Source organism: Cimex lectularius, unplaced genomic scaffold, assembly GCF_000648675.2.
Source record: "Cimex lectularius strain Harlan isolate CLEC.00 unplaced genomic scaffold, Clec_2.1 scaffold121, whole genome shotgun sequence".
NCBI lineage: Eukaryota > Metazoa > Arthropoda > Insecta > Hemiptera > Cimicidae > Cimex > Cimex lectularius.
In genome coordinates, this window is record NW_019392904.1 from 133,288 (window position 1) to 205,376 (window position 72,089).

Here is a 72,089-nt window from a genome sequence, read left to right on the forward strand (position 1 = left end):
TAGTAAGAACTATTTCTAGAGTAAAACGCGTATTGTTAAATTTAAATTACACCCCCAGGTTTCCTAATAGGATATATTTCATTTCATTAAGTAACATGAAAGAAAATTGAAGATTCTGTATTTTAAATGAGTCGATGTCATTCGATTAGCAAATGGTAATTAGCTCGTACAAAGTTTTCCTTTTTTCAGCTTAATATAGAGTCTGTAATACGAAAAAACGTTCCTGCTTTATGTTTTTTTGCTAAATTTTAGTTTTTTAAACAAGTTTGATCTTTTTCTCATGAATTTTCCCTACCGTCGGTTTTATGAGTTGTAACTTCCCATTGTTATATGGACTTTATGCTACGGTGAATTTCTCCCTAACCCTCCCAGCACTCCCACAATCGGAAAAAGGCCGTTAATCCAACCCCGGAATTAGGGCAGGATAAGGGTTCGGCAAGTCACGAGGACACCTGCGTCCCGGTACCTAATTGGAAACAGAACCAGTGGATTAGCAACAGTTGTCGGCGAGGGTCGGTCTATTAGTTAACAAACTGTCGGCCCCAGCACCCAATCCGCCGTATCACGAGCAGGCTTATAGCTAATTATTATTGATATCCAATCCATTTGACGTGTTCCCTTTTCAAACTATATTTTCCAAATTAATTACACTGCCAATGTGGCTGCATCCTGTTTCACGTCGAAAATCCGGACTTTTCTCTTCTGAAAGCATTTCCATTGGAATTATGCTGTTGTGTGTCGTTCGGTCTTCTTGGTCAAGATAGAAAAACTTTCCATCTACTTTTTAAATTATTTTATCAGCTACTACTTAATTATACAAATACTCAATTAATTATACACAATTTTTTCGAAATGAAAAATTTATGTTTCTGGCGGGATTCGAACCCACGACTTTCGGCTAAATAAGCCGCTGCTCTACCACTTGAGCTACCGTGTCTTCGATCGCCCATGCCACAAACTTCCCATTTCGACTCCCCGATTTTATTCCAATTGTAAGCAAATCGCGGCTTCGTATAGAAACATTTTTTATTAACGACTTCCCGGGCATTTAGCTTAAACAAAATTTACAGAAAACATTAAACTTGTAAAAGTTGACAAAACATGTATTTTTGACCATGACGTAGCGAGAATGGGGCGTCGGTGGCCGCAAGGTTTAGTCGTTGACACGGCGCTCATCACTGTAAAGGTCCCGGGTTCGAATCCAGCGGCCTTGCATTCTAAACAGACATATTTACAAATGGGCTTTTTTTCAAAAACACCCGGCACCCTGAGGGTTTATATGACCTCTGCTGTTGCGAACCCTCGTAAAAAAATTAAAGACAGTACTACATTAGCGGGATTGTGTACGATTCACAGATGTGATTCTAGATTAATACTCAATTGTTAATTATTTTAACAGCTTCTACTTAATTACATAAATACTCAATTAATTATACACAATTTTTCATTTCGAAAAAATTGTGTATATTGAGTACTTTCCATTTAGTTACAACAACTAATAAAACAGTAATTTCTTGATTTATTATGTTACAAATCTAACCGTGCAACATTTAACAGTTTATCGGCCTAATTGTATCGACGTTTTGCTCTACTCTTTTTCATTTTTTTAATTTAAATTGTTATCTAAATTTTATCAACGGTCTATTTTAGGTAATTACACAATATAAATTCATTCACAAAATAATTTGTTTTTATGATTTGACAATTCACTGTTCGATCCTCAGTGGATTTCAAGAAAGCCCTTGTTATATTTGTTTATAAAACGTTTTAAACTGTTGACTTATGTGGGACAAAAGGCACTGTAAAATTGTAGTGATGATGGTAAATATTTTGACATATTATCGAGCAGAAATTAACGTATCATCTTGACTATTGTGACTTATTATCGAAAAATTTTTTTTCTTTTTAGATATTGTATTTTCTAATAAACACTCCTAATTCCGAATCTTCCCAAATAATCTATATATTGTACGACTTCATATAGGCCTACCATTAATTTTGGGAGGGGGAAATTATCAGAATATAATACCTGATCATCCATTTGTTTTTCGCAACTGGCATTTACCTATCCATAGCTGTCTTCGTAAACACTATCACCTCACTTATTAGGTTGAGGCAGTACTGTTTAGAGCCTTTATTGTCGCAAGCCGAACTTTTGTTCTAGTTTGCCACCCTAGCTAGCCGTGTATTATAATATAAAGCTACTTCACTGACAGGTATTTTCGACCCTCCATCAGCCACTCGAAACCTTCAATTATACCTTATGCTACTGGAGTCATGCAAAGAATATAATAAAATTTAACACAAAACAATCCACTCACCTAACTTTCACTGTCTGTAAGATCTCTCGTTACTTCAATAGTATTTCTTTCACGACTTCGGACGAGGTGCGGTACCTACCTTGGATGTAGAATCACTTCGCACTTCTGCAACATTATCCTTAATTCACTAGTTTTCGTGATCCGCTTGAGCAATTAATACCTTTCAATTAATTAAGGTTTTTCGTTGTGATAAAAAAGTCAGTGTCACGAACGGGATTCGAACCCACGACCTTCGGCTAGATACGCTACTACTCTACTACTTGAGCTATCGTGACTTCGATCCACTCAGACACCAACTTCCCATCTCAACCCCACCTTTTGAATTTTGAAAATGGTAAAAAGTTTTTTTTTCCTTTTTTTTCTTTACGATTAAGTCTTTTCTCCTCTGTTTTTTTAAAATTATTATTATAAGTATTTTTACGATTACGTTTAACTTTTTTTGTGTGTTGTGTGTACTAGCATATAACGAATAAATTACAATTAACTAAGGTTTTTGGTTGAGATGAAAAAAAGTTAATGGCACGAGCGGGTTTCGAACCCACGATCTTCGGCTAGATACGCCGCTGCTCTACCACTTGAGCTATCGTGACCAAATATACTTCATTTTAACATTAAATTCACTAGTTTTCGTGGTTCGCTTGACCAATTAATACCTTTCAATTACTTAAGGTCTTTACTTGAGATAAAAAATGGCAAAAAGGAGGGAATATTTAAAAGATGGGGTTGAGATGGGAAGTTAGTGTCCGAGAGGATGGAAGTGGTGGACACTGACTTTTTTTTCATCTCAACTAAAAATTTTAATTAATTGTAATTTATTAATTGGTCAAGCGGACCACGAAATTAGTGAATATAACGAATAAAGTTAAAACCTCGCTTTATTCCTTTCCCTCTTTATTATTATTTCTTCATTACAATTATTTTTTCTCTTTTAATCTTTTTCTCTCAACAGCGACCTCCAGCAGATCGTAGATGTAATCCATGCTTCGACTATGATTTGTAAATAATCACACTGCTATATTCATGAAAATAAAAAGCATTAAAAAAGAGAAATGAAATCACGTTTTAATTAATCCTTAATATTAAAATAATACGTATAATCAAAAATGATCTTATTGAGCAATTAATAATCCTATTTGGTTTAATCCGAATTATCATTATACAAGGGTTACTGTGTAAATGTATAAATACAAATAGATTTTCTGGTCAACCTATCTCATGAGATTTGTTTTAAACCAAAAGTGCAAATCGAGATGTGTATAGCCTAAGAGCAGCCAATAGTAAAATACGAGACACCAAAGGATTTACGGGTTGTAAAAGACTTTCAGAATCCTCGCGATAAAGGTTTCCGTGTATGATTTTTATTTAGGGGGGCTCCTTTTCTCGAGCGGGGGTTGAACAATGATCTTGTCGCGGGGACAAAAGGGCCTCGAAAGCCTATTTCGATATTATTTGTTTGACGTGGCCATCGGACGGGGGAGCAATAAAGAACCCTTGCGGAGTAGAAAAAAGAATAAAGAAGCAGGGGAAAAGTGGAAAAGGGCTTTTATCATCTCGAGAGGGGACAATGCCAAGATTGTTGTCGACTGTCAGGCCACCCGCGCAATTAATCTTCTCTATCCGCGGCTCGGTGCGCCCCGTCTCCTTGGAAATTAACGAAATCCGAGGGGATGGTTTCCCGGGATTAGAAGTTGAGCCGGATTTCTGTTCGTTTCTAAAGAGCCTTATTGATTCAAGATGCCGGTTATCGGTGGTTTCACACTTTGAGCTAAGCCCGGCCAGAAAAAAAGCCCGTTATAAAATCCACGGGTTTTACTAACCTCCCCCTGGAGGTTTTGGATCGTTGAGATTACAATCACAAAAAGAAAATAATTGTAAATAAAAGGGGAAAAATTTCATCTTATTTTTACTTAAAATAAAATAATCTTATAATTTGATACTGACAAGCCGATGCAATTCACATAGTGGATGGAGATGAAACTCATCACTAGTTTTATAAAACACTAGATTCATCCTTCTATTTCCTTAGTATTTTTAGTTTTGTGAATTTTATATTACAACATAAATTTTGATAATTCCAGATTTGTTTTTGTCTCTACTGCATACAAACAACTTCCATTATTCGCCCTCCAGTTAACTAATGTATCTGAATTTATTCTGCCTTTTTTATTCATTCATAAACTGTACAACTGCGCAGAAAAGCGATGGGAAGATGTTTCTAAAAGATTATTGATATGATTTCTTTGACAAATTGCAAGGTTTGTGTGATTTGTGTTTACATAGCCATGAGTCATGAACGTTTAGCTTTAATCAATTAATTAAGGTTTTAAGTTGAGATAAAAAAGTCAGTGTCATGAGTGGGATTCGAACCCACGACCTTCGGCTTGATACGCCGCTACTCTACCACTTGAGCTATCGTGACTTCGATCTACTCGGACACTAACTTCCCATCTCAAAAAGATGGGATAGTTGAGATGGGAAGTTAGTGTCCGAGTGGATCGAGGTCACGATAGCTCAAGTGGTAAAGTAGCGACGTATCAAGACGAAGGTCGTGGGTTCGAATCCCGCTCGTGACACTGACTTTTTCATCTCAACTTAAAACCTTAATTAATTAATTATTGATTAATTGATATTAATTGGTCAAGCTGACCACGAAAAATAGTGAGTTTAGCTTTAAATTGGATTTAGACCCATTGATGGATAGAGATCGAAGCGCCTGATTAAAATTTAAACCAACAAGATTGATCCAGTATAACTGGTTGTTGAGGTATAATATTATGGTTATAATTGATTATTCTTCTTTTCTAATGTCTTGGTTTAGGTGAAAAAGTTAGTGTCACGAACTGGATTCGAACCCAGTACCTTCGGCTGAATACGCCTCTGCTCTAACCACTTCAGCAATCGTGACATCAAATGGTTAGAGCAGCGGCGTATTGAGCCGAAGTTCAGGGGTTCGAATCCCGCTCGTGACACTAACTTTTTCATCTCAACCAAGACCTAATATAGAAAGAATAATTAATTTAAATAATTAATATGGTCAATTACACCAATAAAAATAAATGGAATATGGTTACAATTGAGAATCAGATTTTCTAATGCATTTGACAACCTGAAGTATTGACAACGTGAAGTCTGTTCACGGGACACCCTGTATAAGTCTATTACAGAACCCCTATTTTATAAATATGCCATGGTAATTGCGCTTTTTCCCTCAAAACTAAGCACTTCGATCGATGCCTCTTTCCATAATTCTTTTGGTGAAACTTTCATACAATATTTCTTACGGAAAATTCCCACTTATTAAGCAATTTGGTAAATGCATGAAGTTTTAAAAGCAAAACGTACTTTTGTGAGCAACTAACCCTGCACATTGTTTGAATTAGCATTGGCACGAATTTCTATCTTACTCATCTCATAAATCTGATGATGCGCTTGGAGGAACAAAGCGGAGATAGAAACAAGCCGACTCTTTCAAGATTTCAAGAATATCCATAGAATATTAATGAAAGTTTTTAGTTGAGATAAAAAGTCAGTGTCACGAGCGGGATTCGAACCCACGACCTTCGGCTAGATACGGCTACTCCACCACTTGAGCTATCGTGACTTCGATCCTCTCGGGCACTAACTTCCCATCTCAACCCCACCTTTTAAATTGTCCCTCCTTTTTGCCATTTTTCAAATGTCGTGTAATCTATTTGATTCTCGGCGACAAATAAAATGGCCACGGAGAGCCTTAGCGAAAATATACTTCATTTTAACATTAAATTCACTATTTCAAAATTTCGTGGTCCGCTTGACCAATTAATAGCTTTCAATTAATTAAGGTCTTTACTTGAGATAAAAAATGGCAAAAAGGAGGGAATATTTAAAAGATGGGGGTTGAGTTGGGAAGTTAGTGTCCGAGTGGATCGAAGTCACGATAGCTCAAGGGGTTGAGTAGCGGCCTATCTAGCCTAAGGTCGTGGGTTCGAATCCCGCATGTGACACTGACTTTTTTATCTCAACTAAAAACCTTAATTAATTGAAAAGTATTAATTGGTCAAGCGGACCACGAAAACCAGTGAATAACCATAGACCTCGCCACACATCATTTATGAATTTGAGGTACTAGTCTGAAATCGGTAACCACTCCGAAAAGATAATTCTCTCACAAAGAATGAGAGAAAAAGCGCAATTTCAACTATAAAAAAAGATTGTCCTTTTAATGAATGTCTTAATGTTACAAATATTTATTTGGTTGATATGTTTTTATTTTAAGGCTCCTATATCAATGGAATGATTGTAGAAAGGTAACATTATAAGTTCATTAGAACGTTTAAAACAAAATAATTACGAGGGGGTTTTGTACATTCGGTTGGCATTTGATACGTACCTAATGAAGTCAGTCATGCTAATTTGAGACATAATTAAAAACTAAACATGAATCAATATCGGTCATTGCTGTGACTGCGTGTATGCGGTACTTCCTGCTTTTAACATGAACGTTATTAAAATCTAATAAGCGAAGGACAGGTGTAAATTCGATACACTGAACGATTAAAATTGAACTTGTTTTAATTAAAACCTTTTAAAACTCGCCGGGTAATATATACATTTTCTACAATTAGACTCATTAGGCTTCCATTACCTATAAAATACTAAATTGTTATTTGTTACATATTTACACTTGTATATGTTTATTTAAACAATTTTGATCTTGCACTCTTCTGTTTATTTATTTTCAATTGACTATATATACAGGATTTTAGTATATTTCTAGTATTACCTTTCATTGTTTATGTTCTGTCGGTTAATTTTTTTTTTCATGTTTCCATTTAATACTTTTTTTCTATGAATTCTCAATGCACGGTTAGTTCATTTAATTGTTCACTAATTTACATAGTTTATCACGTAAAGTTTTAGAAAATATCTACAGCCTATGATTTTAGCAGTCTCCTCCTAGGTTTTTGGAAAGTTCATGAATCCAGGAAATTTGACTGATCTTTGATCTCTGAAGTTGATGAGATTCTGAGGCGGTGCGTAGTGAACGCCTTGGTTATCCAGGAGAAGTTTCCCAGTTCCAGTTCTATCAGGAAAAAAAGGAACTGGCGTCACAGAGCCGTAGTTGGGATTGAGGTACCCATTGGTCCTTACTGGCTTGTAACTAGCTGTGTATGAATCCGACTGCTGTGGGAAATGAAGCTGCTTTACACCCCTTGTCGGAAAGACGAGTTTGTCATGTTCTCTCTGATCGTAGGAGTTAAACGGCGGAGGTCTCACCAAGATCCTTTCCTGGAAATGGTCCTTGGCGGCTGTGTACTTGCCCGCGTATCTCTGATAGTACGGTGGCCTGTACGGATATTGGTACTGGCCGTAATTAGGTGGACGATGGTTCAGGTTGTTTGTTTCCCCGTTGTTCCAGCTGAAGTAGCGGAAAAATCCGCCGTGGTGGTTATTGAGGTAATCGACTAGAGCATCAGGATCTCGAGGACAGGTCGGGTACGCCGTCAGACAAGCACGAGAATTCCCTCGGGATGAGTAGCCCAACAAAGCCGCCCGTCCGAACACCAGCAACGGTGAATTGTCGATAAAATCCACAACGGTCAGCAATCTAATTAAAACACAACAAATTAGAAACTAACACAATAATTTGTTCATATTAGCCAGATTTATTATATACGATTGTTTAGAGGTTTTACAAAAATATTTTCTTTATCGTGCCAACGTTTCGATCTTTATTGAGATCATCTTCATGGCCCGAAGTGTTTGTTTTCTGAGTAGATGAGTCATTCTTGAGTGCCCTCTCAACACGACAAACAAGTATAACACATCTACAAGGAAAACTAACACTTTGAACGCTGAAGATGATCTCAATAAAGATCGAAACGCGTGGTGATTAGTGACCGTTAGTCGATGATTATTCGGATATCCTGAGATGCGGTCTGGTGTGACGTAGGTTTTAGAAAAACATTTTCTTTATCGTGCCAACGTTTCGATCTTTATTGAGATCATCTTCAGGGCCCAAAGTGTTTGTTTTCTAAGTAGATGTGTCATTCTTAAGTGCCCTCTCAACACGACAAACAAGAATAACAAACGCGTGGTGATTAGTGACCGTTAGTCGATGATTATTCGGATATCCTGAGATGCGGTCTGGTGTGACGTAGGTTTTAGAAAAACATTTTCTTTATCGTGCCAACGTTTCTATCTTTATTGAGATCATCTTCATGGCCCGAAGTGTTTGTTTTCTGAGTAGATGTGTCATTATTGGGTGTCGTACCTCACAATCTCCAAATAATCATTGACGGTCACTAAACTCCACCCTTTATTATATACGTTGATTAATGAATGTTGTTTCGGAAATAGGAGGATGGAAATTCCAGGGGCAACGGAAGGAATCGAAGCCACGCGAACCACTTGGCTACTGCGGTCTGCCACCAAATATCCAAACTGTGATTTGCTCGGCTTTCAAAACATCAATTCATAATAAGCTTCTTTATTTGATCTAAATTTTGAAAACGTCATCAGGCTCATCAGTCCTAACTCCAAAAATTTCCTAATTTTAAGTATGTAAAGTTCCCAGGATGCAGAATGTACAACAACCCGTCCAACTGCGTCATACTATTCTTAATTAAAAAAGCCATGGGCTATGACAGAATTCGAACTCAGATTCACTTGCATGGCAAATAGGCGATTTGCCACTATGAGGAAGCTCAACTTATAATTCCATCTACGATCCAAATATTTAATTTAAATACTGGCAGTCTATTATGAAGGATACGACCGGCTCACACGATGATTTATCTGATGGTATTATTATGCTCGGCCCAATATGACTGTTGATACTGATCGTGATTCATTACACGTGTGAAAGAGCGAAATGAGCGTGAAGACAGGGCGGGTGAACGCACCGATCGTCCCTCTCGGTCTGGGAAGAGGTGAATCATAAGTGGTGAAAAGGATGAGTCGCGTTTCCAGCTTCAACGGAAAGCGACCAATGCCCCGAGACGTTCCATCTAGGTAGGCATTCAATCTGGGTTAATCGACGTCCGCTCTCGGTCTACGCGTTTTGTTGCTAAACGGATATTTTTGCAACCGTGTTTGGCAAGTTTGGCTAAAACATGGATGTGACTTTTATTTTTATATTTACAACTATGTACATACATATGTATAATCGCAAATATATAATCGCAAATGTGCTTGAAGAGGCAATCGTTAGGCAGTTACTGTGTCGACTGTCGCGTTATTCCCAAAAAAATTAATTATTCCCAAAGTTTCAGATGAGACAAATTATGCATTAATGGACAAAGGTGATTACTATGGGATGTTGTGATCATTATAAATCTTTTAAAACGGGTTGAAGTTCTTATTTGCCCAGTGATCTTCTAGTACATTAGCACCCACGTCCCCATAGTGCTACATTCCTACTTTGTCTGTAGCGTCAATTTATTTTAAACGTTCAATCTTGTTAAATCTCTGTATAAAGTCCTACAATACTAAGGGCCCGTTGCACCAACTTCGTTTAATCTTGGTTCAGTACTGAACGGAGTTCAACACAAATATCGGCGTTTTTCAATCTCTATTGATCCGAGATAAAGTGATGAACGTCGATCAATTCTGAACGGTCGTTGAGCTCGGGTTAAACAGGGTTCAGAGCTGAACAACGTTCATTTGATAATATAACCTGCGCGTTGTTTAACCGTATATTGAGATAGATCGAAATGGACGCATTTTTACCTAGTTATTTAGAGGAATTAACAGATGATGAAGATTTCCTTGAGTTAGTAGCTCTACATATAAACAAAGAAAGGGTTTTTAGAACCAGACAGGAACATTTTCACGAATGGGATAACGATGAATTCTTCAATAGATTCAGAATGACAAAGAATGCAGTGAACTTCGTGTTACAGAAAATATCTTATCATCATCGTACTGGCTTTGGAAACCAGTTAACTGGTACCCAGTATATCCATTAATACATTGTCCTGACTGTCGTCAGCTGGAAGTGGTGGCCCACCTCCAGTTTTTTTAATACGGGCACTTTTTTCGGAAAGTGTTTTTTTTCCTCTTTTCTTAACATTTTCGTACTTTCCTTTCAAAACGGCACTGCTTCTCGCAGTAACCCCATGAGAGTTATATTCCGCCGTAATCTGTTGCCAACAGTCTGCCTTTTGTTTGGCACTTACGGCGTCTGTCTTTTTGTTTTCCACAATGAGGACATATTTCCGAACTAGGCCTAATAAAATATTCTCCTCAGTTTTTGTGAAATTCGCCGCCCGTTTTTGTCCGACATATTTTGAAATAATAAATGAAATAACACAAACAACGAAACAAACAATGGATATAGATAAAAAACTATAATCTAAAACTACTTGAAAGACTCTAAACACTACTTAAACTGAATATAATACAATAAAAACTACTTAAACTAAAACTAATTAAAGACTATAAAAACTATAACCTTACTACCTAATGGTTCAATAAACAATGAAATAGCTAAAAATAAAATACAAAATAAAAGCAACAAAATTAAAGTGGTTAAACAAATAAAGAATATAGATTGAAAAAATAAAAAACAGTAAAAAAAACAATGAAATCAACACAAAAAGAGTAGGGAAAGCGGTACAGCAAACAATGCGAACAATGAAAAACTACGACGTATAGCTATAACCGTACAAAAAGGCTATAATCAGTTGTACCAACGACTGGTTGAACAGCGATCAGCTGAACGGCGGTCCCCTGCACATGGTGCAACGCTCCCTTCGCTGAACTGCGTTCAAATTGTGAACGACGTTCCAGTGAACCCGGCTTGAACCGTGACTGGTGCAACGGAGCCTAAGAAGTGTAAGCTGTAGCTTGAAAATCCTCGAAAATTCTAACATGGGAAAACCACTCTTAAAAGAAAAACTATATATACACTGAATAATTTTTATACACAGGACAAGTCTTAAAACAGAAGAAAGATGGAAAATCCATTACTTTTGACTAGCTTATAGTTAGTTAAACAAAATGAACTTCTTTTTCCTAATAAAAATAAAAATAAGACGTTTTGTTTATAAAAAAGGTTAATGTTTAAGGCATTAATGTTTAAAACAATTATAACGACGCTGCATGTAACCAGTTCACCGTATTCCCACGTGTATATGTCCTTTCAATACGTGTTTCTCCTACCAATTATCCCTGATGGATTTATAATGATTTAGAATCGTCGTAGGCACGAAATGCCTGTTATTATAATATGAAAAAATAGTCTATTTTGTCTTCTCTGAATATACTTATTGAAAGACAGACTTTATTGAATTTTAACACTTTTTTTCGTTTGATTGAAACATGGGTTGATTTCCCACGATGGAAAACAATAAACATTTGTTCAAGCTGTTTTTCTAATTAAAAATAGAACAAACAAGGGGTTGCTATATATGTTTTTAGTAGCATCGGTTCGGTGGAAATTTTATTAATTATTATTTTAATGTAATGTAATTATTACTGATCATTTTGGTTTGCCTATTCGCTTTGATAGTGGAAAGCCTAAACGCGTCTGACTGACCAAGCCAACAAAGACTAAAAGACAAAAATAATAGGTTTTGACTAAATTAAATTCATCATACTCGGAGACTGCACAACAAAATATAACAATTTAAAAATTTAAAAAACTAACGAAGCTCGTCATAAATTGATGTTTAGAAAGTCAAGCAAACAAAAAATTTGGAATTTGGTGGGAGATTTGAACTACATTATTCGGACTTTCACCGCGAAGTGTTGTCACTCTCCGATGTACCTACTCTTCGGTCTATAACTCAGGGGAGTTCACCCATTATGGGGCTTGGGGCTTGGTCGCTAATATCTCCCATAAGCCAAATGCCCAGGAGATCGTCGCTTCCCAATCAAAGGGGCTAGGCTCATTTCACCCTCCCAAGGCATGCAAACTAGTGCAAATCTAGCCTAATACTAACTATATTTGATAAGACAATCACACAAATAAATGCATTTATAGATTGTACTCATTCTGATTAGTCCGTGGAATACTCGATATTCCTCCGTCGACTTAGAAACAATATCAATAATCTAATCTAAATTAGGGTTGGTGGGATACTTCTATAAATATTCGGCCATCGACCCTAAACACTCAGACTGCTGGAGGGGCGATGGATATTTCACCATCAGCCTCTCACCACTCACTCTAATAAATACACGCACTCAAACAAAACATATAAAACATAAATGCAAACGAAAAAAAACCTGTCGTGAAAAAACAGGGGACCCAGAAACTCGATACAGTGGCCGATTATCTTTTTTAAATTTGATGTGATGCCTACAGACTGTCTGTAACAAGCGAAGTAGCCTTTTTCTGCATAATTAAACTGCAAAAATTAAGAAAATTAATAATTAAAATGATTAAAACATTTTCCATAAATCAACAATGAAAAGTAAATGTTCCATTTTACCTGGAAATATTTATTGTAGGATAAATTTTACTGTTTGTATTTTTAGTCATGTTTAAATATTTACAAAAGTAATTTTATTGATTTTAAAATGGACAGTTTTTTTTTCTTAACATCCATAAGTTTCACCAGGTTGAATAATTATTTCAACGAAAGTACCGTAAGAGTTGTTTAATAGTAAGTGTGTGTAAGTGTTCTAAATAATTTTGTGCATAAAATAGTAAAATAGTATATGGTATTTTTTAAAAGTGTGATTTTGCTAAATCCATTGCACATATATTTCATTTAGATCAAAATTTGAATAAAGCGCACGTATTGTCACAATAAATGAATGAATGGCAAAAGGAGGGAAAATTCGAAAGGATGTACGATGAGATGGGGAGTTGGTTTCCGAGTGGATCGAAGTCACGATAGCTCAAGTGGAAGAGCAGCGGCGATTTAGCCGAAGGTTGTGAGTTCGAACCCCGCTCGTGACGCTAACTTTTTCATTTCAACCAAAATAAAATAAAAATGTAAAAAATAAATTGAAAGAAGTAATTTAATCAACCAGACCAATAAATATAATGGGTTTTAACTAATGTTAATTATTCACAGCGTGATTGACTTTGTTATGCTTGCTTGTTTGCTAGGTATGTTGTAATTATTTTAGAAAGTTTTTACCGCTACAAATAGTGTCAAAATTGTTTTTTGGTTCAAAATACGATGACAGAATCTATTTATTATGTTTAATGAATTATTTGGCTCAATTCAAATTAAAAAATTCTTTTCAATTAATTAAGGTTTTGGTAAATTGTTTCTCTATTTTTTCATTACTTTTTACCTTAACATTCAAAGTACAAAGAAATTCCTTTTTTCAAGTTGTCTTTTCGTACTTTCATGCGTTCTATCTTTAATCGTGTTTTAGTCATTTTTATACCTAAATCAGACAGTTTTATCACCCAAGAAGTGACTTCAGGTTTAAATATTAATAAAAAGCATTATGATACTTAAAGTTGCCCTTTCTTTGGTTATTGGTCTGTATATTTCTTCTGGTCTTTAAAGGCGATTTGCTCGGTACACGTATTTTTTCCATCTTTCCACCGCCTGTTTTAACATCGAATATAATTTCTTTTCAATTAATTAAGGTTTTGATTGACATAAAAAAGTCAGTGTCACAAGCGGGATTCGAACCCACGACCTTCGGGTAAATACTCCGCTGCTGTACCACTTGAGCTATCGTGACTTCGATCCACTCGGACACTGACGATAGCTCAAGTGGTAGAGCAGCGGCGTATTTAGCCGAAGGTCGTGGGTTCGAAACTCGCTTATGACACTGACTTTTTTATCTGAACCAAAACCTTACTTAATTGAAAATAATTTATTCGGTCATGCGGACCAAGAAACCAAATAAATGTTAAAAAATATGTAATATTGGTATTACAACAACCTTTCGATATAATTAACATTGGTTTTTAAAAATTAAATATAAAAAATTGTACATTTTGCAAAAATTTGTTCAACGAAAAAAAAAGATTCAATCACTAAAACTGTGGAAAAAAGCCCTAGAACAATAAAGGAATAAAGCGCACACACATGGACGAAAAACTGGTCTCTCATTAACGTTTTGTCAATGAGAGAGAAAAATGCCTTAAATTTTTACTTTTCATTTCGAAATTGTCATTATTTACTTGAAACTAATTAAAAAAATTTCTCATTTCTGACCACGTGTCTATTTACCTTATTGGGAAGTTAATCAGTTCTTAAAATGATTAGAGTCTAATTAAGGCTGTTGATCATGGATCTTGGTGAAAGTATTTGATAATACCAATTTGCTGATAATTCTCTTTTTTTCGATTGTGCCCACGTCTCGAATACCGGGCCAAATCACGTCATTCTCGCGATTTCTCTGCCCACATCGGTGCGGAGCAGTCGTTCGGTTACACGAGGTGAATAACTAATCGGCATCTCGCAATGAGATCCATTTGAATATTTATTCATATTCGATTTAGTTTCACTTACGCTAGCAGAGAGTCCTTGGTGGTGAGCGGTGCTGTGGATTGCTGGCTGCCGATCTGGCCGGGTTTCGATCCCGAAGTCACCTCGCAGAGCAGACGTGGAACGCACCGCAGGTCGTCGTACCTCGCTATGGAGGCTAGAGCGGAGAATAAACTCTGGCCCTGTGGTCCAGGCGGTGGCCGGGGATAAGGTGCGTAAGGAGGTGCCACCGGGTAAGGACGATCATTCGGATAAGGATATCTTTGCGGGAAAGGTTTCTGAGTGGCTGGGTACAGTCCGAAACCGCCGTCCGGGCCTTGTTGAAGCACGCTCCCCAGACCACCGTTCTGATTGAAAAGATTAGTCAACTGCCTGAAAAATATTTCTAAATATTACAAACTGATCTGAAGGTTTTCAATTTAATGATATTCACCCAACAAAATCGCTGATGCTGTTTCCAGAAATCTGCTGGGCTTTTGTACTTTGGAATAAGAAGAATAACGCAATCAGCAGGGCCATGGCAGATTCAGCTTGAAAAAAAAAACTCATTTAAATATTTTTCCCCATACCATTTCATAAGATTTTTATATTCGTTTTATTGCAGTTGCGAGATAGAATTTGAAAGAAAAAAGCTTTCACCCGCCTTCGCGTCTCCCACGTTCACGGGTATTTTGACAAGCCTGACCAAAGTTCCATTCAAATTGTCCAATTCACCTTAAATACAACGAAGAAAATTTCGCTTAAAATCCTGTCAAATTTTCTAAAATAGAATTGCTACAATAATTATGTGATTGTTTAGGAATTAACTCGATACCCACATTAGTAATTTGCATTCAATGCAAGAAAGCGACATTAAATTATCCAACCATTTAAAATGCTGCTTTCTTTGAGCACTTATGTCCTTTGGTACTTCGATAATATTTATTAAACAACAGCTCTATAAGCTTGGGAAGCGTGTAATTAAAATCAACAACATAATATGCCTATTAATTTTACTTGTCGATTAATAGTGTTAATATATAATATATATTATATATTTATTATACCTCAGAGCCATTTTGAAATAAAATATTTCTTAAATTCTATTAGGTTTCCTGGTCCGCTTGACCAAATAAATTCTTTTCAATTAATTAAGGTTTTGTTTGAGATAAAAAAGTGAGTGTCACAAGCGGGATTCGAACCCACGACCTTCGGCTAACTACGCTGCTGGTCTACCACTTGAGCTATCGTGACTTCGATCCACTCGGACACTGACTCAAGTGGTAGGGCAGCGGCGTATTTAGCCGAAAGTCGTGGGTTCGAAACTCGCTTATGACACTGACTTTTTTTATCTCAACCAAAACCTTAATTAATTGAAAAGAATATAATCAGTCATGCGGACCACGAAACCTAATAAATGTTAAAAAATTATGTACTATTGGTATTACAACAACTTTTCGATATAATTAACATTGCTTTTTAAAAATTAAATTTAAAAAATTGTACATTTTCAATAATTTGTTCAACGAAAAAAAATGATTCAATCAATAAAACTGTGAGAAAAGCCCTAGAACAATAAAGGAATTAAGCGCACACACATAGACGAAAAACTTGTTAATGAGAGAGAAAAATGCCTTAAATTTTTACTTTTCATTTCGAAATGTATTGTCATTATTTACTTGAAACTAATTAAAAATTTTTCTCATTTCTGACCACGTGTCTATTTACCTTGACTTCGATCCACTCGGGCACTAACTTCCCACCTCAAGTGGATCGAAGTAACGATAGGTTAAGTGGTAGAGCAGCGGCGTATTTAGCCTAAGGTCGTGGGTTCGAATCCCGCTTGTGACACTCACTTTTTTATCTCACCCAAAACCTTAATTAATATTTTTTAAAGTTAATGTTCAATGAAAGGTTTTTCATTATTTACATCATATATAGCAACAATGTCATGCTACGTACGATTTTTTTTGCTTTATTAAATTACACTTTTTCCGCTCAAAAAATATCATGATGGTTGAAATGAAAAAAATTAAAAAACATATTTCCTTGAACATATATTTGTTATGTATATTTCAATTTGAGCTAATAAATGAAAATTTTGATTAATCTCGGACAACAGTGCCCAATGTGAGCAAATGTATAGACATCGTCCCATGCAAAAAAAGTCTGCATGTTCATTAAAGTTTTATCCAATTGGAATTTAATTTAATCCACCCCGAGTTTTAAAAAAAGGAATTTCATTAAGTACCGGATCTCGTAAAACTTGTTTACTGCCAGTAGTAAAAGCGTAAATTTCAAGGGACGTCAATAATTATGACCACGATTACTGTAATGAATGGCGTAATCGTCGTCCGTTTTCTACTTTTCCACTCAGTTTTTTCTCTCCTATTTCCGCCTTGTCTGGAAGTGAGCGTTATTTTCCCAACGGTGGAGAAGACCGATGCTTCATGGAGAGGAAGAAAAACCCGGCGTTCCTCCTGCAGACGTGTTGGGCGACCTGTCTTTTTCCTTTCGCTAAGACCAAAAGCTATATTTTATTACTGTTTAATGATATGAACACAAAAATAACCTAAAAAGAATTAAAAGAATTGACTAAAATAGATATATAAATTTATACATTGAAAGTATTGTGTTATTGCATAAATATTGTAATTTAACCCGATCAATTAACGTTTTAATACGTTCAAAAATTCTTTGAAAAAAAAAAAGTTAACCCCTCGTGATACCCGAATTATACCATGAATAAAAAAAGTAGTTTAGACAAAATGTAGTGAATATCCAAAACAATACTGTTATATTTATTATTCAGGGTGGTTCGCTATGAGATGCTCACAAAAATTTGGGTGATAGTACACTGTAAATGGCGTAGAAGGCAAAAATGACTTCGATAACCTACGATTTTTATAATTCTAGTTCTAAAAAAGGACCTTTTTCCACAGAAAAATACATTTACTAATCATTTTTCATGGAAAGTGAAGGTATTTTTGAAATATATTTTAATTAATTATAAATTTTATCTAAGGTCTTGGTTAAGATGAAAAAGTTACTGCCACGAACCGGGTGTGTGAAGGCACTCTCAGCACGACACATAAGAATGGCACAATTATGCAGAAAACTTACATTTTGAGCTCTGATGATGATCTCAATAAAGATCGAAACGTTGGCACGATAAATAAAATGTTTTTCTAAACCTACGTCACACCAGGCCGCATTTCACGGTCTCCGAATAATCATTGACTAACGGTCATTAAACACCAAATATTAATCAGACATTTGTACTTTTGGAAATACACAATAATCAAATTACAGGCGAATTTCAGTTAGATAAATTCAAATCAACATGAGGCTATAATAATAGCATAAATACAAAGATTAGATTTATAATCTTGGTGTACGATGCCAATAAACGAGTAAAGTTGGGGGATTTAGGGGGATAAAGTGTTTTGGGAATTACAGGATTTCGCACAAAAAAGTCTTCTCTACACTAAATGTATCAATATGATTTTCTTACGTAAAGTTTAATGCTAAAGCTTAAAGTACAGAAATCATTGATAACCAAACTTTAAATGATAAAAAAATTCAAAACTGTGTCATTTGATGGTTTATTTATCCATATTTTGGGACAAATATGTGATTTTTTAAAATTATTTTATTGGTACCTGATACATTTCGTACGTATTACAAATTTTATTTTAACACGATCGCAGCACTAACACTAATGAGCGCTGCACCCGGAAGACACATGCCATAAGAAACTAGCCAATGCTGGCTCTCAGCGTTTGGGAGCAAGGAGGTCTCGAGGCCATGACCATTAAAGCAACGTGGCAAGGTCGTCAGAGAAGGCTTGAGCAGTATGGTTAGGATGAATCGAGAGATTGGTGACCAAATTTTGAAATCGGGGACGAATGAGTACCTTGATAAAAAAAAACATTGAGATAGTTGTGGAGTGAGGTTAGTGACGTAGTAAAGAGCTTCGCCGATTTGTCTGAGGACTTTTCAACTTTTCGTTGGAAGGATTGGATGCCTGGATGTTGGATACTTTGGCAGAAAACTACAGTTTCACTCCATATGTCCAAAGTGGACGCACTAAAGTCTTGAAGTTAGGTTAATTTAGTGTTGACGGTCAATATAAATGTCGTTCGTAGAAGTCTTCGTAGTGGTCCAAGTCTTATGTTAAGCTGGTTTTCTATTAAGCCTTCTGTGGGAATTCCACGTCAATCTGATGTCTATCTCCTGTCTCAAGTATTTGACCTGAATGGAAGAAGGTATCGTTTTGTGTTTGATGTACAGTGGAGGTCAAGACTGGTTTTTCATTGTGAACGTACACTGAGTACATTTTTTTTCATTCAGCCTTGTCCTTCACTTTTGCACTACCCTTCGATAAGATCAAGGTGTTCCTGGATGTATTAAGCTTGTATAAAATTCGAGTTAAAGGAAAGAATTAGGTTTTAATTGGTATTTGTCTGAGGATTTTGCTTGGAAGGATTGGATCCGCTGGATGTTGGAAGGCATGGTAGAACCCCAAAGTTCCACTTCATATGTCTTAAGTGGTCCAAGTAAAGTCCTGTGTAAGTTTAGTTTAGTTTTGAGGGTCAAGTGAGATATCGATCCTAGAGGTTTTTGTCGTTGTCCGAGATTTCTGTTGAGTTGTTGGCTCGTAAGTCTTGTGTAGAGAATTCCACGAACGTTTGCTGTCTACGCATGGTCTTAAATATCTGACTTGAATGGAAGTCGGTATCTCTTTTACGTTGATGAATAGTGGTAGACAAGACATTTGTTTCCAATAGGAACGTACACTGAGAACATTTTTTTTTCGATGAACTAGATTATCGACCTGCTGGATACAAAAAGTCTTTTCAGAGGATCTTCGGAAGAGGTCAAAACATTTTTTTTTCATTCAGTCTTGTCCTCCACTTTTTGAACCAGTTTTCGATACCTACAAGCTATTGGATGTTCGACGTAGGTTCGAGTTAGAGGACAAAATTGCGATATCGTACGCATAGGAGGTGATGATGGTATCAGGACACCAGGATAGATCACAGTATAAGTAAACGAAGGATGGGACCACTAATGAATTAAAATTAATTTCTATTTATTTTCTATTAATTTTTAAGAAGAAATTTGCCTTGATTATCACTCTTGATAGATGTGTAATTTATACATAACTAAGTATAATGAAAGAGATGCTGTTTATCAGGACTATAAAGGGGCGGCTTGGGAAGTTAGATCATTGATTTTATTTAAACTTTTTCCAAATTCGCGAAATCAAAGATTGTATTTTTTTTTTTTTGTGTAGAGATTAGTGACCGTTAATCGATAGTTATTCAGATATCGTGAGATGTGGTCGGGTGTGATGTAGGTTTCAGAAAAACATTTTTTTTATCGTGCCAACGTTTCGATCTTTTATTGAGATCATCATCAGGGCTCAAAGTGTTTGTCTTCTGTGTAATTGTGCCATCCTTGCGTGTGTGTGTGTGGGGCACTCTGAACACGACACGCAAGGATGGCACAATTACACAGAAGACAAACACTTTGAGCCCTGAAGATGATCTCAATAAAAGATCGAAACGTTGGCACGATAAAGAAAATGTTTTTCTGAAACCTACATCACACCCGACCTCATCTCACCATATCTGAATAACTATTGTATTTTTTTGTTAAATGATAAACTGTATAAAAACCGGCAATTATTCACATAGACTATTTAATTCCAATTCAGTAGGTGGACGCAAATCAGCCACAAATCGAAACTAATTTTAGCGCCGGTACGCCGGTAAAAATTCAAACCTGTGTGGGAATTTGTTAATATTGGCATAATAATGAGATTTTTTACCAATATGACGGGATCTCTCATAATTTTTGAATAACGGGCCCACAAAACAGGAGCTAAAATTGTATGTAAATTGAGATGTAAATTTAGATACAAATTACTGAATTGTCTCTCAGCCCTGGCCACAGGAAAAATCCGTCAAATCTGGGCCCAACATGGCTGAACGGTTAGCAGATAGTCAGTCTTTCGTTGTTGTTTTTTAATTTATTTTTAATTTATTTATTATTATTATTATTTTATCTTTTTGCCTGAACTAATGAAGCCACGAAAAAATGCTTTTAAACAAATTTTTACATAAGAAAACAAACTTGAACATTCCTAGTAGCATTATTCAATTATACCGTTTAAGCCCGGTTCATACAAGGTGAATAGGGAATTGATTGGAACTGGCGATTTGAGCATTCTGACTTTTTTGTTGATAAATGTATAAACTAACAGAACTAATAAATAGATAATGATAGTTGTTTATGAAGGTTGAAGTAAGAAAATAGATTTTTATTAAGATATTAGCTATAAGGTCGAGAATGAGGAAAAGTAACGTGAGGTAGTGTTTGTTGTTCTAGTATCTACGAGGTTATTATGTGAAGAAATAGTCTGCTACTAATAAATGAGGTATATTTTCTACTTTATTGTGTTAAATTTAACAAACTAAGGAGGCTAAATTGATTGAGTCAAGGAAGTGGATATGGAAAAGGTAGTATTGATGGAATCTAACACCACTATGAGTTTGTACCGGATTAATGCATCATCGTCGATGTTATTTATAAAGACGAATCATCAGAAAACTGAATCCAAAGTCCGTCGTGTTAGTTGAATGATAGACTCACCGGGTCTTGAGGTTTCTTCGACGCTAGCCGGAGTAGGTATGGGCTTGCCGAGGACGCCGGAGACGTCGGGGAAAGTGGAGAAAACGCGCCCACCTTCCCGGTCGGCTCCCACTATTCCGGGAGCACCGGCCGGAACGGGATCCGGAGTCCCACTGAACCAAAAAATCACCCGGGATTTTGAAATTGGGCAATTGCAGGACATCCGCGCGTTGAAGGGGTTTTGTCAAATCGAAAGGTTACGGGCTCGTGTCGAACGGATTTCAGACGCTTTGACGGGGAAAGTTAACAAGGGGCTTAGTGTTGTTTCAGATATAGTTATCACGCGTGCAACATGCGTGCAAACCGCGTGCCGCGATCTAGCAGTAGATGGAAGAACTCGGTGTTATGCAACATCGTGAACAGTGGGGTAATATCCAGGTCGGACAGTTAGGTACTACTCTTACAGTAGAACCGATTAGCACGTGAAAGTGGCCACACGTGAAAATAAAAATAATGAAGAAAGAAAGAAATGCAACTACAATTTGTAAAAATGTTTTATTACTACAAATCCATTGCTAATTAGCGGTTTATAATTGACCATATTAATTATTTCAATTAATTATTATTTTTTATCTAATGTCTTGGTTAAGATAAAAAAGTCAATTTCACGAGTGGGATTCGAACCAACGACCTTCGGTTGGTTACATGACATAGCTTGAGATGAGGAGTTGGTGTCCGAGTGGATCGAAGTCACGATAGATCAAGTGGTTAGAGCATCTGGCGTATTGGGCCGAAAGTCGTGGGTTCGAATCCCGCTGACACTAACTTTTTCATCTCAACCAAGACGTTGTATAAAAATAATAATTAAGTGTGGTGATTAGTGACCGTTAATCGATATTTATTTAGAAATCGTGAGATGCGGTCTGGTGTGATGTAGGTTTCAGAAAAACATTTTCTTTATCGTNCTGAAGATGATCTCAATAAAGATCGAAACGTTGGCACGGTAAAGAAAATGTTTTTCTGAAACCTACATCACACCAGACCGCATCTCACGATTTCTAAATAAATAATAATTAAATGAAATAAGAATAATGACTTTTTAAAAAAACTTTTTGCAAAAGTATCAGTCGTGTGATACAGTAGTGGATGAAATAAATCTTAGTATAGGTTGATTGAATTATTGTCACATACGATTGACGAGATGAAAACGCACGCTTTGGTCCAGCTAATAACAACCTCACACTAAATTAAACTTGCGATAAAAAATTGATAATACACAGTATGAAATATAAATGAGAAGTGGACACAACCTACGGACAAATGTTATCGAAAAAAAGTCGGGAAAATATCACAACATTTGAAATTAATTATTCTGATTACTAATGGTATATTGAATTAATGAATAATTGTAAATATTTTGTATACATTTTTTATAACAAATTCTGGTTATTTTTATGAGCACAAAAGCATTCTCTCTCTGTCTCTCTCTCTCTCTCTCTCTCTCTCTCTCTCTCTCTCTCTCTCGTTCTATCTTTTACTCTCTCTTTGTGACATTCTCTCTCTCTATCTCATACCCCATTCATCGACCTATTTACCTGATTCGCACCCACTGTCTTGTCTGTCAGTTTGTCTCTCCCTTTCGCTAGCACTTTTCCACCTTTTTCACTCGCACTTTCTCTCTCTCTTTCTCACTCTCTTTCCTCCTCCAAATCTCACTTACCCTCTTTACCCCGTTTTTCAGTTTTTTTTGTCTCATCAATTTGTCAGTCATTTTGTCCGTCCCTTCTCTATCCAATTCATAGTTGACGAAATAGGTAATTAACTTTCTGTTATATTTTAATTCTACTTATAATTTTTATACAATTTATCATTGTTCTTTCGCACAGAATTGTGTCTTTGTCTTAATGTATTTATATTTATTTTTTCTATGGATTATAACTTTCATTTCGTATTGTTCACCCATTGACAAAAAGAAATAACTATTAAACTATTAACATTTGTACATTATTACACCATTTACATAATTTTGTAAAGATTTATAGTCTATTGAAATAACTATGAACATTAATTTTCTACGGTAGTAGAAGGTCCAGGAGACCTAACTTTATTTATTTAAGTTATATTTAACTTTATTTATATATATATATATATATATATATATATATATGTAATATATTTAATACAATTTATAATTTTTATGCTTGCTTGTGTCTTCTAAAGTCTACATCTTTGTTTCTACCTTTTTGTATTATTTTTTTTTTCATTTTTTAAATTTTTTATACACAGCTACATAATTACAAACTTTCCAAAGTTTGTCAATTGACAGTCTGTGACCTTTTGAGTCATCTTATAAGCAGAGAGTGGTGTGAAATGAACCAAAAAGATCGGTTTGATTGTTAATCAGGCCACACACGTTCTAATGATACGTTTTACAGCAAAGCCATGTCATTTCTTGGCATATAAATTGGCCGAATGCAAAAAATAAATGTGTCAATTATTCTCTTGGAAAAATAACTGTCCACTCATGTTGGCAAACGGAAATAGCCTTTTTTGCATCGCACCGGCAAGGGATAGTGGGCGACAGACCACAATTGCATTAAGGTAAGTTGGATCAACCACAATAGGTCCGAGCTGGCAATAAAAAAAATCAATTGGACGTCAATAAATAACTTAAGCGATACTAAGGTTTCTCTCTAGCAAAGCATTATTTAATTACACTGCCCAGAAGTTTTAATATGAGTTTATATTATCACATTTTAATATGAAGTTTATCAACTTTCTAATTTTAATTTGTTTGGGCGTTGGGACAACTATGTGGAAGAATCAGTAAAATATAAAATAAAGCCTATAAAGAAAAAGGCTAAACAATTTTTTTTAAAATTATTACTTACGTTGTTACTACACTATACTGATACTCAAGGACCAAAAGTCCGTCACTCGTATTTTGTTTTTTATTACAAACTGTTTTTTTTATTTTTTTTTTTATCGTTATATAATATTGTCTATTATATANTCATATTAAATTAGTTTGAAAGAAATTTCAATAAAAACTGGAAAATCGTTTAATGTTGAACAAATAACTAACAATTTATTTTTTACGAGGGTTCGCAACAGCATTGGTTATATCAACCTTCAGGGTGCCGGTGTTTTTGAAAGAAAAATCCCATTTGTAAGTATGTCGAGTTCGAATGCAGGGCCGCTGGATTCGAACCCGGGACCTTTACCATACAGTGATGAGCCCCGTGTCAACGCCTAAACCGTTGCGGCCTCCGACGCCCCTTGCTCTTAACATGTAAATAGTCATTAAATTTGTGATCTTTTAATTTGGTTTACATTAAAATAAGTATGTTGTAATTAACATAAAGATAAAAATACATATAGTTTGAAGTAAGCAACAAAATAATTCCCGTGTCCGGGTTTTGTCTTTTATTGTATTTAGTAATAAATTTTAATACTTTTAATACTTTATAGAATATACATTTTTTCAATTTCCTCTTCTTTACAGATGCAATCTGTTGGGAATCCAGTTCGTCATTTAATCGTTTCAAGTCATCTTTGACTCTATTTTTTCGCATCTTCGGTGAGTCTGTTGACTTATACTATAGTATTGGTCTAATTTGTATGGCGAACAATGGAAAATTGTGTCCAATCAAAAGTTGAGTTTTGTTGGCAAAAATCCATGTGTGTGTCTATCTAGAATATAATGGCTATGATTACAGACCCTAACTTTGTTGCTTGTCGAATATAAAAACATATTAAAAAAAACACAACCCTAAGCGTTATTACCGGTAATAACCTAGCCGAGATGAAGCGAGGATGTAAATTAAAGCTCGCCCACTAATAACAACTTGCCCTGTCACGTATTAGTTTTGAACGGCGGACGGGAATCGCTTAATCCCGGGTCGTTAGCAGAGGGCCTGGTGAAGACCCTGGGTAAGGCTATTGTATGCTAATCGTCCCGATCCCGTCGCCCCGATTGGAGCAGAATTGATTTCCGCAGTAATGTTGAAGATGGAAAAAAACTAAAAGACATATTGGACTGAAAGCCCAAACCGAATGAAATTGCATTATCACTAAATTACTTGCTGAACGGAGTTTTTCGTTTCCAGCGTTAAATTTGAATCCGATTGACTTTCTAAAACGTCGTTGAAATATAATTAATTTAACATTGAAAAAACAAACAAATAACCAGTTGTTCGGAAAGAAAATTGGGTAGTTGGGGTAGTAACTTAACTGACAGGCCTATGTTCGAAAATAATTGGTTTTTGCACTGTGGTAGGAATTTTTCATAAAAAGTCAGTTGAGATTTCTTTAGGTTGTTTCACAACATTCTAATAGAAATTGGTTGAAATGCAAGTAGTAGAGTTTTTCAAAAAAATAATAATAATAAAAATATATAAATTATTCAGAAATCGTGAGATGCGGTCTGGGTGCTGTAGATTTCAGAAAAACATTTTCTTTATCGTGCCAACGTTTCGATGTTTATTGAGATCATCTTCAGGGCTCAAAGTGTTTGTCTTCTGTGTAATTGTGCCATTCTTGCGTGTCGTGCACTCTCAACTCTTGTGTGGGCACTTTCAACACTGAAGATGATCTCAATAAAGATCGAAACGTAGCATGATAAAGAAAATGTTTTTTTGAAACCTACATCACACCAGACCGCATCTCACGATTTCTGAATAATTATCGATTAACGGTCACTAATCAACACACAAAATATATACAAATAAAATACATAAATTAATTTAAAAAAACAGGGCAAAAATTCATTAGACTCTTGCGAAATACAATTGATTTTTGTATGAAAAAAAGTAAATAAAACGGAAACGCAAACACATAACTTAGCCTGAAAGTTGTTTAAAAATAATTTTATTCTCGCTTTTTACTATAGTAAGCCAGTACACAATTAAAACACTATAAAGTACAAAACACGGCTACACATTTCATTAAAAAATTTCAAAAATATATGACGATTTGTAATTATATCTGGTCTAAAAATCATCCCCGATTTCCTTTCTTCAGAATCGTAATAAGTGCTGTCCATGAATCCCTTTTTTTGCAGGAAAAATAATCAGTTTGCAACAAATTTTGCACCTTTTGTCATTTGGATAAATAGATGTTAATGAACATTTTAAGAAATAATTTCAGGGATTGTGATTTTAAAAATTGTTTAAGTAAAGTAACCGAGCTTCTTTTGTCAAGTTGTGCTATTATGCTATTACATTTCTATCTTTAGACATACATTTTGACACGAAATTTGATAAATTTTGTATCTTTTTTGTTATTCAAGGGGGCTCAAAGCATCAGAAAGAAATTTCCCTTCTTTCGTTTCTTTCTTTTTCTTGATATTGAAAGTTAAAAGCTCATTTAGAATTTTGAAATATCTTACATGTTAACTCACACATATAAACATTTGCTTTACTATGCGGTCTATAAATAACAACAAATATAACACAACACCGACACACGCCAGAAAGACAATATAGTTACTGAAAATAAAAAATTGATCACAGCAAAAATTGATTTGATTGCCTTAGAGGGCGGAGAAGCTCTTTTATTTTTAATCCAATTTTTGTTGTTTATCAAGTTCAGTCATATTATATACCGATCGGAACATGATCAAATTTTAATTTCTAACGTTTTTCTGTGAAGGCACTTTTCTGTTGACGTTATTAACTTCGTGACTTAGAGAAAGCTGGTTACTTTAGAAGTTGAGACGATAATGTTGTTAACCAATCATTCCAGTGATTCAACAAGGCAGATGACTTCTTCAATTTAATTTTATTTTTAGTGCTTTTTGTATACTTAAGTTCACATTGACACATCATTTTTTTTTATCTTGGTAAGAAGCTTTGCAGCGACTAGGTACATTAAACAGAGTAATACCTAACAATTTTTAATTACATTCATATTAAAATTATCTATCTATAAATAATTTCGTTTTTTTTCCGATATGGTACTAAAAGATTGGGTAATTTTGTCAACATCCCCATTTGCAGGATTGAATTTTGAGTATTGGCCGAATCGATTCGGTTCTGCGAGTGTTCATATTATAGAACATTCCAGGGATACATTAAATGGACGCTTTCGAACTAGAGAAAAGCGTGTCGAAAGTCCATATCTCTCGAGCCGGCCAGCCAGAAGTGAACGCCCGGAAACGGCGATTCGGAAGCGGAATGAATGCCGGTCACTCAAGAGCAAGGAGGAAAAACCGTCTTCACGCATTAGCGTGCATAATCGGCCAGGTGAGTCACTCCCTTTCACGCAGTCAACCAACTCCCGAAGGTTATAGGCAAAAGAGATGAAAAAAAGTTGGAAACAACTGAAATTTGTTTAAAAGACAAGTATTAATCAATAAATGTGGTTTTGGATAAAAAGGCAGGACAATTAAATATAGTTTTATTGAAATTCACAAATTATTTACATTATGTACAGATGTGTTTTATAAAAAGAAAGTGGTAAATTTAATTTTACTATTAGTGATAGTAGAATTAATGGAATATTTAAACATATTTATAATAGACTAGATAGACCGTGATATTTTTGGTTTTACAAAGTTATTCTATGTAAAAACACGGCCATCTTTAACCGCAAGCTTTGGATATTAGTCTCTTTTCGATTGAGGCTTCATGTGGAAATTTGTAATTAGCTCGCTGGCAGTGACAGGGGAACGTCCTGATGTACGTAGTCGCTGCTTGGCAGGTAAAGTTGCGCGTTGCAACTTCTTCCTCTTTTGGCCAATTGACGGCAGAGCATTGGCGATCCGACGATGTCACCGAGGAATACGCTGAGCAGATAATATTCGCCTCTGCCGTACGGTGCTGTTTTAAATTTCCTGAAACACATTGTCAAATTATTGCTGAAGTTCTCTCGTCCGGGAAAATCAGAATTCAGCGCAGCTTGCAACACGAATTTGATGATATGAAAAATATTTGTCCAAGAAAAAAAGGCGTCTTTCTAACCACAGCTGTTCAGTAACCTACAAAATATTTAATTATTTTATTCTCCCCAAATATATAATTTGTTATGAGAACAAATTCCCTAAACTAGTAGAACAAACATTAAATTTATCATTTTGCTTAGCATAACATGCAATTTTTAGAAAAAAAAAAACAGTGGCTGTAACTTACAAAGAAATACCTATTTTTCGTTTGTTTAAGTTGAAATAATTGACCTAAAGGCTTCAGACGTACAGAAGTGAGGAAGATGTTCGTATGTATGCATAATAATTCTTTTAAAAAAACAAAAAACAGCATAAGTTAGTAGCAGTCTAACGATTTACAATTTAATTTAATAATTCTTTCCCACAAAATTGTAATCCTGCAGAAGGGATAATAGATTTTTCGCGTAACACAATTGAATTTATTAAATAAGGATTATTCTGATTTTTTTATTCGAAGATATTTATCTATGAGGTTATATGATCCCTCGGGGTGCCGCTGTTTTTCAAAGAAATACAATTTGTAAGTATGTCCAGCAGCCCTGCATTCGAACCCGGGTCCTTTGCCGAAAAGTGATGAGCGCCGTGTCAACGCCACATCAGTGACGGAACAGTATCTTGACCGGTGATTTCCACCGGCGGGTTTGAAAATATCCTTCTTGTTCCATTATTGTAATTAAGTTTAGTGTAAGCTTAAGATTTTTTGAGGTACGGGGAACTTTGATGAGAAAAATTGTAAAAGGAGGAAGTAACACGACAAATACACTGGCAAAAAAAGTACAAAAACGTACCACCTGGTGTTTGCACGAAAAAATTGTCAAATTTGGAAAGGCATATTTTCTCAGCCATTTAAGTCATAGATATAGATCTGCGCTAGATCTCATATTTTAGAAAATTTTACGCTGAACAACATGGAGTTTTCCAATGTTTTCCTAGCTTCGGTAGTTAATCAGAAAATTCAAAAATTCATGAACGATTTTTGCACTTTTTACGAAAAAATCAGATTAAGCTGTAAAGCCAGCAAATCGTTTTTGGGGTGGCACTCTATGTGAATCGTTAGGAAATTTTAATAAGCTTTCAATTGGTCACCTTCCACTTTTCCCGATTTCCGTTTTCGAGTTATTCACAATTTTTGGGCAAAAAACGTGGTTACACAAATCCAGTATTTAAAATTACAGTGTAATCGTTGAGAACGAAAGTGAAAATTTAGAATTAAATTAGGTGAAAGTAGAAAAATCGAATTAATTTTCAAGTTGATAAGAATAAGCTAAAAGCTTTAATAATTAATTATATGTGTGGAATTTATTTAAATATCCATTTATGCTGGTTTCTCAATTGTTTCAGAATATGTGGCCAAGAAAAAAAATGGCAGGAATGGATAAATCCCGTTAACTTAACATTTTGAGTATCCTGAAAAAAAACATGTATATATTCAATAAATGTTTTGTTATGATACTTTCCCCTAAAATGGGTTTTCAATAGATTTCGTACTAATTTAATGTTTCAATGATTCGTCTTTGATTATTTTTCGATTTAGAGATAACCCCAAAAAAAAGGTCTATAGGAATTTAAAAAGAAATCGCACAGAAAGTGGGTCAAAATAAAGACTGACCAGATTTTTGGTTTCGTCATGCCGCGGAATTGCCTCAGAGCCGCTTACGAACACGGCGGATATGTGTACGTGATCACCTTTCCGTAGGTAACGAGTCTTCCGAGAAACATACAGGATACGGTTTATTTTTATTTACTATTTTCTTTAATTTTTTTTTACCATTCGACGATATCGCACGATTCCGGCCTATATTTTGAGTCTAAAATTAATTCCAGAAAGTTCAGGGAAACTTTCTAACACCTAGGATTTCTCAACCATCTCAAGATATAACAGATAAACGTCTCGTGGCTTGATGCTAAATTTTCGAAAGAGCTAAAAAGGTTGGAATAAAAATACATCACTCAGGCGAGAAACCAAAATTTGATCAAATTTCTAGGTAATATCTCGATTGGACGGTGTACTTTTCATAAACCTCACTATTAACATATTTTAAAATATAATTTTGTCAAAAACTAATGATCAAATTTAAAGTTTTACATATTAGTTAGCCATTTTAGCCAGTTTTTATTGTGCCAAAATCTGTAACGCTTTGTCTATCAACCTAATCTTTTACATGAAGTTAAATTTAGCTAACATTTGAGTAAATACTACAATTTTTTTCTTCTACCAAGAACATGAAAATGTTTATGTATTTTAAGATTTTATATCGTTTCGGTGGTTTATTGTATATCTGTAAACACTGTTGGTTCGAATTCAAGTCCGATAAGTTTCGAACCCGCGGCCCTTACTCCTGCCGGAGTTTCGGCCACTGTCGCAACGCCCGTTGTTCAACCTACTTTTTTATACTTGTAATCAAATGAAAGCTAAACCGTGTATCAAAGGTAGAAATATGAAATACGAATTTGTAATGCTGTTGAAATCGGATAAAATCGAGTAGTTATAAATTTTTATCTGAAACGGACTAAAAAATGACTTCAAAATGATCCGGCTTAAAATGTGTATTTTTGTTTCATATAAAACTTTGTATTCTTTAAAGGGTGGTTAAAAGAATCTGAATTGTTTATTTCCAAATCAATTTTTTGTTTGTTTTGGCGTTCTTTACTGGAAGCGTATTTTTCTTTCTGAAGCTCTTTATACAGGGTGATCCAGGAGAAACCAAAAAAATTAGGTTATAAGGAGAAACTTTTGATAATTTCCAAAACTAACAGTTTTTCAACAAACATCATAAAAATTCTTCATTTAATAATCTTTCTTATGGTGCGCTCGAAGTTCCAAAAACATCAACCCTTCAACAGTAAAATCAATCTGGAGTTTTAAAAAACGTGGTTCAAATAAGTAAACTTAACGCAAACAGAAGAGGAGTGTGAACTGTACGATTTCGAAAATTTTGAACAGCATTGTTGATGATGCAGGATTTAAAAAAAGAATCAAATATGTAAGGTTATTAAGCCAAATCTCTTTATTATTCACTAAACTACAAAAAAAAAAAAAAAAAAAAAAAAAGAAGGAAAATCACAACTAATTTATATTTATTTAGAAATCGTGAGATGCGGTCTGGTGTGTTGTAGGTTTCAGAAAAACATTTTCTTTATCGTGCCAACGTTTCTATCTTTATTGAGATCATCTTCAGGGCTCAAAGTGTTTGTCTTCTGTGTAATTGTGCCATTCTTGCGTGTCGTGTCGAGAGGGCACTCTTACACAGAAGACAAACACTTTGAGCCCAGAAGATGATCTCAATAAAGATCGAAACGTTGGCACGATAAAGAAAATGTTTTTCTGAAACCTACATCACACCAGATCGCATCTCACGATTTCTAAATAAATATCGATTAACGGTCACTAATCACCACACATCACAACTAATGTTCAAAATTCATGCGTTAAATTTTCTCGTTTAAACCTGGTTTTTTAACATTCAGGTTGATTTTATCTACTCTAGGTCTTGAAAAAATGCCCATTTAATCCATAAGGTCGGGACACGTAAAAATCATAACTTCCGGCCGGATAGAGAGAGAACAGTTCTGTTGGTTGCATTTTACTTTATTTAGGATGTTAAGTAACCCAATTTTTTTCAAATTAGTGTTGGACAACCCAGTATTTCTCATTTCATTGGGAAGTCACAACTCAACCCTTCTTCACCGTACAATAAAAATCTATCAGTATTTGGAATATTAATATGGTTTACATATGTATTTCACAATATTCAGAAGATTAGACAGGTTAAATGGCACACAGCAACGTTAATTTCCTTAATTTTGCTGTAAATCGAGGAAAAACAGTAAATTCAGAGATACGGGTAAATCTACAAAACAGGATTTCTTTTGACCTCAATTACATTCTGTAGATAAATTTTATTCTTCTCGTAGAAAGATAATAAAATTTTAACCGAGGTTATAAGCCCGAGATCAATCGTCAACAGCGTTTATTCGGCCCATTGTTTGTTCAAATTTTCTGATAACAGAATGAAAGATAATTAAAATTTTTAATGAATTCTAACATTCTGTAATTGATGATGTTTTAGCAGCACATTTGAAACTCTCAGTTCAAATCGTAATTTTTTACGATAATGTCTTGAAAAGGATTTCGTTGCATAAAATGATTTAATAGAGTTATATTAAATTATCAGTAAATTTATGCATATGATTCGATATTATTTGACTTTAACAAATCTTTTCCCACTTTTAACCATTTGGAAGCAATTATTTTCGGGGTCATGGGATCAATGGTTGAAGAAGTCGTTCGTCGATGTAATCTAATCCGTAGGCCATTGACCCGTACTGGGGGTTTGGCATAAAGCTTGACCTTTGGCAAACTGTAAATCGCAATCGTAAAATTCAACGCAAACCGCTTCTCGCGTCGCACCTGAAGACGTCTTCCCAGTCCATCTGCGGCGATGAGGGCGACCTGGTCGCGTAATCCGTGCAGACACTTTCGAATATGCAGAAACCTTGACCCATTTCGGCGACTATACGCTTCTCGACTTCTGCCGGGTCGAGCTGAGAGCCAGCACCCCTCCTCGACCTAGACCTGTACGTTCCTGAAACACAGAAGAAAAAATAGAATCAACTTTGATCAGATAAATGCAAATTTTTTGTACATTATGAATAACGTGCCGTTATCGCTTTCACGGGTCGTTTCTCCTTCCGGCTTTTCCGGTACGTTGTATGCAAATGAGCTTACTTTCTACCGAGGAAAGAAAGCGGTAACTGTATTCAATTTTTGATAACTGTGCTATCATCGGAATTCAAAACAGGATAACCATAATAAAAACTTAAAGAATAACTAGCGATGCGGTCTGATTACATTTCTACAATGAAACGACGATTTTTTGATTTGTCAATAAAGAACGCTTTAAAAAAACGGTTGCATCATCACTACCCGAATTTCATAACAGTAACATCGTCTAGTGAACTTTCTCCTGCTCTCCTCATAATAGTTAATGCCCATGAATACAAATGGGACGATTAATATTTTTCCTGGCCTTCAAGACGATCCTGATAATACTGAACTAGTGCACTCGTGAGCATTATTACATGGTAAAACAAACATGAAATAATAGCGTTAACTATTAACACAAAACGATTAACGCAAAGATCGTGAATACCGCTGTAATATTAAATATGTTTCCTCAGTCCTTATTTACAGTTATATATATATATATATATATATATATTTTTTTTTAAGAGGGTTTGTAACAGTAGAGGTCATATCAACCCCCGGGGTGTCGGTGTTCTTGAAAAAACGCGCATTTGTAAGTAAGTTGAGTTCATACATAGGGCTATTGGATTCGAACGCGGGACCTTTACCTTACAGTGATGAGCGCCGTGTCAACGCCTAAAGTTCGATTCACACACAACAGTGACGTGACAGTGCCGTGACCGGCATTCTACCGGCGGCCTTTGAAAATAGTTTCTTAAAAACTGAATGACTTGGCGAACCTGGCTGTGACAACTGTGCACATTGGTTTATAGAATGAAAATACGTGGACTCAGATTTTAAGAATATTCTCTGGAGAAAAATAGGAGCAGAAATGAACTACTTTGGTCAATAAAGTACGTGTATATTTCAGTGGTGTTTACATTATGAATAGCAACACTTCATAATAAATTATGAACTACGATTACAACTTGTTTTAAGGTTATTGGGTATTTGATAACCACAGGAGAGTTCCAGCAACAGAAATGAAACAATAAGTTAATATTTCTTGTACGCGAAATGCATCTGTCGTTGCGTCAACTTTCTGTAAATGTAAAGTTTGCAGTATCCAACTTTCACTCCTTGAATCCACTTGGGAAGTCACGTATTTTTTTAAAATTTTTTTACGAGGATTTGCAACAGCAGAGGTCATATAAACCCTCAGGGTGCCGGTGTTTTTGAAAAAAAAAAGCCAATTTGTAAGGATGTCGGGACCTTTACCTTACAGTGATGAGCGCCATGTCAACGCGTAAACCGTTGCGGCCACCGACGTATTTCTTAATGCATTAAGAAGTTGAAGTTTTAAGTTCTAAGTTACGCTGGAAGCAAAATTTTGTTCCATCACCCACTAATTCTTTGTAAAGTGTAGCAAATTACCCTTCTGTCGCTCTCTTGATGTAACCACTTTCGTTTTTTCGCTTGTGGTTCTTCTTTTTCAGCCAAAATCAGTACGATAATCAAAAGTTCATCACCTGAAAACATTGCCATTTTGGCCATTCCGAGTCCATTGCAAGGACGGAGAAACACTGACCAGTTGAAGCTCTGTATGATCACAGTGGGCCTCACGACTCTGTCCCGCCACTAAAGTGAGTTAATCGACCTTAAACCATTGCGGCCACCGATGCTCCCATATTATTTCTTTAATTCTCTTTCGTTTTTTTCTCTTCATGTCTCTCTTTCTTTATTATATACTCTAGTTAACATAATTCATTAACATAAATATTAACTCCACTATATTTAGTCGTCTACAGACCAAATTGCTTCTTTCAATTACTTAATTTTTTTATTTAAGGTTTGGGTTGAAATGAAAAAGCTAGTCTCACGGGCGGGATTCGAACCCACGACCTTCTGCTAAAAACGCCGCTCCTCTAACCATTTGAGCAATCGTGACTTCGATCCACTCGGACACAACTTTCCATCACAACCTACAACCTTTCAAATTTTCCCTCTTTTAGCCATTTTTCAAGCCATTGGATCGCAGCCACTATAGACCACTAAATATAATGGATTTAAAAAGTAAAACGAAGTATAGCTTCACAACAGCTCCCCGCGACCATTTTCATAAATCGCTGAGAAGCGAATCCTGATTGTACGACATGGCAAAACGAGCTAAAATGCGAAAGTTTGAAAGTTGAGATGGGAAGTTGGTGTCCGAATGGATCGAATTTACGATAGCTCAAGTGGTTAGAGGAGCGGAGTTTTTAGCAGAAGGTCGTGGGTTCGAATACCGCACGTGACTAACTTTTTCATTTCAACCCAAACCTTACATAAAAAGACTAAGTAATTGAAAGTATTAATTTGGTCTATAGACCTCTAAATATAATGGATTTAATAAGTAAAAGGAAGTATAGCTTCACTAACAGCTCCCCGTGGCCACTTCATATGCCGCCGAGAGTCGAATCCTGATTATACGATATTTTAAAAATAACAAAAAGAGGGAAAATTGGAAAGGTTTTAGGTTGAGATGGAGCGTTGCTGTCCGAGTGGTTCGATGTCATGATAGCTCAAGTGGTTAGAGCAGTGGCGTATTTAGCCGAAGGTCGTGGGTTCGAATCCCGTTCGTGACACTAGCTTTATCATTTCAATCAAAACCTTCCATCGAACTTATGAAAATGACCTCGGGGAGCTGTTAGTGAAGCTATACTTCGTTTTACTTTTTAAATCCATTATATTTAGTAGTCTATAGTGACTGCGATCCACGACATTTGAAAAATGGCAAAAACAGGGAAAATTCGATATGTTGTAGGTTAAGATGGGCAGTTGGTGTCCGAATGGATCGAATTTACGGTAGCTCAAGTGGTTAGAGCAGTGGCGTATTTAGCTGAAGGTCGTGGGTTCGAATCCCGCTCGTGACACTAGCTTTATCATTTCAAAACCTTACATAAAAGGATTAAATAAATATTAACATAATTTGAATTAGGATTACCGTAGGACTAACTCGCAATCACCGATAATTTATCTAACATACTCTCTTTTAAAACGATTATAATATTTTCTCTATTGGTCTTGTTGACATTTTCATCAAGAAAACTGGTGAACAACGCTTTCTAGAAATCTATCGGGACTTATATTTCAAATTGCCCTCAAAATGTATAATATTATTTTTTCCACAGACACAACTCACTTCTAATCTCTCTCTTTTTTATCTCTCACTGTGTGTTTGTGTTCGGAAGTATGTAATATTTTTTGCTAGTATGAATAGACAGTTTTTGCTACAATTGATTTATGTACGTGTGTATATATTTTTGTCCAGGTGAAATTCATGGTAGGCGGAATGAAAATTGACCGGAACCTCGGTTAAACTTTCATGTTCTGTTCTTTTTATACTTTCTTCCTTTTCAATCGCCTCCTCAGAATTGCGTAAGGAGGCGAGATATCACGTCCACGTGGTGAAGTCAGTCCGGCCAAATATGTCCAACACCTTTGAGACAAAGTGAAAAATCAAAGCAACCGGGCTTTCTTTTCACCAATTCCGATCATGCTTGAACACGTGACGAAGACTAGAATAATTCCATGGGCGGTAGTGGGGTCGTATTTAATTGCTCTTGGCCAATTTTAACGGGCGCGTTTCCCAAACGTTGGTTGCGAAATCATCTGGGTTTACCAGGATAAAACATTTGCACAACGATCTCTAACGTCTCACCGTCGCTAAAGATAACGCGGGTTTCGAAAGTAGACGCGTCATCCAGGTAGACCATAGGCGATTGACCCAAAATCGTTGGATTTTCTTCTCAGGCAATGGTAGCACCATAAATATCTACGTATTTTTTTCTGCGTTCCAAAAGTGAGACATATTATCATGGTTCATGTCGTTATTGCATATTTAATCTTAATAATTCCCAATATTTATTTATTCATAGACCCATTTAAGATTTCAAAGTAATTGAATGAAAGGGAGTGAGAGAATGTGACAGAGTGTGTGTGTGTGCGCGCGCGCGCGTGTATGGGAAAGAGAGAGAGAGAGAGATAGAGAGAAATATTTTTTTCTTTTCTTTCTCCTTCTTCTTTCAAATTGAGCTGTGGAGCCAGAAAATCATCCTGGAATGGCGCCCGTTAGCAATCGATAGTAAATTTTGATAAGCTTTCAAATTGGTCATCTTCCACTTTGCCCAACTGTTTTCGAGTTATTCGCGATTTTCGGATAAAAAACCTCGTTCTTTACCTGCTCATGAAAAAACCGATCAATTTCTTTTTTCCATGAGCACGATAAACCACGTTTTTGCCCAAAAATCGCAAATAAATGTAAAGCGGTATAAAAATCGGGTAAAGTGGAGGGTGACTAATTGAAAGCTTATTAAAATTGTATTTCATTCCTTAGGGCGCCGCTCGAGGACGATTTCCTGGCATCACAGCTCAATTTGCAGTTTTCGCAAAAAGTGCAAAAATTTACATGTTCCAGAACTGATGAATGATTGAACCTAGGAAAACATTTAAAAAAAGGCAACTTCTTTAGTGTAAAATTTTCTAAATATGAGATCTAGCGCAGGTCTGTGACTAAGGCTGCATTTGCAAATTTAGCCATTACTCATTACGCTCAAAAGCAGGTCGGATTTTTTTTATGGGCAGTGTTGTATATGGCAAACAGAATTGAATATCGAAGTGGAAAATAGGGACTTTTATTCCAATTCCGTAAAGGAGAGAGATAGAGAAAAAGAAAGTAAGAGAGAGAGCGAGTGAGAGAGAGAGAGAGAGAGAGAGAGAGAGAGAGAATGTGATGTAGAGAGGAGAATGGGGAAAAAGCGAGAGAGCAAAAGAGAGAGAAAAGAGAGAGAAATAATTTTTTCTTTTAAATAGGTTGTCGTCAAAGGTACAAGTACATATAAGTAAGCGTGGGTGGATATTTCCATAAATTTTACAATTTCAGTATATATTATAGCGGTATGTGCCAAATTTTTCCATTGATACATCAATACACCAGCTGGAATATAGCGATAAAAATCCATTTGGTCACTTTTATTCCAATAGGAAGGAATGAAAAGTTACATAACCCAGGCTATGGTTTCACGGCGTGTTAAGCCTAATCCGGCCCGATCGGCAATCCCCAATCTCCATGGGCCGTTAACAATGAGCAGTTTAGCTTCGCATGATCCGTCTTTCTAGAGATCAGTATCCTTCAAGTTCATGTCCTCGGTGACATATACGAACTATTTTCTACTTTTTAAATATAAAATTTATCAGTGATTTTTAAATAATTCTAGACTTACTACAATCAACATATACAATGGTTCATATCTTTTGTAAATTGAAAAATTTATTTTACAACAACCTTTGATATTAAATATTAGTTGAATTTTAAGCTAAGAATGTTTCGAAGATGTATTAAAATTTTTGATATTGTACGGTTACAAAAGAGATAAATTTGTATATCAAAACAATTCGTAAATTCACTAATTTCGTGGTCCGCTTGACCAATTAATATATTACAATTAAATAAGGTTTTTAGTTGAGATAAAAAAGTCAATGGCACGAGCGGGATTCGAACCCACGATCTTCGGCTAGATACGCCGCTGCTCTACCACTTGAGCTATCGTGACCTCGATCCACTCGGACACTAACTTCCCATCTCAACCCCACCTTTTGAATTTTCCCTCCTTTTTGCCATTTTTCAAATGTCGTGTAATCGGATTGGATTCTCGACGACAAATGAAATGGCCACGGAGAGCTTTAGTGAAGTATACTTCATTTTAAATCATTAAATTCACTAATTTCGTGGTCCGCTTGACCAATTAATATATTACAATTAATTAAGGTTTTTAGTTGAGATAAAAAAGTCAATGGCACGAGCGGGATTCGAACCCACGATCTTCGGCTTGATACGCCGCTGCTCCACCACTTGACCTATCGTGACTTCGATCCACTCGGACACTAACTTCCCATCTCAACCCTATCTTTTGAATTTTCCCTCCTTTTTGCCATTTTTCAAATTCGTAAAGTTATATTTTTCATTTCGATTGTAAATTGTATCACTCTCAACACGACAGACACACACAATTACGCAGAAAACAAACACTTTGAGCCCTGAAGATGATCTTAATAAAGATTCAAGATTATCCTTGCATTATAATAACCATATAATAATAATTTATCCAATACATAACTGCTCTTTAAAACGATACTCTTTTTCCTCTATTGGTCTTATTTATGTTTTAAATAAGAGATGCTCCTAGTGACGTAAAATACCAAGGAAGTTATAATTACTTTATTTAATTGCGGTTAAGATCTCAAAATTGATTGAGATAGAGATTGAAGAGACTGTAAACGCCCATGAGATTGATATTGACCTTCAAAGTAAAGTCGTTATAAGAAAAATTAAAATGGGGCATCGGCCAAACCTACAAGGCGTAGAAGAACACAAGCTAGATATCCTGAGGGACACGCCAAACATTAGATTGACACTGTGTGACGCTACAGGAAGGATCAGCAACGAATACTTCCCAAACATTGAGGGAAGAGCACGACCGAAGAAGGTCTCCGGACTTCTAGGCTCTCTAAGCCTTGACCGACCATGGCAACTTCTTGGCATACCTCTTCAAATTCAATATGTCAATTCAACAGCACCCTTTATACCACAAATGCGATACCGATGATGACATGCCCCATAAAATTCTTTCTTTCATACCAAATNTATTTCTTGGCATCTAATCCCCACTTAAATTTGAGAGTGTTTAATATTAAACGGTATTCATTCTCTCTCACTCTAATTTTTGTTTGTTTAAACCGACTATAATTTTATTTACGTAATGGTAGCAATCACATTCTTTGGAAATGTCATAACAACCATTGCATGAAATAGAACCGCACGTAGATTACCTTTGAACCTATCATTTGAATAATTGGTATCGTCATCATCAATATATCCGACACTGAAGAGTTGGTAGATGTAATCCAATTTCATTTGGATTTTGTCGTTCCGTTTATATATAAAAACCGTTGAGAAAAAAAAGAAGAATGTAAAAAAGAAGAATGTAAATAAAGTTTTCGGGCAGTAGTTTAAAACACTGGGACTATAAGGAGGAATAAATGATTTTACGATAATTTAGGAATCCGGAGATGCAGTCTGGTGTGATATGGGTTCAGCAAAACATTTTGTTTATCGGGCCAACTTTTCCATCTTTATTGAGATCATCTTCAGGGCCTGGGATTTATAAAAATTGTTTAAATTATACAAATACATATAATATGTGAAAATGAATTTATACATTGATAGGGATTTCAGGTTTAATCAAAGTATTTGTACTCACTCAAAGCGTGTTTTCTGTGTAATACTTTGATTAAACATAAAATTTCCATATTTTGTACATCATTGTACGTTGGCATGATAAAAACATGTGTTTCTAAACCCACATCAGAACGAATCACTTCTCACAGTCTCCAAATAATCATTAACGGTCACTAAACACTATACTTTTCTACACGGAAAAATGATTTTACATAAAATCATTATGTTGTTTTAGTTTCCCGATATTCCTAACGTAAATGGATGTGCAATTTAAAAATAAAGAGATACAATGTAACTCAACATTTGGTTATACATTTTTACAAAAATAATTAAAATGGCTTGTTCATTGTAAAACTGTTAGGCACCCAATATCAATTTTTATACATTTTTAAAGCATAATATTACGTAATATAATTGCTGCGTAATTAAACGGTTTGATTATATATGTTGTTCAAAAGCGCGTCAGTATTAACTTACTTACATAAGGGTATATTAAAGTAGTATTGTTATGGCCTGTCAATTAACTTTTATTCTCTTTCTATTTCTCTTTCTCTTTCTCTTTCTCTTTCTCTTTCTCTTTCTCTTTCTCTTTCTCTTTCTCTTTCTCTTTCTCTTTCTCTTTCTCTTTCTCTTTCTCCTTCTCTTTCTCTTTTTCTTTTGGTCTTCTTGGTCTTTTCACCATATTTTTTATTTCCTAAGTAGATTGGGTGATGGGACCAAAATAAGAAAAATGAAAAACTTAATGATGGAGAAGCTGAGTTTTTATGACCCTCGAAAGCAGGAATCCTCAGTAATAAAGTGACTGATTATGCAAGGAGGGACCGGATTATAAAATATGTGAAACAGATTAGAAGAAGGGTAAATGCTGGCATTACGGATAGCCGGCAGAAATGGCTTTCACTCACCAGTTCGTACGAGTCTGTGCGGCTGAGGACAATGACTTTCTCCGTTGGAACGGGACTCCGGCTGCTCTCGCACCGTAAACAATAAACACCGGAAGTCGAAAAACCACAAGACGTCCTTGCGGGACGTCCTTGGGGCTTTCTTAAGACGTTACCCCGATCCTGGTGACTGTTTACGACGCCGCTGCACATCAAAAAATTATGTCAACATCGACAGTTGCACCATATAAGACCACCTGAAAACGTTCAGTCTGTGCCGATTATCGACACAATTTCTCACTGCATTCTTGAACCGTAGCATATTAATTTTTTCAAACCTATAAATTGAACAATCATATCCAAATAACAATATTTATTGCCTACGGGATCAAAGTTGCTAACTCAATGGTATTCAAATTGTATTCCATCTCATCGATGGAGATCAAGTATTGATTACGTAACATCAAGTAATTTAGGTTAATCTCATTAATAATGTTTATCGAGCTTTCACTTTTGCCCATCAAACAGACGACACACTTCAAAACTGGGTACCCACATGCTAGACTCGTACTCATTAACATGTGGTTACGTCCTACAAAAGGTAGAGAGGTTTCAGACATTTGAAAAAAAATATTTAACTCAGATTTCCTTGTGGGATCTGCAAGGTTATGGATCTGTATTACAGCCATTTCTCGTCAGACTCACTATTGAAAGTGATAGAAGTGTAAACGCGCCTTAGAAGTCAAAATAACGAGATGGGCAGACCCAAATATCGGTAATGACCAAATTTCGAAACTTATTATGTAATTATAATTTTTTATACAAATTATTTCATTATATTATTTCGGCGAGTTAATTTTATAATTAAATTACCTTCAACGTCTAAGTAAGACACTTTTTACTGAACTCACAAAGTTATTATATCTTTTCTGACTTTGTCAACATGGGTTTTTTTATTATTTTTAGAAAATGGCCACTCAAATCTTATCTATCCTTGGATTGTGGACGAAAACTGATGTAAATTCGTCTTTCGCAGTGGCGATGGAATATTCTATTTACTGATGTTAAAATGTGTGTGAGAAAGATAGAGTTAGATAGATAGATAGATAGATAGATAGATAGATAGATAGATAGATAGATAGATAGATAGATAGATAGATAGANCCACCAAAAAATGTTTTAATTTGGATTGGCTTTATATTCTGCTCAGGATTTACTAAATATTATATTTACACAAACCCATCGTTCACTTTTAAAAACCTATTAAATTCATACGTATGTAATATTAAAGGTGGTAATCCTCGACAAGACTTATATGAAAATTAATTAATTATATGGTCTGAAAACAATGATTTTATTTAAGTAAGTTAGTTATACGTTGATAATTTTTTTTCGTAAAGTAGACCATTGATGAATAGTTATTTAGAATATCATTTCTGTATGTTTTCTATGATTGTTAGGAAATGGTTTTTAAAACTATTTCTATTTAATCTGTTAAAAAGACAGGAAGACTCAAGTGTATGAATATTTAATTAACCATTGGGCGATGGTTTGACGCACTGAGATGAAGGTTTCGATTTTCTCGGGCACGTGACATGGCCAGACCAAAAACCACAAACTCTAAACCCCGACAAACACCGTATAAAAACTCGTTATGAAACCTCTTCCCGACGTTTCCAGCTTCGGAAAATCGTGACCGCGGACGAGATGAATATGGGAGAGTTAAATACGAGGGAAGCCCTCCTTAGTCTAGGGCATATATTGCGCCACCGTGCACTTCAATAGTGTTTTCTCAACCAGTTCAAACTATTTTCATACCGTTTAGTAACTTGAAAAATAAACCGAACTCCAAATGACGCAATGGCTTCCTTTTTTGGCCTTATTGATCAGTTGATTACTTTGATCAACTTTCCGTATTGACTCGCTTCGTTACATTCCAGAGTAAGTCACTGTATTGACTGTTTTTAATTAAAACAAACTTGATCAATTTTAAACAATTGACATTAATTTACGAAATACTAGCAAGAATGAAGTGAAAGTACATTTATACTCACAATCGAAATGAATGCAAAGCAATCGCTCAATGGATACATAACATGGGATACAATGAAAACAGTAAAAGAAATTAGAGCAACGACAGTGACCTAGAACTCATTAACTTGGAAAGTATAATGGTTGGGCAATAAGCAGTTGGGTGAATAAAATACCCGACTTCCTAGTATCCACATTCATAATCATCATTATCCACATAATAAAGCGTTGACTTAATTTTTTTAAAATTATTCAATCATTTAGTCACTGTTTGCATGCTCAGTTATGCTATTTTATAATTTTATACAATCTACGTTTTTTCAATTTAAACACTGAAATAGATGTTTTCAATATCTGTGCCTTTTCATTTAATTTATATAAAAATTGTTTAAAAAAAATTCAGCTTTAATAATAAGTTGACTAGTTTTAGTGGTCCGCTTGGCCAATTAATATATTTCAATTAATTAAGGTTTTTAGTTGAGATAAAAAACCTGGCAATTAAAAAAAAAAAAAAATGGAAAAAAGGAGGGAAAATTCAAAAGGTGGGGTTGAGATAGGAAGCCAGATCCGAGTGGATCAAGGTAAATATAGCTCAAGTGGGTTCGAATCCCGCTCGTGACACTGAGTTTTTTATCTCAACTAAAAACCTTAATTAATTGAAATTTAATAATAAGTCTAATTTTTCGCCCGCATAACTATAGTACGTTCATAATTTAAAATTTGCCTACATTACCGTGGCGGCGACCATTTCGACGAGGCCACCATGGTAACCATTAACTTTCATTAAATTGAAATATTCGTACGCACATTTAATGATATTCCCATAATCTGCGCCTACAATGAAATTGCAATATTTTTCCTCTCGGAAATAAAATGGCCGATGTTTTGGGCCGTAACGCTTTCCATCCGTAAATACGCATCGACAATGCCATAAATAGTTAGTTACTTCAATTTTAGTCTGGCTAAGCCCTGAGGAAGGCTGATTGAAACAGCTTATGTTTAGCACTGAAAACTGCTGAATGCAATTCGATTTGGACGTACCTGTTCTCTCAAAAAATCATACAGCAAGTATAAATATTACTTTCTTTTCTTATGTTTAAAGCCTAAAATATTTTTAAAAAATTAACCGAAATTCAATGTGCTTGTTGATTGTTCTTATTGAAAACGTGTTATTTTGAAAATAATACAATTCAAGAACAAACATAAATTTGAGGGCAAAAAAAGCCACAAAACATTTTGGGTAGAGAAGTTATACATTAAATTGACAAAAACTGTAATTGTTAATGCAAGTAAACAATATTTTAGAAATTTATAATAAGATCTGCAATTTTCTATGCTGAAATCTATCTGAAATGTATTCTGGCTGGCTAGAATTATATACTTTTGTCGGAATAAAACGATTGTATTTGTCATATAGGAAAAAAACTACATATAACATTGTTGTGTCATTCTCTCTGATGAAGCCGTTTTCAGGTGCGATCTGCGGGACGTCTCGCTGTGGAAAACGACCTTGGAATTACCGTTCTGCAATAAACTTAAATGAAATGCATATCATATAGCATATGCATCTAGCAAGATGTTCATTAGGAAAAAAAGACATATTTTAAGTCACCAACCTGAGGATGTTGTCAGCTGATAACATAAAGCAAACCGTTTGAATCGAACTATAAAAAACTGACACGAAACTCAAGAGCCAAAAAATGCAAAAATTTTACGCCTTCCAGAAGCGCAATCGAAAAAGTTGGGTATACCCCTGTAAGCTAATGGATGGGAAACTTTTAAGAAAATTTTCAAAACGCTAGGAGTTTGTAGTTATTAATAGTTACCAATCCGACATTTTCAAAAAATTCCAAATTTCATCGTTTTTGTTTTTTATGAATTTTTCGTGCAGAACTTTTCCATCAATTTTGCAAGGTTCGTTTTCTTACAGCAACTTTATCGTTCTTTCAGGTGGTACAGACCGGATTTTTCTACAGTCAGTAATTCTGAAGTTTATAAGCAATTTAGTGGACCTAAGTCGGAAAAAAACCTTAAATTACTTTTTACCGTTGAGATTTGGACAGGGGTTTTTTGTCGCATGCGGTGAGAGGAAACACCTCCTGAAATTTTCGACATTTATCGCGTCACCCTGTATATTACTTTATCTGGCAAAGCCCTGAGGTAGAGAGAGACTAGAGAGTCGGTGAGTATAACGGCTACAGTCTCAGAAAAATTAATAAAATTGTATAAAATTAAAGAAGAAAAATAAAATTATATAAAAGAAGAAGAAAAGTCGTAATGACCAATGTAGTTTGCCGGCGCCAATATTACCCACAATATATACATTTCACACCGAATTAGGGAAAACTTGTTTCCATCAGTACAAATCAGCATGACAGCGAGAATATTCTGTACTGCGTTTTCGTCTATGTGCAAACTCAGCATAATTGATCATTGTGAGTTTTCTTTTAAAACAGACCCGAAAATATCTTGGGAAATTATTACATTCGGCGCCAGTATCGTTAGCACACCTTTTGTTTACCTGTTAAACATTTAGTCATTAAGTAGGCTTATTTTTAAACAATTTCGATGCAATGTTAGTCAGTTTCACCTCTCGGCAAAAGTGAACAGAAATGCGTGGAATTTTTACAAACAGAAGCTTTTCAATTGTGGGAAAGCTATTTTCTAGAAAAGCTGGAAAGAAAATGGATTTGTTTACAGCAAATGTATATTTACAGCAAAGTGTTACAACCGCTATCGATAAACTCTGAAAGAACCTAATTGCATTCTATGATAAAATGTAATAGTATTGTTTTTTTGCTTGAAATAAGAAAATATTGTCTCAAGACATAACGCGTAAAATTCCGCAATTATGATACAAATCACAGTTGCTACAAAACTGTAGAATTATGAAAGACTGAAAAACAACAGAAAGGAAGAAAACGTGATTTTTGTTTGTTTCATCTGTCGAAATAATTATTAATTTCCCTCTCGACGACATTTATGCACAACGATGAAAAGTGAAATTTTCCAACTTACACACCTGGCTAGCAGAGTGTGATTTCGCTCTTTATTAGCGTAATTGGAATAATTGCGAAAAGAACCTTGTTCCCAACCAATTCAAAGCTCAAGGGGTAAAAAAATAACAAATTGAACACAGTTACGTCGAGATACTTTGCATCACTTTTCTTCTCTTGGTCGCAGATTATTTTTTCAAATTAGCACTTAACAAGGCACAACGTGACAGACTTTCTCTAAATATAAGTTGCTGGGATAGAGCGATTTTGAAATGTTTATTCAACCAATTATCTTTAATAGAGTTTATTATCTTTTTTATACCAAAGATTATTTGTGTAACTGCAAGAATGCATTAAATACATGCTCTCTTTAATAAAAAAAGCTGTATCATTATGGATCGTACTCGAATTTTAAAATTTAATCTAATTCAATTATACGGTAATATTTTTTTTAGCTTTTTCGTGTTTATGCTAAAACGTGATGATCGTATTAGTTAAATATTTTAGTTGAAAAAACAGAAAATCTTAGAAAAGCTAGTAAATTATATATTAAAATAAAACTCAACCGTGCAGGCAAAACTGTTTTCTCTTTATTTCTTTAAGATTTTCTCTGTTTTAATTGCTTGAATAAATTTTCGGTGATGTTATTAAAATTATAAAGTGTTATTAAAATATCATTATCTTTTTGTCATAATTAACTTATTGTGTAACCCTACATAACTGATGATGTGATAAAATTTGAACAGAAAATGAATAATTTTAATTTATTATAATTAAATATTCTTCATCAAAATTTTTAAAATATTTCTGTCCGGAACAATATTAACCTCCACTTTCTTCTAATAAATACAAAATATATTATGAAGTTTCAAAGTTTAACTTTAATACAAACATACTAGTGTCTGTTGGACCAGGTTAAAAATACTTCAAAGAATCAAGAGCATACAGAGATTCCCGCACTTTTTTTTAATCAACGCAATGCGTTTTTTTATTGGGTGAGAAGTTGGTCACTCGTAGTCATCTCTGTGCTTTGGCCGTAGACACTCCCAAATCTTGCTTTGCATCTGCCAGGACTACGTTTTGTATCCAGCATTCACTTTTGAGTAAAAAATTATTCATTTTCTAGTATTTACTTGGGACCAACTTGGCTGTACAATATACAAGAACGTTATACCAAGTAAAAGACATTTTGGGTTTCTTCGTAAGATGAAAAATAGTTGCTCCAAGTAGAGAAGAATTTTTTCAGATAAAGAAGTTATATAAAATCATCTAGACGAATTTCAAAATGGCGGAAGTATGCATATTCCAAATCGGAAAAGGAGAGGAAGATAAAACCTATATGTGTGGAGTGTAAAAATAATATGTGCAACGCGCAAAGGTTTAAATTCGTTTAGATTAGGCATAGATAAAACTGTGTTCCTTTTATGTCATTTTAGTAAACGTTTTGTGATTGCTGTAAAGGTTGTTTCCTATATCATACTTTATTGTATTTGTGCCTAAAATAAATTCGTTAAAAGAATCCTTTTTTCCCTCAAATTCGCAGTTTTCTTAGCAAATTGCATATATGACTGAAGAAAACAAATTTCTTGCGATAAAATCCAAATTTATTGCAACACATTCACTATTTAATTGACTTTTTAGTCAGATTATTAAATATTTTAGAATAATTGATCAATATTATTCTTTTATTGAGTCTCATAAACCCAAGGGGGTAAAATTTGTTCCAGAAAATTATATGTGAGAGCTTTAAGAAGGATACTTAATCTACAATTTTTTTTGTATATTATTGAAGTTGTTAACAGCATTAAAATTCATAAACGCACTGATCACGGGGTCTGCTTTTGTTCTTCAGATATGACCTTAGTATTAATTTAAGATAAAACATTTAACGACTATACACGCATTCGTTTTCGAAAAAAATTGGGTTTGAAATCACATTTCAATCAGAAGTTTTGAGGATGCCGTAAAAACACCAAACTTGGTAATAATTAATAAGCTTTTATTGAGTATTATTTTAAGTTGATTAATTGATAGACATGATAAAATAACCAGTTTTTTAAATAAATATTTTTATCCCAATCACAAAAAAAATACAAAATCTACTAGGATAAGTAAGATTTTTCTGAATTATTTTGCATACACAATAACTTTGTTACCAAAACTATGCGGTAACCTAATACCCCCACTTTTCTTTTCTTAAAAATCACTGATTTTGATAATTTAACTGTAATACAAGGGTACATAAACATTGAATGTTTACATAATAACATAAAAAGCTGACTAACATATTTTCTTCGTTGGACGTAAAACCGTGGGATCATGGAAATGTAATCCGTCCTCAACCCTAACTTTAACTTTAGTACATAACCAATCTTGACAATTTATCTTAATCTAACTAACCCTAACCTTATCCGACCAAACATAACCAAATCCTTGGTTAGTCCTTCGATGACACAAAATTTATTTTTTATTTATTCATTATTTTTCTCAGCCCATGAGCATATCCATGTTAAAATAGTACACCTCAACCTATTAACCAGAAAATTGAGACTTTTCTATGGTTCATCATTCTATCCTTCATTTCCTTACTGAGCGAGTTTCTGTTGGTGTTCCTCCAGCCTTTATGACTAGACATATCCTGTTTTAACACATTACTCGTCAAAAGAAAAAAAATGAATGACGGATAAAAATTCCACTGGGTGGAACCAACACTGAATCACATAGCCTACACGCCATTAAAAAAAGTTTCCGCTTTGCGACCCAGTGCCGGTTCAATTAACCGACTAGCAGACAAAATCCATCATAAAATTTAATCTCCAACAGGTTAAATAACGAAATATCATGCATAGGAAGTTCTTGAAATAGAAAGTTCTTCAAAATAAAATTGCAGTTCATCTTAATAAAAAGCAGGCAATATGTTTTTAACAAGAACAGATTAGCGTTGGTGTACTAGAAAGTCTAAATTGAAGGAGTGACTGTTTTGTGGTCTCATTCTGTAAAATCTCTTCGGGTGATAATCGACTGTATGGTCTCATTTATTTCTCTAGTAAATGATAAAGTTAACCACAGAGCGCATTTTTTCCTCTAATTAACACTCCAATTTGATGAACACCGTGGTGAAGTTTATGCTTCCCTATGCGTGGTCGTCGTTCCCGCGGTTCCTTAGTTTCTCACATTGTTCTGCAGTAAATGTTTCTGAGTATGTGACACTGTTTCTTCCCGATTCATATATATCAGAGGATGTTGTTTGCATTTACTTTATGTGGACATTAAAATTTTGTTTTTTTATTAGAAGAAATAGAAATATTATGGATTTCAGTATTAGAAGCATCGACCATTTTTTCACTTATGAACACTCTGGTTCAAAATATGGTCTTCAAAAAGAAAGCGGATTTAGTTGTTACTGCAAAGCTTTTGACTTATTTTAAGGTCATCATCAGGGCAAAACAACCATAAATATGTCTACAGATTGACATAAGATTTTACAGGCGATTTCAGCTTTCCTTGAAGACCGAGTCAGTTCCATCATTGCCAAGGATGTTTAATGATTTAAATTAAAATATTTATGTTAAAAGTATTTCTGAATATTGGTCTATATTATGTCTCTGTGTGTTTACCTCGTTTATCTGTCCGCTTGTCGTTTTGTACGTTTCTATTTATCTCTGATCATCTCTTTTATCACTGTGTGCACTACGCACATATTCCTTGTCCCTTTTATGCTGTCTTAGTACGTCAAACTGTTTGTATCTCTCTCTCACTCTCTCTCTCTCTCTCTCTCTCTCTCTCTCTCTCTCAATCTTTCTCTCCTTCTATCCTTCTATCTAACTATCTCTTTATCTATCAAAAACTCTCGTTCAAGGACATAAAAATGTTTGATAGAATAAAATAAACATAAATTCTGCCCGAATTACATATGGGTGAACTTCACTCTACATGAACAGGTATTGTATTCAGCTGCGTACTTACTCGGGTTAAGGGCGTACGTGAGTTTTTTGATGAAGTTGGCCATCCTCACGGCGATGATGATGACTGGGAATCCGATGAGCTGGACCGGCAGTTCAAATCCTCCATCCTGGGCGATGGCCGGCGCGATGATGGCCGCGATCATCAATAGCTGGGCGAGCCGCATGACTCTTAACTTGGTGAAAGTCACTCGGAAAGTGAGCCTGATAACGTAAGGGTGTTATGCCACAATCCCCTCCGCCGGCCCCACTCCTGAAGGAAGGACTTTCTCACCGGAAGGACAACACACACAGCTCGGACCACCGCGGGATTCTTCTTCCGACAAGTAGGATCGTTATTGTTAACAACCTGCGTGATACTATCTTGAAGTCGCTGTTAATTTCATTCCATTCTGCTTGATAGCACATGCTAATCTTACGTCTTCTTGAACGTAAATACGTATGGAGTCTAATTGAACCATCTAAACAAGCATACCCTTTATTCCAATTTTCTTATAATAATGATTTAAATTAAAAAAACTTAGAATAAGAGAAATTATAATTTATCCAGTGCGATGATGATGGTGATCATCATCATCATGAGAATACTACGGAGCGGGGATATCCAGTGCGAAGTAATTTCGTCCTTCGTCCATTTCTTCTTTTGGAATGATTTAGGGTGTGCTAATATGTAGGTTCTACTTTTTATAGTAGTATGTCAGCCTGTTCGCTGCCAACAATCTCTTCTAGTTCTGTCGTTCACATCACAGTGACTTAAATTTCCCAGGAACTGGCGAGGAAGAGGCGTTCCCAGACGAGCTTTAGAATGAATGTGGAAGGGTCTAAGACTTGATGCTTGGCTGTCTGATAATATGGTGTATTCACTATGTGTGATTGAGGTTAATGACTATTGAGTCGAGCCAAAAATATTTGAGAAAAAAATTGAGTACGCTCTATGCTAGTTCTTCATCGCAATGCCGCACGTGGTTATGCTACAAGACAGTGTGTTAGGGCCTGTCCAGTACCTGAACTAGAAAAAAGAATAAAACAATTAATCTTCATGTACTGGTTGATGCGCAGGAACTCTCCATGTAAAGTATAAGCTCGTATTTTACCAACAGGCCCTCGAGGTTATGTGGAATTATAATATACAGATCTGGGTCTATACCAGGAACTGCAGAATCACCCAATGGCTTCAGAATAGCCAAGTGGGTCGAACAATTATTTCACAATGGTACATCAAATATGAATACTAAAACATTGGAGAAGAGAGAGACCCACCACTTACAGGCTACAACTACATAGAAAAAGTTACATGTGGATTTCAAACACATAACCAGACTACTTAAACGCTTCCCAGAGGAGCTTTAGAATAAATGTGGAAGAGTCTAAAGATTTGATACTTGGTTGACTGAGAAATTGGGTATTCACGACGTGTGTTAACTATTAACGTATGTTAAGTCAAGTTGAAAATATAAGACTGTGAACGCCCAATGTTAGTTCTTCACCGTAGTGCCACACGTGGTTATTAGTACAAACAAATCCATGCTGGACTGCTAAAAGCCTGTGGCCTACCCTATACCTGCGATCTAGAAAGAAGAATAAAACAATCATCATGTACTGGTTGATGGGCAGGAACTCTCCATTTAAAATATAAACTCTTATTTTACTAACAGGTCCCCAAGCTTATGTGAAATTATGACATCCAGATCTGGGCCTGTGCCATCAACTGCGGAATTTCACAACTGCTTCGGAATAATCAACTGAGTCGACCAATTATTTCACATACAACATATATAACTTTTTTAATGCAGTGGCCTGTAAATGGTGGGTTAATATGTCTTTGTGGTTAGTTCTTTTATCTTCTCTAATGTTTCTATTTTAGTATTCATATTTGATGTACCAATGAAAAAATTGGTAAATAAAATGAAAGTGAAAATCATTGGTACATGAAATATGAATACTAAAATAGAAACATTAGAGAAAATAGAAGAACTAACCACAAAATCACACTAACCCACCATTTACAGGCCACTACATTAAAAAAAGTTTATATGTTTAATGTCAAACATACGATATAACCAGACTACTTGAACGCCTCAAACCACACGATTTATTGCCTGTGCAGCAATTGTGGTGGAATTGTAAATAATTAATAACTAAAAAAACCTATTTTTGTTATGTATACCTATATGTGTTTTTATTAATCTATTTTTTCCACAAAAATGACTTGTTACCTATGTGAAAAAGGTAGATTAATTCCGCCCTTATTAATTAATAAAAGTTCTCAAGTTTTATGAATTGGTAAAAACTACTTTTTATTTTTCAACGACTGCAACTTTTTATGCAACTATTATGTTTATTGTACACTATTGCTAAATGAATTTGAAGAAAAGAGTGAAAACTATTATACCATTGTAACAACTTATTTTATGAATTATATTTGATTGATTTTGATATATATTCGTAAAATAGTATAAACGAAAGTAATAAATATTTTAATTGATTTTTTACTGATATTTTATTATGATTATTTCATTGAATTAATTCTTGTTTCAATGGGCAATTTATATTTTCAACTCATTTATATTTTTATTTTAAAAATTAAACAATAAATCTTTCATAAGCGCGGTTTTATGCCCTTGGCACTCATTCACTGCACTTTCACTTACTCCTGGGAAAATCAGTCGATTCTAGAATCAACCACGGTTCGGTAAGTGAGAGAAAAACATGGGATTTTTCAGATTCCTTTGATGCCGATGATAAAAACGTTTTTTAATACAAGAGTCGTACACGATTCTAATGAAGCCCAATAGAAAAAAGATCCAATTGATTTAAGCACCTCGAATTACCTAGGAAATTCAATGTTTTTTAAATTAGGTTTTTAATGACCTTATGAGCTTACATATTAGCCAGAGTGCGGTTCCGTTAATTACTTGATTATTCATAGTTACGGGGGAAGGGTTGCGTTAAAAAGGGGCAGGGGGGACGATGGGAATCGAACCCAACACCGCAGAGTCCACGATCCAAGAGTCTATCACGGTAACCACAAGGCTACTGCGATCCCCCATTCATTTTTTCTCGATACAAATCACATTTTATTTTGAAAATATGCTAATTGCAAACAGTTGGACATAGATGATAAAAAATGTAATGGCGCAAAACTAAAACTACTGTATCTGGTTACTTCATTCATCCCTAGCTTCATAACATCAGGATTTGCTTTTCTATAATTAAGTATAAATTATAGAAACGTCTTTTTCTATTAAATGGAAATATATAATAAATTTACGTCGGAGTAAAACGAAAGCAAAAATAGTGTTTGTACGATTAAAAAAATAACCAAAGGTAGAAAATATAATTTTTAATTAATGAACAATTTGAACCACAAATCCATACTTTTTATGAAATAATTGTGCGTTTATTTTTTCATCTAAAAATTTTCTACTGTTGTATTCATTCATATATTTTTACTGTTATCATTAAGGATTCTTCAAATTTACATCTAGACGTTTTTAAACATTATTGAAATTCTTTTGCTATTTGTGAAAATTTGGAAAAAAATCCCGCCCAGATTTATAGATTTATGTTTTTAGAAAAATAACAATGATGAGTGGGAAAGTTGAAAAAGCTGCTTACGTTTCTTTGGCACCGGTTTGAAGACGTTCCAATTTTTCATTGACTTACTCAACGGTTTTTCCATTGCTCCCCGATGAGATAAATGCCTATTTTTAAGTATTGTCACATCACTTAAATAACATTGTGTAAAAACATTGTAACACAGTGTATAGAAAGTTTGAAACATATTTCCAACTGAGCTCTCTAATAGTAGATCAATATACTTTTTGATCATACCAAAAGAGAACTTTCATTATTCGTTAGTATTCAATAGTTCTTATAATAAAGGGTGGAAAAGAAATTATTATGGTATCTTATGGTTATTAATTATTATGGTAATTATTATGGTATTAAGGTATTTCCTTAACACAGTTCAAAAATCTAATCCTTTTTTATACAATTTTATACATTAAAAAAAGTGTAGGAAAATATTGTTATCGTACATGTAGTATTAGTTCAACACGTAAGTGTAAAAGAAAATTGTAAAATAAATATAATTGAGAAACACTTTTCATTTGTACATCTATCATCTAAAAGGGATCATATTCACCCGACTAAGAATATTTTACTTAGGCTTATCAAAAATCCTTAGGATTAGTTTTATGGATGAGTGGAATTTGTACATACCGTTTGAATGTATTTATTCGCGAGAATGGAAGGAGGTCGGCAGGGTTACAACCATCTTACCGACCTCCACTTTAATTGTAATATTAGGAAACTAGGTTTATTAGCATAAATGTGTATTATGAATGTATGTGTATGTAAATGGTCAAATACTTCAATTTCCCACATGCAGAGGGATACAAAGAGAAATGCAACAAATACCGTAAGGTCCGATGAGTAGCCGTTAGAATGACGTTATCAGTAGAAAGTGCAGATTTTTCAAAATGTGAGAAAGATATACGCGTGGTGCCGGCAATGACCGAAGCAGTTAGCCGGCCGGAAAAACATACACGTTACACGGGCATAGACTAAAATAAGTAATCATAATTTTTTTTAAACAGTCAACATATATTGAACACGAAATTTCTAATTGGTTTATTTTGTTGAAGGGTTCTTCATTTAAGCCGGTGTTACAGGAAAAAAAACGTGCGAAGCGCTTTGATTGCATCCATATCGTCGGTTGTTTTCGGCGCAATTGTTACAGGAGTATCATCACCCTCTTCTTCAGCTTCTTTTGATGCACTGAGATATCATCAATTATGGTCTTCAGGCTTGAAGTTTCGCTGGGCACAAGATTTTCGTCAAAAAAATCAAAACCTTCCAACTCAGTGCCGGAGTTATAAGGTCTTCCCAAGTTTCGTCATTCATCTATGCTCAAGCAAAAAAATGTCAAAAAGGTTTTTTTTTTAATTTATTTATTTGTAGCCTATACATACTTGTACATAATACAAATGTGATCACAACGTATATTGTTCACCGCTCCGTCACAGCACTAACACTGATGCCAGCGCTGCACCCGGAGGACGCATGCCATGAGAAGCCAGCCAGTGCTGGCACTCATTTTAATAGATTAAGGGGCGACGTGGTGGATTCTCGGGATGGGAATATGTGGAGAGGGCTCTAGCGGTAGGGTTAGGATGGATAGATAGGTTGGTATGAAATTTTTGGAATCGGAAATGGATCAGTTCGTGGACAAAAGGAACGTTGAGGTCTTTGTGGATAGTGAGGATAGAGACGTAAAAAGGAGCTTTGACGATTTGTCTGAGGACTTTTGATTGGAAGGACTGGATACGCTGGATATTGGATGGTTTGGCGGAACCCCACAGTTCCACACCGTATGTCCAAAGTGGTCGCAATAAAGTCTTGTATAAGGTCAGTTTAGTGCTGATGGTCAACCCGGATTTTGGTCCTAGTATTCTGCGTAAATGTCCAAGTCTTCTGCTGAGTTGTTGTCTTTTAAGTCTTGTGTGGGGATTCCACGTCAGTCTGCTGTCAAGGTATAGTCCTAGGTATTTGACTTGAGTGGAAGTCGGTATCTCTTCATTGTTGATGTATAGTGGAGGGCAAGACTGTTTTTTCAAAGTGAACGTACATTGGATGCACTTTTCTCTGTTTAATCTTGTCCTCCACTTTTTGCACCAACCTTCTGTGAGCTCAAGCTGTTCTTGGATATTAGAGATAGCTTGGGTAGGATTCAAGTTAGAGGACAAAATTGCGGTATCATCCGCGTACGTGGTAATGATGGTATTGGGGTGAGTAGGTAGATCAGCAGTATAGATGGTATAAAGGATAGGACCAAGGATACTCCCTTGTGAGACACCGGCTTGTATTGGCCTGATTTCAGAGAACTCGTTACCGCACCTCACTCCTGTTAGGTAGGATTTCAGGATAAGGTAATAAGGAGTGGGTAGGAAGCGTTTGAGTTTATAAAGCTTGCCCGGGTGCCACACCCTGTCAAAAGCTTGTGCTACATCTAGGAACGCACCGAGGCAATACTCTTTGTTCTCAAGAGCAGAGGAAATGGTGTCCACAACTCTAAAACCTTGTTGAGTCGTAGAATGATGTGGGCGGAAGCCGAATTGGTGAAAGGGAATAATATTATAAGTATCTAGGATAGAGATTAGTCGTTTTAAGAGGAGCCTTTCAAGGATTTTGGACATTGTAGGAAGAAGGCTGATGGGTCTGTAGGAGGATATCTGGTCAAAAAGGTAAAATTATAAATAAGAAGAATTATTCAGTGAGATGATCAATTATTGAGAAAGCTCGACAGGTTCAGGAAAATATAGGTGCATATACAACCACAGTAATAAAACGGTAAACAGTATGATCTAAAATACATTCAAATGGTTATTATAAATTATAGGTTTCATTGATAAACAAGTAATGTCAGTTAAGATTTTTGAGTACGTTTAGTAAAATAATGGAGGTTGTTACGATGAAGAAGTGGGAATAATATACAAAGAAAAATATTGAAATACTAAATTATTTGTAGTAACTTAAAAATAAACAACATAAATTATGATGAGAAAACGTTTGAGCACGTCAGGTCATAGTCTATACGCGGAGTGATAGAAACAAAAATTTTTAACATTTTGGAAATAAGTTGTACTCGATGTAAAAAGCTTCAATTTTTGTTTCGTGTAACTTCCAATCAATTGAGCATACATCGGATCTCACATTTTGCAAAACCCTGGTGATGTTTAACCGGGGCCCTATCCAATCCGGTTTCATCATTGCCAGACAGGCGTAATTCAATATCGAGTTGACCACGTCGAGCTAAATGCCATCGAGGACGTAGCAATTTGCCAGGAATTACATCCGAATTATGCTAAACCTGCATAATAAGCCTTATAATTCTCGAGGGCAACGGGCTTAATTATTGGAACGATGCCGGTTATTTTTACACATCTAGTTAAATTAAATCAATCCAATGCTCAATTGTTCGGTCTGGATCGGGTCATAAAAGTTGGAATGGAATCATATTGACCAATGTGTTTAATACAATTTTAAGGAAATTATTTTAAACAATCAAATCAAATATTTTCCCTATATTTAAATATAAATATTTTTAACTAAATACTCACCTAAAACTAAATATAGAAGTTTCCTTTTTCTAATGATTAATAAAATTACCAATTTAATGAAGTGTAATTTCTGTACAAATAAAAAGGTAATATAAAAATATACTGAGTTCTTGCTAAAAATGAACTGCAATTAATTTTGAATTATAAAACAAACAAGAATTACCGAGGCAATTAAGTATTGATAAAATCAGAAGTTGACTTACAAAGGTCTACTTCATTAACTTACATTGCTTGGCTGCTGACAATTAATATGTTTATCGTAGGTAAAATCATTATGAGGTCAGAATCGACTCTAAATCTAAACTTAAAATGTAACATCATTAAACAATTAAAACAAAACGACTTAGGAAAGGAACAACCGAAAATTACAATAGCAAACTTCCTCTGGGTATAATTAATTAATACAGGCAGTATAATCAGAAATCAATTACACACCTAAAAGCAAATAAATAAATTAAGTTTTTACATACATTAAAATATTGATATTTTATCTTAGCGACTATAGTTTATTTGGTCAAAATTTTAAATTGTTTTTATCATCACTATTAATATCTATAAATTAGCTAGCCAATGTATTATAATGTTTTAGTAAGTGAGAAGAAAAAGCTGGTTATGAATAGGTATCCAGCCCCTTCATCATCGTTATATATTATTATTTCATTTTTATGGTACCGATCCCGCCAGGAGGAATATGAGGGGGAATGATTGTGACAAGACTTCTACGTTTCTATCGAGTGTTGTGTTTAAGTTAATTTATTAAAATGAANAGTACTCTAGGGTGAATGTGTGACTTCTGGAGAGTAAAGGTAAGTTACTAACGAGGGTGGAGTGGGTTCAACTCGAGTACTCTGGCGGAGTGAATGTGACCAGACCTCTATATTTCTATCGAGTGTTGCATTTAGTTTAATTTGTTGAAATGAAAGTTATTTATTAGAGTGAAAGGAAAGGGGTTGCTTATAACCTCGACCCGAGGAATATTGAGTACTCCGTGAATGTGTGACTTCTGGAGAGTAAAAGTAAGTTATTGAGGGTGGAGTGAGTTCAACTCGAATACTCTGGGGGAGTGAATGTGACCAGACTTCTACGTTTCTATCAAGTGTTGTGTTTGGTTAATTTATTTGAAAGGAAGTATTTTATTAGTGTATTAAGAATTTTTTAGTGTGAAAGGAACTGCTTGCTTATAATCCCGCCCGAGGAATATTGAGTACTCTGGGGTGAGTGAATATGGCCCGCATTTATATTTGTGGTGATGTATACATATGTAATGTATATTTTGTTTCTTTTATTTATTTGAAAACCTGAGGTACAAATGATAGGCTCGGATATCAAGTAGTATACTCTTAAAACCAGAGTGTCAGTAACCAGATCGAGACGTTCAAATGGCTACAGTTTAAAAGAAAAACACGCATAGGGCCGGCGATAATCTTAGGCGTTTGTCGGCCTATAAACAACTTCGATCCATCAGACAGCAACTTCCCATCTCAACCCACCTTTCGAATTTGCCCTCCTTTTTGCCATTTTTCAATTTGGTGTCCGTGTGGATCGAAGTCACTATAGCTCAAGTGGTAGAGCAGCGGCGTATTTAGCCGAAGGCCGTGGGTTCGAATCCCACTCGCGACACTGGCTTTTTTATCTCAACCAATGCCTTAGAAAAGATTAATTAATTGAAGGCAGTTATTTGGTCAATTGGACCACGAAATTTAATAAATTTAATAAGTAAAATGAAGTATATCGACTAAAGCTCGCCGTGGCCACTTCATTTGGCGCCGAGAATTGAATAGATTACACGACATTTGAAAAATGGCAAAAAGGAGGGAAAATTCAAAAGGTGGGGTTGAGACGGGAAGTTGATGTCCGAGTGGATCGAGGTCACGATAGGTCAAGTGGTAGAGCAGCGGCGTATTTAGCCGAATCGTGGGTTCAAATCCCGCTCGTGTCACTGACTTATCTCAACCAAGACCTTACAGAAAGATTAATTTATTGAAAGAAGTTATTCATAGTGTTTCATAAAAACCATTGTTTTCACTAGGGTGTTAGGTATTGCATATATTTTTAATAAATATATATATTTTTTTTTAATTTACACCTGCGCCAATTGCTGAGCTTAAGTAAATTTGATAACATCTTAGACGGTGGAGTAAAACAAAATGAACTTAAAAAATACACAGAAACATAAAAAATATTAATAAAAACAGTAACTACTCGTTAGTAGTTACTCATACATTACCTATACATTAGTGTTAATCACTATTACTGATACTCAGGAGGTCGCAAGGCCAGTGACGCTTCAGCCGCCGGGGCGGATAGTTGGAAGGGTGCAGGTTAAAATGTGGCTGGCATGATGGTTTCTGTGACTGGATAATTGTTTGTGAAATTTCTTGTAGCGTTTTTTTTTGTATTTCAAGACATTTTGTATATTAAGTTCATTGTAAATGGTAAGATTGAATCCATAGAAATAACATTGGCAGTGGTTCGAAGAATTTTTGGTTGTAGGGTTTGGGACTCCTAGAATTCGATGCCGTATGTCCAACTGGGTCTCAAAATAGTTATATAAATGAGCCTTTGATTATGAAGCCAGTTTTGACCGTTTGTCCGCTATGTTTTAAGAAATCTGTTACGTCTGTTTAGCTTTTGTCTTTTGAGACGCGTTTGAGGGTTTCATGTAAGTCGTTTGACAATGTGTAGTTGGCTACATAAACTGGTTGGCATCAAATATTCTCATATAATAAATAATTGACGCTTGGCAAACCGGCATTGCAAAAAAAATCGCCTTCGACCCAGGCGTTAGATTGATACGCAAAGCTTGCATTCACGCGCGGCGCGCAAAACGCTGATATGTGCAAAAAAATCGAAAATAATATTATAGTAATAGTAACAGTTTATTTCAGAGTTTAGTTTCATCGATTGTGTCAATAACTAAATCGTAAATTATATTTGTTTGATTTTTGTTTTGTTTCGCACTAAGTATTTATTTGCTTTGTAACAACAGTTGAATCGATAGATCATTCTTATTAACTTTTATGTTTACCTGATAATTTTGGTTCGTTAGGTAGAAGTTGGCTATGTATGACAACAATACATTTCGTTTTTAAAAGCTTTTATAATGTGCGACTAACCAAACGATTTCAAACAATTGTTCAAACAAAAAGAATAAACAAAAACCGACCAATTAAATCAATTAGTCAAATAAGCCCTACAATTGCTAAGAACAGCGTTTATTGTTAACTAAATAAATACATCCTGAGTAGTTAAGCGAATTAAGAGCTGATAGGATATGAGAAACGATATGGAAATTGTCGCGATTGAGGGAAAACCAGCAATTCGCGGCTGCTACGCGGGTTTGCCAAACTTTTGCCTTTTTGTTTAACTGATTTAATTTCTTTATTTATATTTAAACAGTGTGTTTTGCCATATTTGATCTTCATAGGACAGCCACTCAATCTAAATTTGTTCAATATTAGATCAAAATTGACAATATTAGAAAAAGGTTTCATTTTTTATTATTAATTCTTATATCATTGTAAGCTGTGTAACAATATTTGACTCCTTCTCTGTCTGTCCGTCTCTCTCGCCCCCTCTCTTCTTTTTTTCTCTTTATCTATTTATTTATCTAGGGGCGTCGGTGGCCGCAACGGTTAAGGTGTTGCCACGGCGCTTATCACTGTCGTCCCGGGTTCGAATGCTTCTTCTTCTTCAAGTGCCATCTCCTCGTAAAACGTTGGCGATCAGTAGCCCGAACTGGTTTCAATCCAAACCTATTCTAAATAGATCAGCTGTGTTCACTGCGGACCATTGGCTTAAGTCCTTAAGCCAGAATGTTCTTCTACGCCCTAGGCCCCGTTTCCCATCTATTTTTCCTTGAAGGATAACCTGCAGCAGATGATCTTTCTCACTGTGCATTATGTGTGCAAAAAATTGTAATTTTCTTCCCTTTATTTTATTCATGCTCTGTACAATAGCCACAGTAGTGACTCTGGCTGTCCAAGATATCTTCAGAATTCGTCTGTACGTCCACGTTTCGAATGTTTCCAGTTTCCGGCATAATGTGTCCGTAAGGGTCCAAGTTTCAACCCCATACACAAGTATACTGAACACATAGGATCGAAGTTTTCGAGTATGTAGCCTGATAGATAAGCCCCGGTTTGTAAGACTTTCCTCATTTTCTTGAAGTAATTTCTAGCTTGTTCAATTTTACAACGGATTTCGCATGCAGGGTCCCAGTTATCCTTGACATAGCACCCCATTTATTTATAAGATGATACTCTCACTGCAAATCTTGAGAAGGTTTTGTGAACCGTTTTGTTAATACTGCAGCCCTGAATTCGAACAGGAAATACTTATATATGGGCTCTGACGATTCATAGTACTACACTCATAGTTGAAATACCTTCATAAAACAATCACTTTATCTCTATCTCTCATGAAAAAATCCTATTTTTGATCATTTATATTTCCAATGTTGGAAGTATCGACCACTTTTTCACTCAGGAACACTTTGAATCACGGTATGGTCTTAGGAAAAAGCAAATTCAGTTGTTACTGCCAAAATTTCGACCTATCTTAAGGTTATTGCCCTGATGACGACCCTAAAATAGGTCGAAACCTTGACAGTAACAACTGAATTTGCTTTTTTTTACGACCATACCTTGTTTCAGATATTCATTATTTATATTCTCATACTACACAGTCATACATTTTTATTATTACATTCTTTTTATCTTATTTAGTGATATTTTTTTAAATACATTTAATTTATAACATTGAAAGATTGTAAATGTGTAAAGCTCAGAACGGAAGCAGGTTATAAATGAATAAAATAATCAAGGAATAAACACCACACCACACATTTTCCCACATAGTCAAGGTGTGTTCAAAGCATAAATAAATATACAAATTTAATGATTTTTATGATTAGAAATGTACTCACATTAATTATAATATAATTTCATTAATTAGCTAGTAACGCTGGTCACTTTAGGCTCTTAGCTAATTTAAAATCATGTAAAATATTTAAAAGTCTAATGCAAGTAAGAACATAGTAGAAATAAAATTCGGGAGGGAAAGGAAAAATATAGCAAAGAGAACGGTAGGGTTTACGATGACCAGTGTATCTTGCTGGCCCTAAAAGTATCCACATTATAAAATATAGATTAACCCGTATTTGATTAGTAAACCAAAGCAATTGTTTCAATTAATTATTCTTTTTATCTAAGGTTTTTGATTGGGATGAAAAATTAGTATCACAAGCGGGATTCGAACTCATGGCCTTCTGCTCAATACGTTGCTGCTCTGACCTACTTGAGTTATCGGGACTTCGATACCCTCGGACAAAAACCCTTCATTTCAACTAACAACCGTTCGAATTTTTTGACCATATTTCAAATGTCGTGTAATCAGCCGAAGGTCGTTTGTTCGAAGCCCGCTCGTGACACTGACTTTTTCACCTCAACCAAAAACCTTAGATAAAAAGAATAATTAATTGTAATTATTTAATTATGACCACTTAGCAAATTTTTATTAATTTTATAATTTAAAAAAGTAATTACCTCACTAACAGCTCCCCGTGGGCACTTCATAAGAATTCGCTGGTAAACGAATCCTGATTTCATGGCACTTGAAAATATGACAAAAAGAGGGAAAATTCGATCGGTTGTAAAATTGAAGTGAGGAGTTGGTGTCCGAGTGGATGGAAGTAACGATAGCTCAAGTGGTTAGAGCAGCGGGGTATTGAAGCTGAAGGTCGTGGGTTCGAATCCCGCACTTGACACTGACTTTTTCATCTCAACCTTCTACAAAGAGGATAATTAATTCGAACAAAATATTGAGCTTTTAAAGGCTTACTATTTTTTTTCCCTGCAGGGTCTCTAAAACATTTTGTTTCTATGTTTTGTGTACATATATGTATATAATATTTTTATTTTCAATTATTTGAGTAGGACAGAAAATAATAAGATTACTATGAATCAAAATCATTAATTACGATTAATTTATTAAATAAATTAACTGCAAATTTTGGTTGATCAGATAATTTTGGATTGTTTATTATATTGCTTAGTGATTCTTCACAATTTATTCTTTTTGTTACTATCTTCCTCCCAATTTCAGTCACTTTAAAGTTTATAACATATAAATTAAATAACGAATTGTCTATATGTTATAATGATAAATATCTTCGACTTATAAAATCATTGCCTTCTGTTAAAAAAATGTCATTCAATACTGACTTTCAGTTGACCAATTTTTTATGGTGTCTGTCTAACATGACGGTGAAGTATCACGTCCCAGCAGTGCAACAAGGTTTGCCACGTCACCGACTGGGCTTTTGATTTCTTTTCACAAATCCGGGCGGTTTTCTGCTTTCCAAACGTTTTGTGTTTTTTCTTTTTTGTATGCTTAAATAGTCCCATAGTATCATTGTAGACAAGACGGATATCACGACACAGTTTGTCTGGACCTCTTTTGTTCCAGCTTGTTGTTATGGAACTGAAGTCCGTTGCATATGAGCGGAATTCATCTACTTTTTGTATAACTACTTGATCGCTTGCAAACATAAGTTGGTCCATTGAATGTAAGGATACGCCAGGAATTTTTCACATTGCCTACCACGGCACGTCGTCGATGTAGATGTAAAAAAGTGATAAACAACATCCTTATTTGATACCTCGAGTATTTTATGTCGGCTCAAGCGATTTCATCCCGTCATTGATGAAGATTTCTGTCATCTCATGAATGTTCTTTGCTACTCAAATGAACTCACTCTAATGCTTCATTAAAAGTTTTTGTTCACTTTGTCAAAGCTCTCTCACAATCAATAAACGTGATATGTGTTTGCAGGTTAAACCCCTGCGTCATTTTAGCTTTCTTTTATATAAAATAATCAACATTTTATAAGCCTAGATTGTTCATTAACCACAACCGCTTCAGATATAATCTTAAAATAGTTGATAATTTTGCGCCTTTCTGAGATAAGATCTGTTCAGAAAACTTGACCTAAGTTAATTTTTAAAGTCATCCTTCGTAACAAAGAAGTTACTCCTGAAAAGAAAGTTTGACAAATGTACAAACAATATTCTTTCAGTTTTTCATAAAATTCGTTCTACGTAAGGTCTTGGTTGAGACGTAGTGTCACGAGTGGGATTCGAACCCACGACCTTCGGCTAAATACGCCGCTGCTCTACCACTTGAGCGATCGTGACTTCGATTCTCTTGGACGCCAAATCTCCATCACAACCTAGAACCGTTCGAATTTTCCCTCTTTTTTGCCATTTTCAATCTCAACCAAAACCTTACGTAGAAAGAATAATTAATTGAGGGGCGTCTATGGCCGCAACGGTTTAGACGTTGACACAGCGCTCATCACTGTACGGTAAAAGTCCCGAGTTCGAATCTAGCGGCCCTGCATTCAACCCAACATACAATTTTTTTTTCAAAAACCGGCATCCCGAGGTTGATATTACCTCTGCTGTTGCGAACCCTCGTAAAAAAAAAATAAATAAATAAGAAGCATATATTAAAGGGAAACAACTTTGAGCTTATTGTGTAAATTGTCAAATAAATTTGTGAAGGCTATATCGACTATGTATTTAAATGCAATTATAATCTCTAATAAATCTCACTTTTTCTTGGTTAGTTTTATCATTCAAATTTAATGAAACTTTCTGTTCCTTTTAAAAAAAGAAACGAAGAAAATTAAAAAGTAAGAAATAAGAGAAACACATATTATTAAAATTTTAAGCAGTCATAATCATTTTGTATCATTTTGCCAAATCCCAGCTTAACGTTTTGATCTAGTGTATTCCAAGAGCCTTCTTCCCTAGAATTTTTTTTTCAAAATAGGATGCTTTTAGATTATCCTTCAATTTCGATAAATGGTTTAGTGTGGTTTTGTTATGTTTGACAACCAAACTATATTTTCAACATTGATATTATCAACTTTATATTCAAATTTTCCATCTAGGTATCAAAAGCACTCTCTACTGTCATGTTATATCGTTGCATTGAGTGTAGTTTCTTTGGATTTATTATCATCCAAAGATTGTGTTTTGCAAGATGAGCTTGTTTTACTTTTTGACCTCTGTTTTTTTTCCAGCCCCGAGCGCATAAGAAATATAACAACTAATATTTAGTACCCATTCGCAAAATTAAATACATTCACACCTATATACATTTCATCCATTCTATCAAGTAGATGGAGTACTCAATTTTCCTCCATCGACCTGCGTACAATAATAAACTAATTTAATTGGGTCGATGGGGTACGTTTATACAAATTCCGCCATCGACCCAAGTAACGTACACAGCTCGAGGGGGGATGAGGATGCTGTTGTATCACAATCAGCCCCTCCCCATTCACTCTAATAAATACACTCACTCATAAAGACCAAATACATTAATATGCAAGCTAGAAATACATTAATAATAGCTATGTAGAAAATGATTTCTTTTTAAAAAAATATATACTTTTCTTGTACTTCAAATATAGTCTTACTCGTTGTAAGTTAAATCCGTACGATTTTTAAATAATGTGAATTTATCTGTCTTTTGTTTTGAAACACTACTTATTTATTCATTTTTTTTTAAACACAGGGGAAAGGAATAATTTAAGCTGTATTTATTTTTCAGTTTAGTTCGAGATCTCGTTATTATTACAAGGTGATTTCCTAATTTAAAATCTAGATAAAAAGTAATTTTTCATGATTGCATGACTGTTTTTTCATTAATTCAAATGGAAAACCGCAGTTTAGACTGTTGTGATGTGTATTGTGATGATGGTTTAAGAGAAAGCACTAACAAGAAAGAAAGACAATTTGAGTTGGAAGACCCAACACGCTACGTTATGGTCAGTTTTCAATCATTGGTAATAAATAATTTATCGCTTTTGCTACAAATCACTCAGCTCACCGGCAGAAGTCATTTCACAGGCACTCAAATATTTCAAACAAGAGTTTCAATCCATTTGAGAGCAGGTGAATAAGTTTGTCGGAACGAAATAAGAGCTCATATTTCGACTGAGAAGAATTTATTGGGCCAAACATCCATCAGCGATTCCCTGCCTAACACTACTCGAAAAATCAAAATTAAAAATATCTTTAACGGACATGAATATTGGCTTCATACAACGATGTTCAGAGAAAAAATTCCTGCGAAAAATGTAGCGCCGCGTCGTTCATTACTTCAAAACCCGATTACACGCTAAGAAGTAATTTTTAGTCAGTTTGAAAGGTCGTTATTTAGTATGAGTTTCTTCAGCCCAACTAAACCGTTAATTTTAGTGTATACGACTCACAAAAACAAGCGGCATTGGCTAATCTCATGGAGATTGTTTCCACTTGGGTAACCCGGCACCTTGGCTCAAGAAATTATTGAAACCTGACTGGGATGTGCATCCACAACCACCTTATGTGAAGTAGGATGCTCTTTCAGATCGCACTTATACATAAAATACATTGAAGTGTTTATTGTTCAAACCTGAGAAGTTTTTCTAGGATGGATTCACAAAATTATAATGGGAGATGTAAACAGGGAATGTAAGAGAATATGCTTAAATTATTTATAAATAAATGAAAATTTAAGAGTATTTATCTATAAAAAATTGCTACGGTTCGTAAAGGATGATTTAACAACAACGTTAAACAATGATTTTTATTTTTCATAAAATAAATGGAAATATTTAATAAACGACACTTTTCAATTTTTTATTATTATTTACAACTGTTGTTCTCCCTGATATAAACCTTAGAATTATGATCCCAGATATTATAGGTAACTTATTGTCAAGTTTTAAAAACTAACTAAAGTTTTATTTTACTTACATCATTAAAATATATTGCTATATTACTGCCTAATTAATACAAACTATTGAGAAAATATAATTATTTGGTGGTAAGTATTGTTCAGGGAGAGTTTAAAGCTAGCTTGGCTAAAGTCAATACAGGTACTTTTTTTACAATTAACTAATAAATACAATTTATTACAATTTTATCAATCACAAAATAAAATTTCTTCTTGAAATTCATAATTTACATTCGACAGTTTTCGATATATCATCAGTATCAATTAATACTGAGAAATAAAATTAGCAAACTGCGGTGAAATTTTTTGCTTCTGAAATCCTTCCTCAAGGAAGAGATATTACAGGAGTGTTGCAGCGTCACGTAGACTGGTAACGGGTCGTTATCACAGTTATCTTGTCACAGTATCACAGAATGGACGGCTTGTTGAGCAAGCTGAGCACCTTCACGGACGGCAGGGGGCAGCCAGGATAAAAATTGTGGCAGCCGGTGCCCTCGACTCCTGAAATCAGCTGGCCCATGTGAGCAGCAAAGTGGTACCTCGACACTTCGGCTGTCATCGATATACTCGTATCCCTAAAATAGACATGAAAATGAGATTAATTGAAATGAATATCCTGTAAATTTGATCCTTAAAAATAATACAAAGCTATCCCGCTTTACAATAAAGCTACAATTGATGTTGTAGTGAGGAACAAAAGACCTAAGTCTCATATGGTTTTGTTAAGAAATTTCATCAACGGAGACAGGCGGACTACCGTCTTCAAATTTGTCAAAACGGCGTTAATTACATAAATTTCGGACAATGCTCGACTCGGCCCATTGTCGAAGGACTATGACGGATCAAGGAGTTAAAGACACCCTGGGGACACAATGGTCTTATCTGGAGACAAAGCAATACCGCCTGCTTAATCGCCCCTATCTCTCAAGTACCTATAAAGCCCCTAGGGACCGTCAATCTTGGCCAAACAGTCGATACTAAGACGCTATTTTCGAATATGTTAATTGTAACTTTTTCACGTTTTCTTTTGATTTTTAAAGTTAACCTAGTTTTTAAAATAACAAATATTTTTATTATTAACCAGACGCCACAAAATCCTTGCTTGAAATGAAAAATTGATAACTAAAAAAACACATTCATTTCACTGGTTTATGATTTCCGTTGTTTCCATGCCACGTGAACTAAAATCAAAAATAAATCTTGCATTTCTATTAAATCAAATACAATATTATTATTATTTGTAATGTTATTAAAGGTTAAACACCTTATAAGTTGTAAAAGGGACTTGGCTTTTTGATTTAGCTTTTCCTTCTCAGGTGAAGCGTTCAGCTCGCAAATCAGCTTCGGCAGGCAGGAGTTTTTTACAGCAGACGTCAATTTTGCTAGCTTATCCCTGTCTGAAAAAAAAAGATCGTATTTATTAATCTTCCTTTATATAATTTAAATTCATAAAATCTCAGTATAATATAATTACAAAATATAAAATTTGGTACTAGTTATATTTAAAATTTTCAACTGATTTGTATGTTCTTTTGCGCATGTTTTTTCCATATTTATCAAATCATCATGCACATTTTAAAGAAGTTGAAGGCTAAAGTTAAGATTGAATTTTAATTTTGCAGTCATTTCAAATAAATAATTTTTGAGGAGATCTTTTTGTAATGTGAACACTTGCGATGAGCGTTTTGAACATTACGAGGTGGTAGAGTAGCGGCGTATCTAGCCGAAGGTCGTGGGTTCGAATCCCGCTCGTGACACTGACTTTTGTATCTCAACGTAAAACCTTAATTAATTGAATGATATTAATTAGTCAAGCGGACCACGAAACTAATGAATTTAATAAGTTTTAATGAAGTGTACTTTCCCTAAAGCTCTCCGTTGCCATTTCATTTGTCGCCGAGAATCAAATAGATTACACGAACATCAGTTAGTTAGTGTAGTGAGTGGATCGAGGTCACGATAGCTCAAGTGGTAGAGCAGCGGCGTATCTAGCCGAAGGACGTGGGTTCGAATCCCGCTCGTGACACTGACTTTTGTATCTCAACTTAAAACCTTAATTAATTGAATGATATTAATTGGTAAAGCGGAACACGAAAAACACTGGAATTACGAGGTATTTTAGGATTTTAATATTGAACTGTATTCACCATTTATGTATGTGCAACGTTGAAACAGTTCATTTTTTAGTACACCAACTCTGAAATTAGAAAACATCAAACAAGAAAGAAGTAGAAGTTTAATTTCTCGTTGGCCTATCCTCTCAGCAGAGGGTGAATCTTAAGTATCTTTTCGTTTATTATTTCCTTGACATAATTTTTTGAAGAGGGAGGCAGATTCTTCGTAGTTCGTCCTTCCATTAACTCTTTTATAGGTTTTGGACTCTCAGAAAATCAAAAAATGGGCGTTTTGAAGGTATTGACCGTTGTTTGTTTTTGATCATTTAGGATAGACCATCACTAATTGCCAAACGTAGTAATAAAATTATTCCAATCCGAGAAATCAATTCTTAAAGTGAAGAAAACTTGGATTAAAGACAAAAGTGGTACTTTTAATCTATCTTCTTGGAGATAATTGACGTTGGCCTTTCCTCCGAAGGAAGTAGTGTCGCAACAGTAGGTCAAAAGTGTGTCAGAACTGCCGAAGGACGAACACGGTGAAAAACCCGAGTCCGTATCGTTTCTCAGTGCCAGCATTGGAAAACGGCAGCGTAAAAGTACAAAAGCCGCTGGAACGACTGCTTTTCCCAGCGAAAGTTTTCGTCTTTGTCGTCCTGGTAGCTGGAAAAATCGTGCCCCCGTGTCTAATCCTAGCTTAAATCAGTTCCTCTACGTGCGGCGACGTTTCATAAACGAAAGTAAAATGTTAACATACGAAAAAAAGGAAACATTTCCGCGCCTTAAACGTACGGATCGAATACGACTATTCAGCCCATTCGCCGACGTCCTTTTAACTTTTTATATTTTAAAGAAAATAATAAAAAATAAAAGAAATCCAGGAAAGTCATGCAAGCAGCTGTAAAATATTTGGTTCCAACTAACACGTATGAGTACGATAATACATACAACATAACACGAAAATAAGGTGAACCTGTCCTTTTACAACATTTATTTATAATTATTCANATGTTTCTGAAACAATCTCTGAAGATGATCTCAATAAAGATCGAAACGTTGGGACGATAAAGAAAATGTCTTTCTGAAACCTACATCACACCAGACCGCATCTCACGATTTCTGAATAATTATCGACTAACGGTCCCTACTCACCACACACTTATTCATAGTTTGAAAACAGCATAAAAAGCTTAAACTCTGCATTCGTTTATGATCTTATTTAATTATTGAATAAAAAATAAATATCTTTCTTAAGGTTCATCAAAGCAACATGACATGTAAACATCATGTCCGTGAAATATTGACAGATGGGTAAAAGAGTCTTATGTTTATGTTTACAAATTTGCTTTGCATATTTCTATTGTTCAAAACGTGGTATGTCAAAATTTTATATGGTTCAGATCATTCATTCTGATTTCAAAAGATAACTGTTTTTCATTTAATTTTTTATTGTTTTTTTAATTTTTGACGTTCTAAAGCACCCGTCATCGTCAATATGTTATGCTTAGAGCAAAGGCAGACGTGAAACAATCGCTCATTCGTCAGGGCATTGAGAAGCGACCAACTGGGATTCCTTGTGGTGGACATCCCCTAATTTATCAACGCTGACCAGAATTCGTCACGGCCTGAAGGATCTCAAAATGTGCATAGTACGAAAAAACTATAACAACTGACAAAATCTAAACAGCAGTATTGTCAAAATCGCCAGAAGCTTAGAGTGGCAAATGACTTGATAAATGCGTTACAGCAACGCTTAAGTTGTAACTTCCAGTCATACTCCGAAGTGTCATTTCTTAATGTAGAAAATTTTGTACCTGTTTTTCCAAGCATATTTTTTTAACAGAAATGCAAAAATAAAATAAAATGAAAACAATGCAAAAACTGTAAACTAACATGTTCATTACAATAATATGTTGTTGCAGTTTTTTTGCTGATATTAAATGGCCTTCATTATATTCGTATTAAGTAGCGATTAGTTATTTGTAAAAAAAAGAGACAGGCAAGGAAGTGATAGTTTACGTAAGTCGGTGCCCTGTCATATCAGGCAAACCTATTTTCATCTATTTTCCCGGCAGATGCGTTTTGGACATTGTTTTCTAAGGTTATCTTTTTTTTTGTCCCCAGAAGTAAGTCCTTTGTATAAGTTGTGATGTGCTTCATGGTTCCAAAACCATGATTAATCATCCCTACAATGGGATATTGATATTAAATATAACTATATGTTTTCATTGTTTTTTGTTTTCCAAATGGAAGAAGATTTTCAAAACGAGCCAAACCTATTTATAATAACTTGGAGATTGTGCATTTGGTGAAATCGTCGGAGGTTTTATAATCATTTTCTCTCTTTCGATCACGGAAGTGCTTACCCGTTGCGCAACCTTACAATCGGATGGAATTTGAATTTCGGGCGAAAGGTGAAAGCAGCGACTGGGGCCGAAAGGACGGCCAATGAGAGCGAAAGCGCTTTGTCGTGCAAAGGGAAACCATTTAATTAACCCTCCTTGATGAATCGGAGTGGAAAAAAAGGATTTTCCACACTTTTCGTTATTGTCCTTGCTGACAAAAAGATCAGAAAACTAAGCAATTGGACGACAAACGATTTTGCCTTAGTCGAGATTAAAAAAAAAAGCGGAGCAAGGCTGATGCTGCGAATAGGTCACTTGGCACCGCCTACGAAGGCCTCGAATCTAACCGAAACATATTTTTTAAAAGCATTAACAATAGAATATCTACAAATAACTTTTTCAATTATATAAAAATATGGCCAAATTTTTAAATTTTGAATTTGCAGTTTCGCATGTTAAAGCCTCCATTAAAGAAAACATTTATTAACAGTCTTCATGCAAACCTGAAAGACAGAATTGCGTCATTGTGTAAGGCGTCCTCGAAGGATAGTAAATAAATTATGAAATTTTGCGCTAAAAGAAAAAGGAAACAATCTACCAGGATCGTTTG

The 72,089-nt window shown here is 35.0% G+C and overlaps 3 protein-coding genes across 4 annotated transcripts in view; all 3 read right to left on the reverse strand.

Moving 5' to 3' along the window:
* Positions 1 to 6,875: 6,875 nt before the first annotated feature.
* LOC106661003 lies at positions 6,876 to 21,584 on the reverse strand. Of its 2 annotated transcripts, XM_024229245.1 has the most exons (5): positions 21,350 to 21,584; positions 15,350 to 15,424; positions 15,144 to 15,240; positions 14,735 to 15,082; positions 6,876 to 7,908 (listed from the first exon to the last, which is right to left on the reverse strand). In XM_024229245.1, the coding sequence occupies exons 1-5, from the start codon at positions 21,549 to 21,551 to the stop codon at positions 7,257 to 7,259; spliced, it is 1,374 nt and encodes a 457-aa protein (XP_024085013.1). In that variant the 5' UTR covers positions 21,552 to 21,584; the 3' UTR covers positions 6,876 to 7,256. The 2 variants fall into 2 exon arrangements, with proteins under 2 accessions (XP_024085013.1, XP_014239586.1); XM_014384100.2 differs by lacking the exon at positions 15,350 to 15,424.
* Positions 21,585 to 27,835: 6,251 nt separating this feature from the next.
* On the reverse strand, positions 27,836 to 50,285 carry LOC106661025. Its single transcript, XM_014384125.2, has 3 exons — positions 50,109 to 50,285; positions 32,683 to 32,857; positions 27,836 to 28,163 (listed from the first exon to the last, which is right to left on the reverse strand). The coding sequence occupies exons 1-3, from the start codon at positions 50,269 to 50,271 to the stop codon at positions 27,974 to 27,976; spliced, it is 528 nt and encodes a 175-aa protein (XP_014239611.1). The 5' UTR covers positions 50,272 to 50,285; the 3' UTR covers positions 27,836 to 27,973.
* Positions 50,286 to 66,897: 16,612 nt separating this feature from the next.
* LOC106661263 overlaps positions 66,898 to 72,089 on the reverse strand; it is a 26,609-nt gene continuing 21,417 nt past the window's right edge. The window contains exons 2-3 of the mRNA XM_014384548.2: positions 68,285 to 68,417; positions 66,898 to 67,595 (exon numbers count right to left, since the gene is read on the reverse strand). Coding sequence (XP_014240034.1) covers positions 67,427 to 67,595; positions 68,285 to 68,417 — 302 coding nt within the window. The 3' untranslated portion in view covers positions 66,898 to 67,426. The remainder of the gene's footprint in view (positions 67,596 to 68,284; positions 68,418 to 72,089) is intronic.

Excerpts from the sequence above, each read along its gene's own strand:
- LOC106661003 (XM_024229245.1), bottom strand. The coding sequence starts at position 21,551 with ATGTCCTGCAATTGCCCAATTTCAAAATCCCGGGTGATTTTTTGGTTC. Across the intron at positions 15,425-21,349 it reads CGAAGAAACCTCAAGACCCG|GTGAATTGGACAATTTGAAT; the intron begins GTGAGTCTATCA and ends GTTGTATTTAAG. Across the intron at positions 7,909-14,734 it reads ACCAAGGACTCTCTGCTAGC|ATTGCTGACCGTTGTGGATT; the intron begins GTAAGTGAAACT and ends TGTTTTAATTAG.
- LOC106661025 (XM_014384125.2), bottom strand. The coding sequence starts at position 50,271 with ATGCGGCTCGCCCAGCTATTGATGATCGCGGCCATCATCGCGCCGGCC. Across the intron at positions 32,858-50,108 it reads CACGTACGCCCTTAACCCGA|GAACGTACAGGTCTAGGTCG; the intron begins GTAAGTACGCAG and ends TCTGTGTTTCAG. Across the intron at positions 28,164-32,682 it reads GACTGGGAAGACGTCTTCAG|GAAATTTAAAACAGCACCGT; the intron begins GTGCGACGCGAG and ends AATGTGTTTCAG.